The sequence below is a fragment of the Cryptomeria japonica genome, chromosome 10 (genome assembly GCF_030272615.1).
Source record: "Cryptomeria japonica chromosome 10, Sugi_1.0, whole genome shotgun sequence".
Lineage (NCBI taxonomy): Eukaryota > Viridiplantae > Streptophyta > Pinopsida > Cupressales > Cupressaceae > Cryptomeria > Cryptomeria japonica.
Genome location: NC_081414.1, coordinates 252,169,488 through 252,241,576, shown reverse-complemented (window position 1 = coordinate 252,241,576; position 72,089 = coordinate 252,169,488). Strand labels below are relative to the sequence as shown.

The window sequence follows — 72,089 nt, the reverse complement described above, 5'->3', positions numbered from 1 at the left end:
TTTATAATAGCCTCGATTTAGAAAACAAAGCATAGATAATATTCCATTTAGATGACACGTGTATTCTTCAATATGGTTAGTTATAAGAACTTGTGATTTCCTACTCTTAGTTGATACTTGTTAATTGTTTTTTATTTGGTTAAACAAAACTAATTCAGATATCAATGAAGTAAGTAGGTTTATGATGAATGATTTCTTCTTGTCTTATTTTTAGAAACTTTGATTACTTTCATATGAACTCAAGTTCGTATTTGAAAAGTATTTTCTTGTTCATTTGTCATGACTCATAATCTAATGGATTTGAATTGACCTGAAATTATTTTTTTTATACTTGCGTAGATCCAAACACCTTAAAGCAAGTGGGGATTAAAGAAAAAAACCCAATTGTAATGGATGCAAAATATACACAGAACAATATAAATCGCCTTTATCCCTTCATCCATTATGCCTAGCAAATATGCATACAAATTTAAAGAAGGCATAGACAATATAATCGAACTATTGACATTAATTAGATATTGTAGATTAAATGAATTTGTGTAATTGGCATTTAAAAACCTCAGAGAAAATAAAAGAAATAGAAACTGTCAAAGGATATATGTCATCTCTGGAAATATTGCAGAATATGCAACAAACAAAAATGTTGAGATGATAACAGGTATGCCTTTCGAGCATTGAGCGACTCAGATTTAATCTAAACAAAAATTTGCAGAGGATCAATCGCCACATACAATATCAAGCAAGCATGATTGTAGTAATAATAATCTCAGAACAGCTCAAACGAAGATAAAACAAATTTACCATCCGTAAAATTTTTAAATGAGTATGCTGAACTCAATTGGATCTATTTGCGGTGACATGAAGACATTCACAACAGAACCTCCTCAACAACGTGTGTTTTTTCTGGATGTAGCTAATTTTAATATAAAATATTATTATGTATAGTTTCTAAAATCTGCAAAACATAATAGATTTTTGCGAAATTTTCAGTAATTAAATCTTTATGATCTGTTTTAAAATCATAAAAAATCAGACAAAAAAACATCGTATTTTGTAGATTTGAAAGTTTTTTTTACAGTACCATTTTGTATGAAGATTAAGACCAACTTTTCAAACCGCCCATGTAGACCGCTGAGTTGGCAACCCAAAATCAAAAGTTGATAAGCCACCGATGATTTTTGCGAGGTCAACGCTGAGTTGTCGTCCAAGTGGTCAAAAAAATGCCACTTCAGAGCGTCGACCGGAGCAGGCCCACCCCTTAAATATGCCACACTTTCCATTTGCATCGAACAGGTTGGTCACGTGGCGATCACTCACTTGCACACCTTACCAACCATCTACTCCACCCAATTCTCTCATTGCCACATTCAAATTCCAACTGCACTCGCATTAACTATGTGTCACCTCACCTTCACTATCTCTGCTTGGTCGCATTTTTCAAAGTGTTTGGCCTTTATTACGCCCGACCCCTCATACATTGTCTCGAAGCCCGTTCATTTCCTTCCCGCTCAAGCTTTGTTGGTGGTTTCATCTGCTGCCACAACCCGCTCACCATGGAACACCTTCAACCCAGAATTGCACCAGAACATGCACACCCAAAACCAGGTAACGCCTTAGTGCATACCCTATTTCGTAGGATTTTGTCTTCTTTTTATCAGATTTTTTGGGGTTATGTTTCCGTGTTCGGCTCCATTTTTTGTTGTGTTACTCCCTCGCCACCTCCATTTCACAGGTATAGAGCTGAATGTTGAGGATGACGGGGATCTACTTGTAGATGTTGAATTGACTCATTTCCCCTTCGACCCTGGTGAGGAATTTTCCTCACTAAGGCTCACGAATTTGCAATGTTTTGTATTGTTTTCTTTCGACATTTGTCCTCTTACTTGATCGTTTAAAAAATTGTTTTAATTGTTTGGCATTCTTCAGAAATTTTTTGTTTCTAAATGTTTGGCATTCTTCTAGAAATTTTTATGGTTGTTTTTTGTGTTTTTTAAACACAACATTCTGTGTTCATAAACACAAAAACATAGAAAAGGGAATCGTACTCCTTTGTTCTAGCATTGTTGTAATTCTAATGGTGTCATCTGAGTAAAATTTTGGCTCATTTTGTGGAACAATGAATATATTGGGAGTTTTGGCATCGATTTGCAGCATCATTGTGGTATAAAGGTTTAATGGTTTTGAATTTCACCGTTAATGTTTCAGGGTTTAATTTCACCATTAATGTTTCAAGGGTTCAAGGGTTTCAATTCTTTTGGTTCACTATTAATGTATAATGGGTTTGTGGGTTTAAATGTTCATTTCATTTATGGATTCATTGGATTTAGGCTATTAATTTCACATTTACTGTCAAAGGGGGTATCAATTTGAAAGGTTCACTGTTAATGTATAATGGGTTTCTGGGATTAAATGTTCATTTCATTTATGGATTTTGCTTCCGGATTTAGGGTTTCAATTTCACATTTACTGACAAAGGGGGTTTCAATTTGAATGGTTCACTATTAATGTATAATTGGTTTGTGGGTTTAAATGTTCATTGCTTTTACGGATTCACTAGAATTATAGGGTTTCAATTTCACATTTACTGTCAAAAGGGTTTGAGGGATTTTTAGTGTTTCATTGTTAATGTAAAAGGTTTCACATTTTTATTTTTATTGTAAATTGGGTTTGTGGGTTTCAATGTTGGCTTTAAAATTCACTTTTAAATCTTCCATTTTCGAAGGGGTTAATTCCATGCTCCATTGTGTTCCTTATCTGAGGATTTAAATCAATGTGACCACTTTGAATCAGCTCCTTCGATTTCAATTTCAATGTTGAATTGTTAATGTATAGGGTTCACATTTTCACTTTTATTGTCCAATGTGTTTGATGGTTTCCAACTTGACTTGATTATTGGATCCACTTCATTCATTATAGGATTCGCCTCATTCATTATGGGATTCACTTCATTGTTTTAGGGTTCACTATTAAAGTAATTCAGATTGCACATGTGTATTGTGTTCATTCTCATACGGTTTACATCTTCACTTTTCTAAAAAGAATATTGTCGCAGCCTATAAATCAATGTATCAATGTTGGCTTTCAAATTCACTTTTAAATCTTCCATTTTCGAAGGGGTTAATTCTATGCTCCATTTTGTTCCTTGTCTAAGGATTTAAAGCAATGTGACCACTTTGAATCAGCTCCTTCGGTTTCAATTTCAATGTTGAACTGTTAATGTATAGGGTTCTCATTTTCACTTTTATTGTCCAATGTGTTTGATGGTTTCCAACTTGACTTGATTATTGGATTCACTTCATTCATTATCAAATTCACTTCATTGTTTTAGGGTTCACTGTTAAAGTATTCTGCAATCTGTTCATTCTCATGCAGTTTACATCTTCACTTTTCTAAAAAGAATATTGTTGCATGGTATAAATCAATAAGTCATTGTGTTTGTTGTCCAAGGGTTTAAATCAATGTGAACACTTTTACATACTCATTAGGTTTCAATTACAATTCTTCACTATTAATGTATATACGGCTTCAACTTTTCACTTTTAATTTACAATGTGTTTTACGGGTTTCAAACTTGACTTGATTTTGGGGTTCACTTCATTTAGGGTTGCAATTTCACTTTTATTTTTAAAGGGTTTAGGGCTTACAGTTCATTGTTAAAGTAATTTGCATAGCACTTCTGCGTTGTGTTCATTGTCTAAGGGTTTACATTCTAATTTGTTGCAATCACTTTACATGTATCATACTTTTACAAATGCTTGCCAAATTTTATTTATAGTTGTGAAGTTCATTGAATACATTATGTATGTCCATGTACGCAATTAATTATTAGGAATCCTTGAACCCTTAAACATTAACAGTGAAATTGAATCCCTTAAACATGTGTCAGTATAAGTCAAGTATCTACCTCTGAGTGTGTACATGTACACGCATATATGTACGTACATGTAAATGCTTATATGTATGTACATGTATATGCATATATGTATGTACTTGTACATGCAAATATGTACGTGCATGGATGTGCATTCACATATATAAATCCAAGACAACTACATATGTGCATGGATGTGCATGAACATATGTAAATATGTGCATACACATATTTATTTGGATGTGCATGCACATATGTACATGTGTATGTAAATGTTTTCAGAGGTGACTAGGGGAGAGGATCCAGGACGTGCACACCCTAACTTTGGGGGTCCACGTGGCACACAAAGTAGACCTAGAGACCAACTTTTCAACCCGCCCACGTAGACTATTGAGTTGGCTACCCCAATTCAAAACCATTTGACAATAAAACTGAAAATGTGAACCCTTTTACATTAACCACTCGTGCATATTGTAGACACCCAAAATTGTCATGTCTAATTAAATAAATATTTTATTTATTTAATTATCTAAGCCTAATTCTTCTATTAATTAAATAATTTTTTATTTATTTAATTAATTCATTTATCCTCTTCTAGCCTTATTTCTCATTTAAATAAATACATTTATTTATTTAAATTATCCCTTTCCTATATTAAATAAATATTTTATTTATTTAATTGCCCTACTTCTTCTATTAATTAAATAAATCTTTATTTATTTAATTAATTCATTAACCTTTTCTACGCATGACACATGTCATTCATCTCTTATTTCCTACACTACCTACCTCTTTCATTATTTTGGTATTTCTTATACCTACCCTCTAATCCTAGCCGACCTCTCTTTTTACACCTCTCAATCTTAACCCTCCATTTTCTATTGTGTCTTCTATTTAAGGAGATGCTTTCTTCATTACCAAACCCTAATGACTAATTTTGGAGGACTTAGCTACATTACAATTCTACTTGCAACCACATTCCGTTCTTTATTGAGCTCTTGTGCACATAAAAATCTGAGAGCAAGCATATCAAACAAGATCAATGGAGATAGGAAGAATGGAGATCAAAACCCTAGTGGACATGTGATGGTATAATCTTTGTGATTTTTGAGTTATATTTGCATTGTCTTAGGTTATCTTCATATGTTATGGTGGATCTTTGTTCATTGTTAGGCTAGGGTTTGGTGGTTGAATCCATTTTAGTCTTTCAATATTGTTGTTTATTGCTATCCATTTTCACCATATACATTTTGGCACGCCCGGTGGGACTCTTGTCCCTTTGCATTTAACATTTTTGTTGCAGATTTTGCATTTTTGAAGTTGCAGATCGGACGATTTCGACGACATTTTAGGTTTTTTCCGCGTCTGCGAGTGTTCGGATCGCGTTTTTGTATTTCAGAGGCGTCTGTGATATCTTTTATCGCGTCTGTGTTTCTGTCATTTTCTATTTTTGCAGGTTTCCGAAAGTCGCGTCTGTGATCCCGAATCGCGTCTGTGATCCCGAATCGCGTCTGTGAACCATCTGATCGCGTCTGCAGAATAAAAAGGCGTCTGTGTTCTGAAATCACGTCTGCGAATCACAGAACCGCGTCTGTGTCGGACAGACGCGTCTGTGTCTGGTATAACAGCGTCTGTGCATTCTGTTTTGCAAAATTTTTTTCAAGTTTTTCGATTCGGCTTTTCGGATTTTGTACTTAGGGTTTCAGATCTGGTTTATTTTTGGCTAACCTTTGCAGATCTAGCTAACCTGGTTTGTGCAGCTTGCTTTGGAGGCAAATACGTTTTTGTTGAAGGCCCCTTTTCACAAAGTCTTTTTTGGGTTTTCTAAAATTTACCTAACTTGTGTGCTTGCAGGAAGGGGTTATCATTTGAAACAACCCAAACTACTAACAATTTTGTTGCAGGGCCTTAGCTAGGGTTTTGTAATTTTATTTGTGTGCCTTGTCTTCATAGCTTAGCAAACACTTCAATTGGTGCACTAAAATTGAACCATTGTCTTTTGTGTCTTGAGCAATAGGCTCTTTTTGTTTATTCTTTAGAGGGCCTGTCTTCCCGTGTGGTCATTAGGACTACTAGTGAGAAGAGAACGACCCAAGTGGTAGCAAAAGAAAAGCCATCTTCTTCCAAGCCACTATAATCAAATGTATTCATGGTGAAAACTATGAATAACGTGTGCTGATTAGTTCATACCGACACTATGTCTCCCCATAAACCCGTTTGATCAAATTTATTTGATCATTTGTAGGGCGTAACCCCTACCGGCTGGGAGCCTTCTGTATTTACAGAGCTGAAAGTGCCGCATGTATGGCCACACGAGCGGATGCCCTTACTAGTACCTCATTGTTTTAGATGCCCAAATCCTTCTAGTTGTTGAGGCAGGAGGTCGGACCTCTGGTAGCGGCCCACACACATACGGTTCTTAGTAGAGATACAAAGTTCGCCATGGGGAGTTTTCATGGGGACTGATGCTTGGCTGACCCGAGAAGTGAGTGCCGAGGGTGGAGCCAGTGAGGTCAAGCATCTAAGTATCCGCTCTGAATAGCGTAGCCTCGGGGGTAAAACCCCATGTGGGATCAACAATTATTGTCCTGGCCAGCCATAAGAATTGCGCTTGACTTATGATAAACATTCAAACAATCAAGACAAAACAGCAAAACATTGTGTCTTTTGTGTCTTCAAGTGTATGCAAAAACTTTTTACATCAAACAACACACTTTTTGGAGTCTAAACAGTCTGCAAACATTGGGTCATCAACACTGTGTCCTCTTGTCACGAAAAACAGTCGAAAAATCAGATTTGGTCACAGCAAAACAAATTCACAGATAGGAAAGATTGCACTAAGGTTACAGAAACGCGTCTGTGTCTGTTAAAACCGCGTCTGTGTCTGATAAACGCGTCTGTGAAGTACAGAATAGCGTCTGTGTTTTTACCAGCATCTGTGTCGAACAGAGACACGTCTGTGTCTGGAAATCGCGTCTGTGAAGTATACAGGCGCGTCTGTGTCCACAATTGCAAAAACTGTTACAGTCTTAGCAAACATCAACAGGAAATCTCAGAATCACGTTTGTGTCAAACAGAATAGCGTCTGTGTCTTAAAACCGCGTCTGTGAAGTATACAGAGGCGTCTGTGTCAGGATTTGAAAAAAGTTTAACAGTCAAGCAAACAAAGAAATCAGTTTCGGCACACTTGAGCTTCCTAGGTTATCTCTTCAGGTTTCATCTAGTATTCAGCCTGTTCTAAGGTCTTACACAGTCCATCATTGCTTCATACCTCATTTTACATTCATACTTGTCTAAACTTGAGTCAAAAGGTCACTTGCTTGTCCTCACTATACTTTGTCAACACACTACATACTACAACACTTTGCTAAGTGGTCCCTCATCAAGGTTTCTTACCTTTGGGTCTCATTTGGTCTTACTTAGAGTCAAGGTCAGCTTACCTCATCAAGAGAAACTATCCTCTCTTTGGAAGTCACACCTACTCTACAACATACATACTTGGTCTTACACTTTGGACATTGCAAGTAAACTTCAGATTCATTTACACTCCATACAACTCTTGGTCTTACATACTCTTGTCATTTTCGTCTAAGTCTCTCACATATTGGTCTAACACCTAGTTCATGGTTGAAACCCGTCTTCAAAAATCTAGGAGAAAAGCTAAAGAAGCTCAAGGGCCCGTAAACATGAGTTCTTATGAGTATGACAATGAGGTCTTCTACAATCCTGAGCACACTACATTACCAGACATGAATGTTTATAGACACAATCCAAATATGGAAAGCGCAAATGCTATACACAACGCTACACACAATGATAATGTGGACAATTCTTCAATACTATCAGCAGACATACAAGAATCTATAATGGATCCTCAATTCAATAGATTGGTTGAAGAGATAATGAGGAGAGATCGTCAATACTTTCTAAACATGATGGCACAAAGTGGAGCTAAGATACCACATGATTTTGACTTATCTCAACTTATGGAAAGTAGACCTTCACAACAAACTCAACCAAATAGTGGAGGACCCAATAATATGATGCCGGAGTCACCATCAGTTTTGCTTCAGAAACCAGCAATCCCACATACACAAGCTCAAATGCACGATACTTACACTCAAAGACCATCATGGAGGCCTTATGTTCAAACACATACTCAAGATATGGGTCAACCAAGACAAATGGATACTCAAGGACTTCCTCAAAATTTTGACACAAGAAGACCTCATGCCAAAATTGGGGGCAACACAATGGAAAATGAAAGGCCCATTGAATATGGTTTATATACACAAAACAGATATGGGGTCCCTCAACAAGAAATTATGCCAAGTGCTCCATACATGTCGCAGCAATATCGACCTCCATATGGACATGTCTACGATCAGTATCATCCATACATGCAACAAGCTCCTCCTCAAATGGGTGTTTCAAACATGGGATATGCTACAAGAAATCCATCTCCTCCCAAAAATAATTTGGAGCAACAAATTAGAGATCTACAAAAGAAAGTGGAAGACATGGGCACATCAAAACCCACATATACTATGAGAGATATATGCCCTTATCCCTTTGATAAGAGCATTCCAATGCCTCCGTTTCCTCCGCACTTTGCAACACCGAAATTTGACAAATATAGAGGGAGAGGAGACCCCAAGGCACACATAAGACAATTCTTCACAGCTTGCATTGAGGTAGCAGCAGAAGAAACATACTTAATGAGGTTGTTCCCACAGAGCTTAGGAGATCAAGCGATGGAATGGTTTTCTCAATTACCTCCTGGTATTAAGTCATGGGGTGACTTAGCAGAGGCATTCATTCAACATTTCTCTTACAACATTGAAACAGATGTCTCAGTTACTACCTTGTGCAATACGAAACAAAAAGAAGGAGAATCTTTTGCGTCATTTTTACAAAGATGGAGAAACTTAGCTAGCAGATGCTCTTGTGAAATCCCGCAAAAACAAATGGTGGAAATGTTCACACAAAATGTTAACAAGGCTATTGGTTATGATCTCAGAAAAGCTTGTTTGTCTACATTTAAGGATGTCATTGAAAAGGGCCTAGCAACAGAAAAGGTCTTGATTGAACAAGGAGTTATCAAACTATTCAAAGAAAACAAAGAGGACTTTAAGGGAAAGGACAAACCAAAGTTTTGGAACAAGAACAAGAACACCGTTAATGATGGTGTTGTTGATGCCAACACAGTGAGACCAAAGTTCATCTTTTCTGGATCAAATTCTACCAACAATCAAGTGAACAATCAAACAGCTGCTAAACCACGAAGGAAGTACACTCCATTGGGAGAACCACTTGAATCAGTATTCAAAAAGCTTGTAGCAAACAAAGTGATCACGGTCCCAGATTTTCCTCCATATGAACCAAAGGTAAAACCGAATTGGTGGAATGATGATGAATATTGTGAATTTCATAAAAGCAAGGGTCACAAGACAAGTAATTGCCATCGATTGAAAAACATTGTACAAGATCTCATTGACAGAGGAGATATTGAGATTGAGGGACATTCATCTAACCAAGAGCATGAGGTGTTTAAGGAACCATTCCCAAAACATGACAAGGGAAAAGGCAAAGTCACAGATGATCAAACCAATTACACCAGAACATCTTACAATTATGATTCCACTATTAATCACATCTCAATGGACAATCATATTTCTACCATTACTATCAAAAATAAAAATCCTGAGAATCCTCCTCAGCGACCTAAAATTGTCCTAAAAGGTGTGGGATCTTCATCCGAAGCTACCTCTGAATGTCATGTTACAACCCGTCGAGGTAAGATCACATTGCCAGGAACCTCTTCTAAGAATACCAATCTTCCGTCAACTAAGCCTGAGTACGATCTTGTAGAGCAATTAGGGAAAACACCCGCACTCATCTCTATTCTTGAGCTCTTACGTATATCTCCTGCACATAAAGCTGTCCTTGACAAAACCTTGAGAGATACTGCTGTCCCTACGGATCTAAACGTGGATCAGTTTCAAGCCATGGTGGGATACCTATCCGTTCCACACTCCCTCACATTCACAGAAGCCGATGACGCCTCCATAAGTCAGCCTCACAATGCACCTCTACATATTGAAGCCTTCATACATAAACACCGAATAAAACGAGTCCTGATAGATGGAGGAGCAGGTCTTAATATTTGTACATTGAGCACCATCAGACAATTGGGATATTCTGACAAAGCTGTGAATGCTACAAACCAAATCACTATTAAGGCTTATGATGATGAAGAGCGTTCGTCCAAGGGCACAGTCATCTTACCACTAAGAATAGGGCCAGTCACAAAGGACGTGATTTGTCAAGTCCTGGATCTAGACCTCACGTATAACATATTGCTAGGACGTCCATGGATTCATGAAATGAGAGCGGTCCCATCAACATACCATCAGTGCATAAAATTTCCTCATAATGGAGTCGAGGTAACGGTCAATGGTGATCCAAATCCATTCATATATTGCAATAACTTGAGATCACATACTGAGATTATCATTCCCAGCAATCGTGAGGCTACTCCTTCTTCAGCATATATTGATCCTGAGTCATTAAAGCCCTCGACATCCAAACAAGGTGAACTTAGAGCCAAGTTTCAAGACAAAGGCATGGGAGAATACACTCTGAATCAAACCATGTTCTTACGACAAGTCATGAACTCCCCCAAGGAATATGGGAGACCACATCCTAATAAGCAAATCTCCATCATGCTCCTCAAATGGGATCCTACCGTCTTTCAAAAATGGGGCGAACTAGAGGAAGAAAGTTTATATAAAATGCTATATAAGGACGCTGAAGATGATACACATGATCAAATTATAATACCCTGTGAAAACTATGGTAAAGGTTTCAAAATTCTGCAGAGATTCGGGTATGATGGAAAAAGTCCTCTCGGACTACGCAAAGAAGGTGTCATGGAGCCTCTACAACCTGAGCTAACTACAAGAAGGGAATGCTCTAAGGGGCTTGGTTTTCTAAATCCCAAGATTCAACACAAGAGAACAAAACAGATATGGCGAGTCAAAGTGGCTGAAGTTCAACAAGAGGATAATTATTCCACAGACTCCAATGAGTGGGAATGGGGTTCAGACAAATCCTCCAGCGATTATGAACTTAATGAGACATTTAGAGAGCCAGATGAACCTACAGAGGAGGAGGAGTTTTACAAGAAATTCAGAGTTGGTCAAGAACCGACCCATAAGGATCCCGCACAAGCTTCGTTTCAGGGCCCTAGGTCAGGATCACATAGGATGAGGACACCTGTCCCTAAGGGTGCTACTAGTGATGATAATTTGGACTCACTCACGATCGAAACTGATGAGGAGAGTGCCATTGACGACCTCGATGACTACCTTGACATACCTGAATATAACCACATCTTCACTATTAGCCTTGCGGACTCTAAAAACACTAAAGACCTTCCCCTCGTTCACCCCCAACTCATTGACTGGGATCAGGATGGACCACCACAGATTGATACATTTCAAAATGACGAAGCTATTGTTGATTATCTTGGCATTCGCGATGATCTTCCTCTTGGAGACCATAAAGCAGGATACGCCATAGAGCTAAATAACATGGCATACTTTGGTGAGGGTGTCGGGCCTTCTAGTCGCAAAAATGTGAAAATAAAGACAAAACAAGGGTCTTATGGCGAAAACCACACTGTGGCGCTCTCTGACTCTAAAAAAGTAAAAAGAAAGGACGTATCTGAAGGTGAAAACCTCTCTGAGGCGCCCGAAGATGGAAGGCTTGACATTCTCCCAGCATCATACGAGGAAAAATCATCCATGTTGGTAGAGGAGACTATAAAGACAAACATTGGTACAGCAGAGGTTCCACACAACATATTTTTAGCTCAATCATTGACAGAGGCCGAGAGAGCAAAATTCATAAGCTTCTTTAAGGAACGACAAGTCAACTTCGCATGGTCTTATGCTGATATGCCTGGACTAGACCCCGACTTAGTAATGCATCATTTAACAGTCAAACCGGGGGCAAAACCAGTAAAACAGAAATTGAGAAAAATGCATCCACAGGTGGCATTGCTAGTCAAGGCAGAGCTGGAGATATTACTAGATGTCGGATTCATACGCCCAATTGATTATCCTGAATGGATTTCCAACTTAGTACCTGTTAGCAAACCAGATCGCAGCATCCAAATATGTACAGACTTCAGGGATATCAACAAGGCTTGCCCGAAGGACGATTTCCCATTACCAAACATTGATTTAATTGTTGATCTCACAGCAGGCCATGAGATGTTATCTTTAATGGACGGATTCTTTGGATATAATCAGATCAGGATTGCACCTGAAGATCAACATAAAACATCATTCACTTGTCCATGGGGAACCTTCTGCTGGAATGTCATGCCCTTTGGGCTGAAAAATGCAGGTGCCACGTATCAACGAGCCATGACTACTATCTTCCATGATCTCATGCATGTAAAGGTGGAAGATTATGTCGACGACCTTTTGGTTAAATCAATAGACAGAAATACACACTTGGACATACTTTCAGTTGCTTTTGATAGGCTGGAAAAATACAAGGTAAGATTAAACCCAAAGAAATGTGTCTTTGGAGTAACCTCCGGGAAGCTCCTAGGATTCATTGTGTCTAAAAGAGGAATAGAAGCGGATCCAGCAAAAGTCAAGGCTATCTTGGACATGCCGCCACCCAAGAATATCAGTCAACTTCGGTCTTTACAAGGGAGACTCCAGTCCATACGAAGATTCATAGCACAACTTGCAGATAAGTGTAATCCTTTCCAGCACCTGCTACACAAAAACATTAAGTTCAAATGGGACGAGAACTGTCAACAGGCTTTTCAGGCACTTAAAGACTATCTTTTGAACCCGCCAGTTTTGATGCCACCAATTCCGAATCAACCATTGCTACTTTACATATCAGCTACTCCAACAGCACTGGGGGCACTACTAGCACAGCAAATACCTGACGGCAAGGAAAAAGCAGTCTACTATATCAGTCGCACATTGGTGGGATATGAGCTGAACTACACACCAATTGAGCGTGCATGTCTCGCTGTGGTCTTCGCTTCACAAAAATTATGACATTATATGCTTACTCACAAAACCAAGTTGATTGCCAGAATTGATCCACTAAAATATCTACTCAACAAAGCTACACTTACTGGGCGACTGGCCAAGTGGGTAATGATTTTGAGTGAATTCGACATTGAATACGTGGACAGAAAAGCCATAAAAGGACAAGCCATTGCAGATCAACTGGCAGATGCTCCCATGATAGATGATGTTCCTCTACAGTCAGAATTTCCAGATGAGTCCATTCTAACAATATCACCTGCAAAGCCATGGCAACTATACTTTGATGGCTCATACACACAGCACGGGGCAGGAGCAGGTATACTCTTTATAACTCCCCAAGGCGATTCTATACCAAAGTCATACCGCTTATCATTTCCTTGCACCAACAATATAGCGGAATACGAGGCATTAACAACTGGGTTAAGAATTGCAGTTCAGTGGAAGATCCAGGAACTTCGTGTTTTTGGCGATTCTCAACTTGTCATCCGTCAAGCAACTGATGATTATCAAACAAAAGATAAAAAGCTAATGCCTTACAAACAACTGGTAGATGATCTGAAACAACACTTTGCGAAGATAGAGTTTGAGCAGATACCAAGAGAACAGAATCGCGCTGCTGATGCCATGGCTACAATTGCTTCACTCATTGACCTACCGCAAAATGAGACCTGTTATGAGTTCCTGGTTGACAACCTGCTGATTCCGTCATATGAGATCACTCTCACGGAAATGATATGTGTTGTTGGTCCTGAATCCCAGTTATATGGTTCCATATTCACATACCTTCGCGACAACATCTTACCTCCCGATTTATCGAACAACCAACGCCGCACTTTCATCCGCCAATCCTCCCGATACGTTATCCTAGCTGATATCCTATACCGGCGAGGTCTAGATGGCACCCTCCTTAGATGTTTAGAGAGTGACGAAGCTCAGATTGCGTTACGAGAAGTGCACGAAGGGATATGTGGTCCGCATACTAGTGGTCCTACCTTGGCCAAGAAACTCATTAGGACTGGATACTACTGGCCTACTATGGAAAAAGATGCATATCAGTTTGTCAAGAAGTGTAAGCAGTGTCAAATTCATGGAGACCTCATACACGCACCAGCACAAGAACTACAGCCACTTGCATCTCCTTGGCCCTTTTGTCAGTGGGGACTCGATCTCATAGGCAAGATTCACCCTCCTTCTTCCAACGGACATAAATTCATTATCACAGCCACAGAGTATTTCACAAAGTGGATTGAAGCCGTGCCTCTCACGCAAGTTACTGGGAAACAAATCGCTACTTTCATCCTGAACTACATCATTTGCCGATACGGGATTCCTACTTCCATTATCACTGACAACGGGCGTCCTTTCAAGAACCAGGATGTTCGTGAACTCTGTGAGCGATTCCATATCTCTCATCGTTTCTCCACACCATATTACCCCCAAGGTAATGGCCAAGCTGAGGCGTCTAACAAAACAATTCTCAAAATACTTAAAAAGACAGTCGACGACGCTGGCCGTAACTGGCATGTCCAACTCAATCCCGCACTTTGGGCCTATCGTACCAGTGTTCGCACACCTACAGGAGCTACACCTTACTCACTTGTCTACGGTGCTGAAGCCATCTTGCCTATTGAGGTCGAGTTACCTTCTTTACGGGTCTCCTTGAGAAACATAATCAACGATGAAGACTACAGGGTCTCTCGCCTACAAGAACTAGAACTGCTGGAGGAACGACGACACACTGCTTTTAATCATCTCAAGGCTTACCAACAACGAATGAGTCGCAGTTACAATCACAAGGTCAAGCCTCGCACATTTGAGGTAGGTGACTTAGTCCTCAGAGAGAACCCCAAGAATCAGCAAGATAGAGAAAAGAAGGGCAAATTTGAACCCAACTGGCTTGGTCCTTACATCATCACAACAGTATATGGATCTGGGGCATATCAGCTCTCTACTACAGAAGGTGAATCCTTGGAGGATCCTATCAACAGCATGCACCTTCGCAGGTTCTACACATAAGCTCTTTTTGAGTATCCTAATGCAAAAACACAAAAAAAATCAAAAAAATTCAAAAATACAAAAAAAAAATTATAAAACAAAAAAATTGTTACTTGGTGAAAACCTGGCAAACAGGCGCCTTGTGACAACAAAAAAATTGCAAAATCCAAAAAAGTAAAGAGAAATAATTTCGTCCAACGGTGAAAACCACTTCGGTGGTGCCCTGGGCAAGTACCATGGTGAAAACTGGGTCACCAGCGCCATGCGTAGGGACTTTGCTCCTCCCTCCTTCAGGATTCCCTTTCATTCTTTCACTTCGCACACACTCACGACCAATTCACTCACAATAAACTTACCCATTCCCATCATGGCTTGTTATTGATCTACCCAAGATTGGTTAGCCATTCATAATAAACCCTCCCTTTTCACTCTCTTTCCATCCATAATAAATCAGATCCTATCTGTGACTACGGCCAATTCCTACGTCTAGTAATGGGTGTAGAACTGAGAACATCACATGTTTCGAGGAGTACAGTTTCTTTCAGCTCTCTTCAGTCTATCCGCGCACAATTCGCAATAAAGCAACATTTTGCATCGCAGATCCGCAATAAAGTTCCATCTTCTCCACAATAAGGTATCAGTTTCATGGATTCAGTCAGTTTCCAAGGAGACACAGCAGCAACAATGGGCTTCAACAAAATCAAATCTTTCAACAGACTCAGACAACATATGGTTCAGTGCTATCTATCCTTTTTGTGAAAGTGAACATTGTGACCACAATCAAAATTTGACTTAAACAAGTGACAAGAGACACAAACTTGAGGACTACAGTGGATGTTGGTGTCGAGTCTTGGTTTTCTTTTGGTTTTATCTTTTTGGTGACATGTCTTTTAGCTTTTCCGGGATGTCTTTGACTAGAGATTCTATCTCCAGGATGTCTTTGACTAGAAAGGCGAGGATGGGGTATCGTCACTTATTTGCATTTGTTGTCTGTGGATTGTCTTTTAGTAATGCTATGACTTGTCCAAGGATATGAGGACACTGTGAGTCTAGTGTGAACTGGGGCATTCCTTGTTTGTGACTGTCTTATCTCCATGCAAACAGGTACAATGACTTTCTGGGCCGAACATATGCCTCGATTGTCATAACCTATTCTGCCATAATAAAGCTCAATGATGATAACGCACAAGAAGCTCTTTCACGTTCATATCTTCTGTCTTCCATCCCCCTTTCTTGATTGACTTTCATTGTCCTTCTCGAGTCCGCGTAGCCCGCTATCACATGACTGAGTATAATGACACACCAAAAACATTTGCATTTCATATAGTTGCACCTGCATCACCACATATAAGCATTTCATACATATAGATATTATAATTGCATCACATCCTGCATACAACACATGTTAGCACATCTCACATTTTCATTATGTAAATAATCATTTGCATTATCATATTCATTTGCATCACATACATTTTTATTTGCATCAGGCATCACATATACAACATAAAAGAACAAAAATATATGGCATTGCATCATATAAGCATCCATATCATAAAACATGCATCACATAAGAACATCTCATCACATAAGGTACACATGCATATAGCTGCCGCAAAAGATGAATCATCTCATATATATAATCAATCAAATGTGTCATAATACAATGATGTCAAAAGAATCATATGGCTACAAAAGAATCACCCGCAGGTGTCTACAATACAACAATGATACATCTACTGATACAATGGGAGCCCACTATAGCTAGGAGGAACTCCCTCCCTCGGAGCCGCCGCGCCTCGACGGAGTCTGAGCTATAGATGGACCCGCCCCAGGATCCCCCTGTCCCTCTGGTGGTGGTGGAGGCCCCATAACCCCACCGCTGGATGCCTGTCTCCTGCGGCTCCCTCCCGTAGCCGTCGCTGTGCACGACGACCTCTGGAAGCTCCTAGCCCGCTGCTCTGCTGGCACGGCTGCATAATATAGATCCCTCCAGTAGGCGATCTCCTCTCCCGCTCGCAAAACATATGCGTAGCCTACCCCTGCATCCTCTGCTGCCCGCCTACCTGCCCTCAGAGCTGTCTCGGCCTCGGTATATCTCTGGATGGCCTGATCCCTCTCCCGCTCTGTATCTCGGACCCTGATCCTGAGGTGGTTCCTCTCTCGAACCAAATCCTCAATCTCATCTGCCTGGCCCTGGCAGATCTCCCGCAGCCTAAGCACCTCATCCTCCTCGGAGTCTCCACTCTCCGTCCCTGCCTGTGGCTCCTCCTCTACAGGTGCCTGTCCCTGTGCCTCTGCCTGCACCTGTCCCTGTGCCTGTATAGGTACCTGTGGCTGTACCTGTCTCTGTCCCTCTGGCTGCACCTGTCTCTGTCCCTCTCTGGGACCCTATGCTGCTGGCACCTGTAGGGGCAGTCCACCCCGTCCTCTCACCACTGGAGCTGCTCTCTCCCTCCCTCCCTCCCTCCGAGGTGCTACCCGTCTCTCTCCCACCACTCCCCTCCACCTCCGCCGGCCCCTACCTGCATCCCCTCCTCCATCATCATCATCTCCTCCACCCTCTCCATCCACTGGCTCTGCCGGATCTGTCAACCTCGGAAATGGATGCTCTGCCCAGTATGCAGAGTACTCTGCGTCCATCCCTGCATCATCTACCTCTGGCCACATGTCCCATGGCATTGGCATCATCTCCGCTAGCTGCATCACTGCCTGATCATATGATAGCAGTGGGCCAAACTGCACCTGATCTCTGACTGTACGGGCATACATGCCCGAGCCTCGCGGCATCCTCTGAATCCTGCCATACTGCCTGCATACCCTGTCCACCAGCTGTCTCTCTAATATATAGGGCATCCGCCCAATCAGGTACCTGCTCCGGAAGGTGTAGGGCAGCTCCAGTGCATCGTCCCCCCACTCCTCGCACCCCAGGTACGGCCTCCAGATCACCATGTCAATATCGTCAATGACTCTCCTCCAGTGCTCCAATCTCCCAATCCGAGGCTGGGATGTAATCATCGCATATAGGTGCACAAAACTCTGTCCCTGTCCTCTGCCTCTGAAATGAATAGGCCGTGTGATGGGAAGGTGCTCATAGGCCCACACCTGCAAGAGAGTCACACCGCAGCCCAAACCCACTGATCCATGGTATACAAACTGATGCAGCTCATAGTACAAATGTGCTAGGACACATGGCCCCCATGCATACCTAGTATGCTCTGCCATCAGCGTCTCCAAGGCCCCTCCCCAGCCCACTGCCAATCCTCGTGTGGCCCTGTCTGGACACAAGTATCCACTGATAACTCCCCCAACAACTGCCGGCAATGCCAATCCTGTGGCAGTCATGGTGTCCCAGGCTACATGGCCTGCTCGCATCTCCAACTCAGGATCCTGAAAGACCCGTCTCAAGGCCTCCCTGTCACCGTCACGGTCGTAGGGGATCAACTCTCCATCAATGGGAACATGTAATATCCTGTATACATCCTCCAGTGTCACTGTCATCTCACCCATCGGCAGGTGAAACGTGCATGTCTCTGAGTGCCATCTCTTGGCCAACGCAGTCAGCAACCCCATGTTTGCCCGAAACTCGGGCACATAGAGCATATATGTGAGACCCATCTCCTCAATGGAAATCATGTCCTGGATCGACAACTCTGGTCGCAGTCTCTGTGTCGACGGGAATCTCTCCCGTGACTCCAACATCGGCAAATACTCCTGCAGTCAAGCAAATCAATCTTGTCAGTTATCGTGGCATTCACTGTTTATCACAAAATGCTACTTGCTACCTAAATGCATATGGCTATCTACCCTAGTGACACTCACTGTTCATCACAAAGTGTTGCTATTTATCCTAGTAGTGCTCACTGTTCATCACAAAGTACTACGTGTGTGACATTCCCTGTTCATCACAAAGTGTCACTCACATTCGCACTCCCTGTTCATCACAAAGTGCTGCATATCCTGGTGCTCCCTGTTCATCACAAAGTGCCTTGATTTATCCTAATCTTCCTAGAGGACCTGCTTGAGTGTATCCTCTCAGCAGCTTATCCAATCGACAGCGTATGTTCATCACAGAACTGCCGATTTGACCTAAAGGACTAAAACCATGCATTTAAACACACAAACGCACTTTTTCAACACACACGCGCTTTTAACTCATAAACGCGCTTATAGACTGCATAAACGCGCCTCTGCAACACAGACGCGCTTTCTAAACACAAACGTGCCTATGCCAGACACAAACGCGACCGAGGAACACAGACGTCCCTGCATGACATAAACGCTATTCCAAAGCACAGACGCTACTACATTTCACAAACGCGTCCGCATTCAACACAAACGCGGTTCCAGGCACAGACGCGCCTGGACCCGACACAGACGCGCCTGTTGGACACAGACGCGCCTGGCGCTGACACAGACGCAGTTGCGCGTTTTTGCACTTTTAAACTATCCTATTCCTAGCGCATTTATTGCTCCTAAAACATGCATTTATGACAAAACTCGAAATGCGTGAAAGTACGAGGAGGTTTTCGGGTACTTACCGGCTCTCCTGCATCGGCTGGTCGCTGGAATCGGCAGACACGGTCGAATCTATGAACGAATGCCATCGCTGCTGACTGCTGCTGCTCTTTTCTCGCTCTGCACTGTGATCTTCTAAGGGTGTGGATGACAATGAGGATGTCTTTTGCCCGTGGTCTATCTTATAGCCTACCCTAGCCCTCGCCCTCATTTCCCGAGTCAGTCTTCCTCATCCCGTGACTTTGTCACTTTATCCAATCAGTCCATTCTATCCCATCTTTCTTATCGAGAGATTGTCTGCAATCTTTCCAGACTTTTTCATCCAATCTCTCGAGGGGGCATATCATTCCCATCCTGGGGCAACTCTGTATCAGTTCATCTTATCTTCTTTGAAACAACGCGACAAGCCGCATTGTCTCAAAGAGGGGCAAAATGTAGACACCCAAAATTGTCATGTCTAATTAAATAAATATTTTATTTATTTAATTATCTAAGCCTAATTCTTCTATTAATTAAATATTTTTTTATTTATTTAATTAATTCATTTATCCTCTTCTAGCCTTATTTCTCATTTAAATAAATACATTTATTTATTTAAATTATCCCTTTCCTATATTAAATAAATATTTTATTTATTTAATTGCCCTACTTCTTCTATTAATTAAATAAATCTTTATTTATTTAATTAATTCATTAACCTTTTCTACGCATGACACATGTCATTCATCTCTTATTTCCTACACTACCTACCTCTTTCATTATTTTGGTATTTCTTATACCTACCCTCTAATCCTAGCCGACCTCTCTTTTTACACCTCTCAATCTTAACCCTCCATTTTCTATTGTGTCTTCTATTTAAGGAGATGCTTTCTTCATTACCAAACCCTAATGACTAATTTTGGAGGACTTAGCTACATTACAATTCTACTTGCAACCACATTCCATTCTTTATTGAGCTCTTGTGCACATAAAAATCTGAGAGCAAGCATATCAAACAAGATCAATGGAGATAGGAAGAATGGAGATCAAAACCCTAGTGGACATGTGATGGTATAATCTTTGTGATTTTTGAGTTATATTTGCATTGTCTTAGGTTATCTTCATATGTTATGGTGGATCTTTGTTCATTGTTAGGCTAAGGTTTGGTGGTTGAATCCATTTTAGTCTTTCAATATTGTTGTTTATTGCTATCCATTTTCACCATATACATTTTTTTCAACCCGCCCACGTAGACTATTGAGTTGGCTACCCCAATTCAAAACCATTTGACAATAAAACTGAAAATGTGAACCCTTTTACATTAACCACTCGTGCATATAAATTAGGATGCCACAATATGTATGTAGATGTATATACATATGTGTATGTACATGTATATGCATAAACACATGTACATGTATATGCATATATGTATATACATGTGTGTATGTACATATTTGTGGTCCATATTGTTCAGAAGGGCAGAACTAGCAGTAATCAAAACACATGTATAAGTAGCATAGCCGAACTTGAAAGGTCCACAAACTAGTTTTTTAGAGGACTCTTCATGTGAACCCTTTTACAGTTAACCATTAGTGCATATAAATCAGGATGCCACAATATGCATATATGTTTGTACATGCATATGCATAAACGTATGTACATGTGTATGCATATATGTATGTACATGTATATGCATATATGTATATACATGTGTGTATGTACATATTTGTGGTCCATATTGTTTAGGAGGGCAAAACTAGCAGTAATCAAAACACATGTATAAGTAGCACAACCAAACTTGAAAGGTCCACAAACTAGTTTTTTAGAGGACTCTTCATGTGAACCCTTTTACATTAAAACCACTAGCCCATATAAATTAGGATGCCACAATATGCATATATGTTTGTACATGTATATGCATATATGTATGTACATGCATATGCATAAACGTATGTACATGTGCATGCATATATGTATGTACATGTATATGCATATATGTATATACATGTGTGTATGTACATAATTGTGGTTTATATTGTTTAGGAGGGCAGAACTAGCAGTAATCAAAACACATGTATAAGTAGCACAGCCAAACTTGAAAGGTACACAAACTAGTTTTTTAGAGGACTCTTCATGTGAACCCTTTTACATTAACCACTAGTGCATATAAATCAGGATGCCACAATATGCATATATGTTTGTACATGTATATGCATATATGTATGCACATGTATATGCATAAACGTATGTACATGTATATGCATATATGTATATACATGTGTGTATGTACATATTTGTTGTCCATATTGTTCAAGAGGGCAGAATTAGCAGTAATCAAAACACATGTATAAGTAGCACAATCGAACTTGAAAGGTCCACAAACTAGTTTTTTAGAGGACTCTTCTATTAGATTCAATCCAATTCACATGTAATGTGATGATTGGGCCAAGGTCTCAACAGTTGGAACAACTACAGTAAGTCACTGGATGAGGACATGCCATCCTCATAATTCTAAACAACGAGGACATGTTGTCATTTGAAATCTTTGTACTCGTGATTTATGTTGCACTTTCACATTCATATTGAATGGTCTGTGCAACACAATTCCCAAGTACAAAGGTATTCAAATGGTTGTGGGTCCTCATTGTAGTTGACTATGGAGGTACAAGTAAGGAGAGGTGATGCGTAGTTAATGCCTCTACAGTTGGAATTTGAATGTGGAGGCAGGAGTATTGGGTAGAGTAGATGGTCGGTAAGGTGTGCAAGTGATTGATCGCCACAAGACTAGCTTGTTCTATGCAGATGGAAAGTGTGGCAGGTTTCGGGGGTGGGCCCGCTCTCGTTCCGATCAAGATATATATACACATTTTTAAAAAATAAAAAAATAAAAAAAGAAGTGTTTTTTTTTCGTCTCGCGATTTTCTTGTTACACGGCATTGTGGGCCGCGACCCACAGGGGCGGCCTCGGTCGCCACTGTGGGATGCGACCCACAACGACAGCTTCGGCTGCCACTATGGGCCATAACCCATAGGAGTAGCCTTGGTCGTACTGTGGATCGAGACCCACAGTCTCTCCCCCCTCCGCCAAACTCAAACCGCTGCCACTACCATTCCCAAACCGCCATGGGGTCTTCAACCTACAATAAAAATTTAACACGACATTCAAAATAAAATAAAAAATATACATTAACCCTAAGTTCGGTTAGGGGTTAATGAAAGCAAGGAAATATGTATCCCAAATAAAGAAAAAACCCTAACCCGACTTAGGGTTAGGGCTAGCAAAAAAAAAAGAGGAATAAAATAATAATAGAGGGGTTCGTTTTAAATTTTATAAAGTGAATGGGATTTTAAACATGGTTAAATTTATAATGTAAAAAGGGGTTATTATTTAATTTAAAGGTTAGTTGTGGTTATAAAGAATATTGGGGTTTAATATAATTGTTTAATAATTAAATTTATTAAACGGGTATTGCTAAGAATAATGAATATTTTAATCCAAATGGGTAATTTATTATGAATATTAAATATTTGAGGAGGATTTATTTCAACAATAATGGAGGGTTACTTGTTAGGAAATATTATTATTGATTTAGTTCATTTTAAAAGACGAATTTGAAAACATTATTCGTATTGGCTCAATTAATTATTATTAATACAATGGAATTGTATTAATATTAATTTTATAAATATTGGAAGTATTTAATACTATTAGGGATTATTATTATATCTTATTTAAAAATTGAAGATTTATTTGGGCAAATTAATTATAATTAATTAATAAAGTTGTGACGACTTCTTAGGGTTAAATAATCCTGTTTTAGAAAGGCAATCTTTGTAAATGTTAAGCTAAACAAATTATCGTTCTCTCTAGGAATCCATTCTTTTTAACGCATGAGTTAACCTTCAGTGTAAACAAAATTAAGTTATCTCATCATTTGAACTTAGAACATCAAGTAATTTAGTGATTGTTTAAAAAAAAATTGTTGTTGCTTTTTTGCCCAAAAGTTTGGGCATGACATTTTGGTATCAGAGCCAGGTTTCTAACACTAGGAACATTCCTCCATTACGTTTCGCTTTAATTATTATTTTCTTTTTAAAATTATTTATTTATCTTATTTTATTTGCTCATGAAGGATGCCTTCGACTACGCGAGAAGCTCGTAGGTGCAATAGGGGTCCTAGACGTGCTCGCATGGCACATGAAGATGTTGTGTGGGAGGAGTCAGTTTCGGAAGGGAATTGGGAAGCTCCTCCCAAACAACCAATAGACCCTAACCAAGACATTTTAGTTTCACTTCAAAACCTGATAGGAATAGTTCAGAATAGGCTTCCAACATTAGATCATCAAGTAGAACACCAGATTTCTGAGAGTCATAGATCAACAGCTAGGGAGCGGAGCAGGAGTTCACCTCCTAACCATATAGAGGGTTGGGTTGAGCATGAGTTTGAGTCAGTCCATCAACCTGAACCACCTCCAGTTGTGGCACCGGTAATTATAGAGAGAGCACCCCATGATCCTGAGGATCAGATCAGAGAACTTTTACGTCTTCAGCCACTATCATTTGCAGGATCTACCGATGGGGTAGAGGCTGAGTCTTGGCTATTGAGTCTAGAAAGGTGCTTCGGATTGCGTCCCTATGAGAGAAATTTGAAGGCACGATTTTCTATTCACCTTTTGAGAGGGTCAACTTCCACATGGTGGAGGTAGGAGGAGTATAAGAATGACATAGTTGTAGACACTGTCACTTGGGACACCTTTATGGAGAGATTTAGGGACAGATACCAATCAGAGCACTTTAGACAACACATAATTGATGAGTTTCATGACCTTCAGTAGAAGGGGCTTTCAGTATCACAGTATGTGAGTAATTTCTTTGAGCTCCTACCCTATGCCGACTACATGAAAGATGAGAAGCTACTCGTCAACCGGTTTATTAGAGGATTGAATGTCAGTATAGCAGGACCAGTTAGGATGTCAGCTCCAGGAAGCCTTTGGGTTTTCAGGGAGAAGGCCTTGTTATGAGAAGAGATTCAGGGTAGACTTCAGGACACACGGGATCGGTGTCAGAACCGAAACCCTATACCTCAGTCTTTGGGGTTTCAGAAACCCCACTGGAACGGTAATCACATACATTCATCGGGGTCCTTCAAACCCCCTCCTCCACAGCAGCCAGAATAGAATCAGAGTCAAAGGCTAAGACAACAGGGATTTAAGCCCAAGCAATGGTAGACACAGGGTCCTAGGCATGATCAATGACCACAGGTTCCATGCACACCTCTGGCTCAGACTCAGCAGTCCTCTAGGGGTGGTTACAGTGGATCAAGGAGGACAGAATGACATACATACTCTAGGCCACAAGGTGTTCAGTTTCAGACATGTGGTGCTTGTTTCACTTGTGGGGTCATGGGACACATGGCGAGAGAGTTCGCACAGGATCAGATGGCAGGTAGTTAGCAAATGGCAGGTTCAAACCTACAGTTGGGGACATGGGTAAGTCCCACAGAGTCTTCGCAGCGGTTGACAACCGCCAAGCTGAGTATCAGACCACAGTCATAGAGGCCACATGTATGATTAGAGGTAGTAGTATTACTATCTTATTTGATTCAGGAGTTACAAATTCTTTTATATTTCCATTGGTTGTGGAGCGTTGCGGGCTAGTGGCAACTAGGCAAGGTGCTAGTTGGGAAGTGGAGTTAGCTTCGAGGGCTAGAGTGTTTGTTGAATAAGAAGTTAGGGATTGTCAACTTCAGATTGGAAGTAAAACCACCATAGTTGACCTTTGAATCACACCACTAGGTTTTTATGGCATTGTTCTTGGCACGGATTGGTTATACGTCCACAGAGCCAAGATGGATTGTCGCCAAAAAAGATCAAGTGTGTGGATGATCATGGTACTTCCATAGTAATTTCAGGGATTCAGAGACCTGTATCACTTCGTATGATTTCTGCTTTGCAGCTTAAGAGAAGCATGTGAAAGGGGTGCTAGTTATTTGTCATCACCATTAGTGATAGAGAAGAAGAGGATGAGATGGAACCAACACTTGATGATCATCCTATCCTTAAGGGATTTGCAGACGTGTAAACTTCCAAGATACCCGGTATACCACCTCGTAGAGAGATTAATTTTCACATAGATCTTGTACCAGGAGCTGAGCCAGTTTCGAGAGCACCATATAGGATGACCACTATTGAGCTTAATGAGATCAAGATGCAGCTTAAGGAAATTTTAGAGAAAGGTCACATTCATCATAGCGTCTCCCCTTGGGGCGCACCAGTCATCTTCGTAAAAAAGAAGGACAGATCCCTTCGGTTATGTATGGATTACCAACAGTTGAAAAAAGTGACCATTAAGAACTGATACCCCTTGCCCAATATCGATGACCTATTTGATCAGCTTCAGGGTGCGAAAGTATTTTTTAAGATAGATCTTAAGTCAAGGTACCATCAGTTGAGGATAGTGGAAAGTGATATCCACAAGACCGCTTTCCGTACTAGGTATGGCCACTATGAGTTCACTGTGGTTCCATTTGGTCTTATGAATGCTCTAGCTATATTCATGAGTCTCATGAACAGGGTATTTTACACTTTCCTTGATCGATTTGTGATTGTGTTCCTTGACGATATATTGATATATTCTCAGAATGAGAAGGAGCACGAGGAGCATTTGAGACAGGTATTGTAGTGCTTGAGAGATAATCAGTTGTATGGTAGTTTGTCGAAGTGTGCATTCTTTAGATCAGAGGTCAAATATCTAGGACATGTCATATTTGGTGATGGGATCTTTGTTGACCCATCGAAGATCAGAGCTGTTATGGATTGGCCAGTGCCAACTAGTGTGATAGAAGTCAGGAGTTTCATGGGTCTAGCAGGTTATTACAGATGCTTCGTCGAGGGGTTCTCTAGGGTTGCACATCCTATTACATCTCTTCAGCAAAAGGGAAAGAAATTTGAGTGGACAAAAAAGTGTGAGAGGGCCTTTCAGGAACTCAAAAAGGCACTTACTACTACACCTATTCTTGTTGTGCCAGATCCCTCAGCCGATTTCATGGTATGTGTAGATGCTTCCTTGGATGGTTTAGGAGCAGTCCTTATGCAGGATGGTCGAGCTATAGTGTATGAGTCTAGGAAACTTAAGACTCACAAGCTTAACTACCCTACTCATGACCTTGAGCTTGTAGTAGTGGTGCACACACTTGTGAGGTGGAGACACTTTCTTTTGGGTCATCATTTTGAGCTTCATTCGGATCATCAGAGCTTGAAGTACATATTTACTCAGCCTAATCTTAATGCTCATCAAAGAAGATGGATGGATTTTTTATGTGAGTATGATTTTGATGTTCACTACATCAAGGGGAAAGAAAACGTAGTTGCAAACACCTTGAGTAGGAGACGTCGTGAGATATACTCCATGTCTATAGACACAAATTTGAGAGATCACATATTGCAGCAATTGCCTGATGATGAGTGGTATTTAGAGGTATGTTAGGTAGTGCGATCTTAAGAGACCCTAGAAGGGAAGTATGCAGACTATTAATTAGAGTCCGATGGACTACTACGCCATAGAGGGCGCATCTATGTACCTTCTTCCGAAAAGTTGCGTGATTTCATTGTGATGGAGGCTCATAGAGCTCCTTATGCAGCACATCCCAGAGTTAAGAAGATACATGCAAATTTGAGGCAACTGTATCATTGGCCAGGTATGCGGCAACTCATTGTTAAACTAGTAGATTGATGCCTTAAGTGCTAGAGAGTCAAGGCGGAGCACCACCATCCAAGTGGGTTACTCTAGTCTCATGCGATACCAGAGTGGAAGTGGGATACTATTTCGATGGATTTCGTCATTGGTCTTCCTATGTCATCGCGTCGTCATGATGCCATCATGGTGATAGTTGACAAGTTGACCAAAGTGGCCCACTTCTCACCAGTTCGGACTACTTTCACAACACCAGTAGTGGCACAGGTATTCTTATGGGATATTGTCAAACTTCATGGTGTTCCAAGTAAGATTATTTCAGACAGAGATTCCCTCTTTACTTCTTCCTTTTGGAAGACGTTACAGGCAGCAATGGGTACCAAACTTAACTTCAACACAACGTATCATCCAGAAATGGATGGACAGACAGAGAGGGTGAACCGGGTTTTGGAAGATATTCTTCGTATGTACGTCATGGATCATCAGACCAAATGGGAAGAGTACCTTCCTTTGGTAGAGTTTTCCTATAATAATGGGCATCACACTTCTTTAGGGATGCCACCTTATCAGGATTTGTACGACAGACCTTATAGGAACCTTTGAGTTGGGACCGCATTGAGGATAGAGTAGCTATTGGTCCTGAGATAGTTCGAGATATGGAGTAGCAGGTGGATTTGATTAGACAACACCTTAGAGAGGCATAGGATAGATAGAAGAAGTATGCAAATGCGAAGAGGATAGATCATAGCTTCACAGTTGGGGACAGAGTCTTCTTGAGAGTGCAACCGCATAAGAGTCCAATCCGTTATGGAAAGGGATCTAAGATCGCACCTCGCTTTGTTGGACCATTTGAGATCCTTGAGAGGATAAGACCAGTTGCATATCATCTAGCTTTGCCACCTGGCCTATCATGCATCCATGATGTGTTTCATGTGTCAGTATTGAGGAAGTATATTTATGATGAGTCTCATATTATAGATTGGGATGCCTTGAAGGTGGAGTTGGACAGGTAGTTGGCTTTGGAGCCCATTCGCATTTTGGCTTGCCGGATGCTGGCTCTTTGAGGCCGAGAATTGGACTAGGTTAGGGTCCAATGGGATTGTTATGACGAGGTTACAACATCATAGGAGGATGCAACACAGACGAGATCTCAGTACCCCCATCTTTTTTATGAACTCTAGGAGGAAGTTCATGCCTAGAGGGGGAGGGTGTGAGGTCCTACCCCGAGCCGTCATAGCATTGTAGTTATTTTTCATGTTGGACCTATTATTGATACTTTATTTTGATACATTATGGATATAGATTCTATATGATCCAGTGATTGGATAACATTGATATGATGTATGTCATTTATTTCTGATTTGTAGTACTTTATTTATGATGTTAGAAAACATGGATGCATGTCTTATGAGTGATTGAATTTCATGATGATTATGATGATTCCATTGAGTAAATTATTTCACGTGGATTTTATTGGATAATTGATAATTTGATTGTTATGATTTAAATTGTATGCAAGTGTCTAAATTGTATTATTATTATATATTAATAATGCATGTGATTATTTGGGATTGCTAATGTGCAAAGTGAGTTGTGTAGGAAAACTAACCCATGTGACCATGGAAACTATTCGAAGAATCAAGCTAAACCTATGTACGTTTGTGAAGCCAAGGGTTGTTTATTTGGAGAGAACACCTCATGTGTAATGTATTTTATTTGTAAATGTGAATGCTTGAATGTATGTTTAAATTGTATTTGTTAAATTTGTTAATTCCAAAAAGGGACATTGCCATGCGTATTAAAGTATTGTGTATTTTTATGGTGTCACTTGACACTTGTGTTGTGAAGTGAGTTGGCAATGACATGTCCCTTGGAGGGAATTTGTATAACCAATGCATTTTTTAAAATATCTTAGTGTGGTCTCAAAAGAGTCTTGGATAGAGAGTCATTTGAATGGTCAACTCAAGTTTGACCCATAGGTAAACTTTAGGTGAGTTTCTAGAGGTTTTAAACTAACTCCTAAGGTTAGGTTTAGGGCATTTTTGAAGGCCCATATGTTATACCTATGGGTAAAGGTCAATTTTAACCATGTGACTGTCAAGTCACCTTAAACGTTGAGTTTTCCAAGATGGATGAAATTCAACTTTTGAGGATTTATCCTTGGTTAGGCAACCTTCCATTTGAGTGATAGTTGCTCTTCCCCACTTTCTCTTACCTTTTTCAGTGGCCATTTTTAGAAAGCATGTAAGAGGTTGGGAAGACCAACCTATGAGATCTCACATCCTTTCCAAGAGGTTGGAAAGTGTGAGAAGAGTCTACTTAGGGAAGGGATTCAAACTTTGGATTTTGATCATCCACTCTCCAATCTTGGAGACTTGGAGTTATTGTGGAAAATTTGGTTTTAGAGGTGGTATTCCTAAGTTCTGGGAAGAAAAGACTAGTGGATTGGGCAGCTCTCCTTCAACCATTCCTAATACCATTTGCAGGATCAAGGTTGGTAGTGTTTCTTCCTTGCATATTGTATTCCATGGTTATTGTGAAGGAAAGATTGTTTGTGCATATTGCTTTGTTGTTTATGTGGTTTGTGAAGTTCAATGTTGGAATTCTTTCATTGTGTTTATTTTTATGTGTTGTATAGTTATATGCATTTTGGGTGTTTCAAGGCCATACTCACCCTTGGGAGGGTAGAGTAGCCTTGGGGTGAAGGGTTTCTTGATAACCTAAGAGTGTAGAGACTTTCTTCTTAGAAGAGAGAGATACACAAGGGTTATGGGACCCTTGCTGCATTATTTTTATGCTTATGCAAAGGGGGTCATAAGGGGAGATATGGGCTTGTATGCCATGGGGGACATAAGGGTGTTTTGGGTCAAGTATGTGACTTGTGATGGATATAATTTGGTAGCCTTGTAAAGGCATTGGTTTCTCCTTCATGCAGATCTTCTCTAGGTACTTGGTCCACCGTCACCCCACAAAATTAGTCACTCGGTGACATTGTAAATCCTTTGGTAGGGAGTTCTTGTGTTGCTGAGTTCTTCTTTCTTTCATGGTTAAGTTTGTTTGTAGCCCGTTTAGCCTTGGTTCTCCTGGCTCGAGGGTAGCTTCATGTAAGTCTAGGTTGGGAGGTAAGCCTCCATGGTCACAACCTATAAGTTTTATTTGCAAGTTTTTTCTTTGGGATAAAGGATGGAGAAAAGCCAAGTTCATGTGCAAGTCTCCTATTTGATTCATTGGGAATTAAAAAAAAATAATGTATTTTAACAAGCCCTCATTTTTGTAGAAATGAAGAGGCTTGAGATTGTACCTTTGTTATTATTGTGTAAAGGATTCAAAAAAGAAAAGAATGTATATTTACTTTGTTGTATATTCATTTCAAAGAAATCAAAGAAGCATTTGAGTATTATTCCTATATTGTTAATTATTACCTTGAAGTAGAGTAGGAAATGTAATCTTATTTTCTCCTTTAATGTCTATTGAAAAGAAATGCATGTAAAGATACAAAGGGTAGATAAACATTAAAATCAAATGCAACTTTATCTCTTATTTAGTTTTATGTGTAACTTGTTTAGTATAGAAATCCAGTATGCAATGTAGAGTAAAGCTACTTGTACTCCATTTATTTAATCTAATCATTTTCTGAAGTGTATTATATTAGTTGTATAACTGTTAATAGAAAAGAGATTTTATTTTAGAATATAGATTAAACAAAAAATATACTTCTTAAGTTTAGACTTAAATTTACTCATTATTTGCATCTAGTTATAATATTGGATAAATAAGAAAATAATATCATGCTAATTAGGACAAACAGATCTAGATATATGAATGTAAATTTTTGTTGAATAGATATACACTCATTCTTATTATACATCATTATATATATATACGATGCTCTACAAAAAGGATTAGAAAATTTGTTTGATGGCAACACACACAAGAGCACAAGAAACAAACATTAGTGTTAGCAACAAAAGATTATCCTAAACAGGCATATCAAGAGAGATATCAAGCATGAAATAGAAAGCATATAAACATGGAATAGATAAACTATACTCCTCCAAATGCTAATCAAGATGCTCATAGTTTCTCCTCCCTTGTTCCTCTCCTCTCCAAGTTCCACATGAGTGTAGCTCTCAGCTTTTAGCACTAGCCATGGATGCCATATGGAGATTCAAGATGGTTGAATATGATAAGCAAATGCTATGCAAGTGTAGATATTGATGCAGTGAAAAAACTCTATGCTAATACCAGTATAACAACAATACTCTAATGCTTCCTTCTTTGCTTGAGGAGAAGGGTTCTATTTATAGAAGAAATGGGGAAATGAAGGGTTAAGATTGAGCAATCTTAACAAGGGTTAGGATTGAAAGATATTCAATCCATGTAAGACTTTCAAACCAATCCCATGTTGACAAGTGTCACCATGAAGAGGCTTGAGAGGAGAGATAAGGAGCATTAAATGCTTGAGGGGACATGATAATTAGATATAAGAATAAAGGAGATCAGACAAGAAGAAGTGTTACATAGGTAAATGAGCAAACTAATTGTTGTTTTCTTTCACTTATAAAACCTAAATCATATGAATAAGATAAAAAATAATAAAGTTGGGTTAAAGCCATGGAAGAAGAATTGAATTAGATACATAAGAATTAGATTTGGGAACTGGTACCTACATTGGTGGACAAGAATGTTGTAGGAACAAAGTGGGTGTTTCAGAACAAAATGAATGAGCAAGGACAAGTCACAAGAAATAAGGCAAGATTGGTATGTAAAGGCTACTCTCAGATAGAAGGTGTTGATATGTGGCGACTGATCAGCAAAGTACTGTACACTCAGAAATTTTTTTTGCCATTTTTTTGTTGATGAAAACCGGCATTGTAATAAAACCCTAAAAAGGCTGACTTTGTTTGTTGCCCTAAAAATGCATGTTATAAGCGGCTGGAATGCTTAAGGCATTGTAAGGTTGATGTACTATTTTTGCTGGATAATAAGAAAGATTGGACGGCTGTGTATGGTGGACATAACCCATTCTGGGTGAGCCACGTTAAATCTCTGTGTTATCTGTGTCTTGTTTTATTTCTTTATCTTTTGTATTTAAATCTGCATATAATTGTTAGTTCATATTTGCTTCAGATCTGCTTGAAACCCTAACAGAAGGTATTGATTTTGAAGACACTTTTGCCCCTGTTGCTGGGATGGAAGCAATCAAAATGTTTCTTACATTTTCTGCCTACAATAACTTTAGAGTATATCAAATGAATGTTAAGTCAACATTTATTAATGGAGAGTTGGAAGGAGATGTGTACATTGAACAACCAGATGGATTTAGACTATCAAATAATCCATACATGGTTTGTAGATGAAGGCATTATATGGACTTAAACAAGCACCTGGAGCATGGTATGCAAGACTGGACAAATATTTGTTACAACAGAATTTCAGGAAAGGTACTGCTAACAACAATCTTTATTTTAAGGTTGAAGGAATTTTTATTTCTCAAGCTAAGTATGTTAAAGAGATGTTGAAGAATTTTGATATGGAGAATTGTAAACCTATTACTACCCCTTTAGTTGTTGGATGCAAGTTAGGTAAATATAAGACATCTTCAGATATTGATCAAAAGAAGTACAAATCTATGTTTTGAGGACTACTGTACCTTACTGCTTCTAGACCAGACATTATGCAGGTTGTATGTTTGGTTGCAAGATATCAAGATAGTCTGAAGCAAACTCATGATCAAGCAGTGAAAAGGATCTTCAAATACTTGAAAGGGACTTGGGAGTTTGGTCTATGGTACAAGAGATGGACATTTCATGTTGAAGGCATATACAAATGTTGATTGGATCAGAAGTATTGATGACAAGAAGAGTACAAGTGGTGGAGCATTCTTTTTGGGAGATAGATTGGTTTCATGGATGAGTAAGAAACAAGATTCTGTATCATTATCTATTATTGAAGTTGAATATATTGCCGCAACATCTTGTTGTACTCAATTTTTATGGATGAAGTAGAATCTTAAGGATATCAGAGTTATATATAACGAAGCTCTTCTTATTATGTGTGACAATACTAGTGCTATAAACATTTCAAAGAATCTAGCTATGCATTCGAGGACTAAATGCATTTCAATCCGTTATCATTTCTTGAGAGAGAAGGTTGCTGAAAAAGAAGTCAAACCGAAATACATTTCTACATTAGAGCAGATAGCAAATATGTTTACGAAGGCATTGACAAATGAAACTTTTGAGTATCTCAAACAGAAGTTAGGGGTTATTTCCCCTCCCTTCCAACTAGATGCAGTTTTGTTGGTGCATATTTCCAAGGGGAGACTTAGTGCTTATCTTTGTTCCTAGATTGATGTTGTTGCTACTCTTAGGGGGAGTAGTGGTGTGAGTAGTCAGTATGTTTCTATTTATCTTTATGCACCCTTTGTCGTTGTTGTTAAAGGGGGAGAGAGTTGTTGTGAGTTTATCATTTTTTTCATTGGTGTTGATGATTGTTGGTTTATTGGTGTTGCCACCAGTGACAAAGGGGGAGATTGTTAGAAGCATGATGTTGTATGGTTGTCATTGATGTCAAACCTAGTTTTCTAGATGGATATTGGTTTGGATATGATTTGTTAGACCTTTCTTATATGGATAGAGTTTGGTCTAGATACTCTTTTGGTGTTGGTTGCATCATCCTATATCTAGGGCAGTTCATAATGCTTTTGGTGCCCTTTGGATATGTTGTTAATTGCATTGCGGTTTAGTGGATCATGTTATTTTGATTCAGATATGTGTTGGAAGATGTGTTGAGATGATTATTTGGTTCTCACTTTGGTTTGTGGAGATCCGCATGGAGTATTTTTCATTGGAAGTGATTATATGGCCGACTAGTTGATTATATCTACATGTTTTCTTTTGTAACATCTTTTGGAATACGTGCTAGCATGTGCAGATTATCAGATTGTTCATGGGACGATGTATTATGATATTTTTTGGTTCCCTCTTTCTCCCGGAGTGGACCAATCTAAGTATTTTTGGTCTTGGTGGCTTATTTTTTGTAATATTGTTTTTTCTATTTTGGCTAACCCTTGATTAGGATTTCAATGTTGTATCTCATATATAAGATGTGCGGAAGGATGAATTGAGTATGGATAAGAAGTGAATTATGCGAGAATTATATGCGAATGATTTGAGTTTGTGGTGATGCGAAAGTCAGTTTAGGAAGAGCTTTGAAGCTGATATATTATGCTAGACATAGTGTTGTGACGGTAGAGATTATCAAAGTTGTTTGCCATGTTACTGGTCGCTTGATTATTTTTCAAGGATAATTTCATAATCATGAGAATCCTTCTCATTTTCTGTTTAGCTATTTCATTGATTTCTAATTGACAGTGAGTCCTTCGGTAATAATTTGTATCTTGTCCCAAAGAAGTGTTCTTCAACTACACAAGTCCTTTTGTAGCTTGCCCAAGGTAGTGCACCTTAGCTTTGCAAATCCTTTAGGTGTTGGTGCTCCTTAGCTACAAGCCTAAAATATTGTAAACATTGTTATTCATATTTTAAATTAGATTCTCACTGTAGTTTTTCTCTTTTTGGGTTTTCCATGTAAATCTTATGTTCATGTGTTTTTGTTTGATGCGTTGATGGTTAAAGTGTTGATATTGAATAATTGATTAATAGTTGTTTTTGAAGTTCCAGATTGATTAACCCCCCCTCTCAATCTTGTTGGGTGTTCGACATGGGCTCCACATGGTTGGGTGGTAGTGTTTACCATCCATTGAGGTTTTTGGAGTTCTTGTTCGTGAGTCGCTGCATGTTAGTAAGTGTTGCTTAGTAGTGACATTATGGAACCCTTAAAGGTTTGTTATGAGTTGTGATTAAGTCTTCCACTAGACATTGTTGTCATTCACCTATGTTATGTAAAAAATTTACTTAGTGTTGTAATGAGTTAAAAGATGGTTAACGTGTTATGATTCCTAATAAAAAAATATATTTGCTACGTGTTTTAGTTTATTAGTTGCTATTCCTCTGAGGTTCCCTGGCTGGGCATTACACTAGGCTTATAGAGGTCTCAAGTTCAAAGCTCCTTTTTTTGTTACATTATGACAAACAAGAATCCAAGATCATCTATTGCTTTGAGAAATAATGCATTTTTTTAATTGGTAATAATAGTGAATTTTATTAATATTGAAATATTGAGATTACAAAGTTTAAACCATCAACCAAAATTTATTGGTCATTAAATTCAAAAACCCAGTACACCCCCCCCCTCTGCAACCTGCAGCTACCATAAAACCCTTGACCACCTGTATAGTGCCATGCATAAAGCATTATAGACAATTAGCCACTACATAGTTCTGACCACCCATATAAACCCTAGTAACTACCCAACACCACCACCCTACCACCTCAGGGAACAAAAAAAATAAAACCCTCGTTACATTAGACTCAAAAATCCACCCATCAAGCCCCTGGTACACACATTGCAGTAGTGTCAACATTAAAAAAGAGTAGAAAACAAAAACAAAAAAGGCATTGAATTACTCCATGCCTACAACCACCACATAAGTGGTCCACCTCTTTGGCTTCACCATATTTCGACACTTCAGGCCCTGTTTCCCTTTACCTTTACCTATCTTGTCAAATACCACCAACACACCACCTGCCATGGCCTCTCTCTACTTGATGTCGGCCTTCAGTGACTCCCACCCAATGAGTGCCTCCACACATTGCTCATCCCTATTGCACTCATTAGGCCAACAAATAAAAGGGACCAATTCATACACCTCCACAATATTTGGGTCCTCAACTCCCTCACTCACATCAAACCCTACCCTTAGGACAACCCACTCCAGGACAGAGTCCAACCCAATCATCCATTCATCTTCCAAAATCTCTCTCATTACCCATTTGATGGTGTTTGTCCCCTCGCCTAGGTCCAACCCCCACGCAACAACCATAGTCACAATATCCATGTTTGATTTGTCACGATGCTTTGCCTAGAGAAAGATATCTCCCAACAACACCTCCATCACATGCATGAATTCATCATCCCCAAATTTGAAGAGTACGATAGTCCTCTCAAAACCCCTATCCCACCAAAAATCTTCCCCTGCCATCTCATTAATGCTTCATTCATTCGCCTGCGTGCCACCGATGTCAGTCATCCAAGGTGAGGGTACGATAGTCCTCAACTCCCATCTCCCCAACATCATTAAATTATATAACATCCACTACTTGATTTCCCATACGCTAAACATGACTAATTTGGTAACTTTGCAAAGTTGCCAATTCATTACAAATTGCAAGGATGTACTTTTGTAGGTGTCAAGCTTGCACTTCCCTTGAAATAATTGCATTGATGATGATTAACGAATCACCCTCCAAATGAATTTTTGACATTCTCAAATGTATGCCAAATTTAACCACCTAAAGGGATGCTATTGCCTCTGCCACATTATTTGTTCCTTCCTCTAATTTTTTTGCACTTACCTATCCAATCCCGTGCCACAAAACCAATACCGAAAGGACCAAGATTGCCCTTAGAGACACCATCAAAATTGATTTTACACCAACCTTCGCTTGGTTTTTTCCAAGTGGCCTCCAATGATCTATTAATATTTGGAATAACCCGGTCAAGCCCATTAACATGCCTTGAAAAAGAATGTGTTAAGTGAAGTAGTAAAATAGGATTTAAATGTACATTTACCTACATATACACCCTAAGATGAAAACCCAAAAAGATTTTTTTCATAGTGAGGTTTTTGAAATCATGGATTTAAGTTTAAAGTAAACAACTTGGGTATCTTTGGAGTGATAAACATCGTAATAGGATGCCTTTTGGTATTAGAGTTTAATAAGTTCAAAATAGAGTTTCGAGAACCCATCAAGAAGCTAGAGAATATTTGTCTTCTCCAACTAGTTATTTTCTCAGAGTTTAAGTGAATTCTTTAAATAGTTTTTTATAGGGGTAGATAGTTTTTACTTTGAAGGTTTAGTGACTTGGAGTTGCAATTTTGATGTGTTGTTGTAGTTGGTATATTTATTTAATTTTTAGTTTTATTTTTTATATTTGATGAGGAGTAGACTACATTGTTTGGATTTGCTTTTTATAGCAAAGGCTTCTTGCCTTCTCTTGATAAAGGGAGGAGAGCGTATTGACCATCAATTAATTATTTATGATTATACAAGTTGATGGAGCTTTCTAACACCAATGACATTGAGCAAAGTGAGGTCAATGTTGTTGTGAACTAAGGTAGATATGCCATACACACTAGTCATAGATGATTGTATTAGTTGATGGGGATTGTTGGAACTAATAATTTTGAGCAAAGTGAGGTCAATGGATATGAAAATAAATGTGCCATATATATTACCGAATAGTTATTGAGACATTAGTTTGATGCAGTTGAAAAAACCACGATTGTGTGTATACTATAATACAAGCATAAGATGGTACAAAAATGATTAATATGCCAACAATATGTTCATCATTCATGACGCAACTCATGGGGTAGTAGGATTCCATGTGAATGAAAATGAGATGATTAGTAATAGGATGTATAGTGTGCCAATTTGTGTGGTAGAGGCTATTAGGTGACTTCACAATCATAGGCTCTGGACTATCTTTTGGTCCCCTTAGGGTCAAGTGGATTTATTAGAACTTTTGAACTAAATAGGTATCATTTTTAGATAGTTTAAAATAAATAGTTTTGGACATATTATTGTTGATATCAAAGGTAAGAAGATTAATCATCACTAATGTCAAAGACATATGGACAATATTGTCATTGATGTCAAAGAGTAAGTCATGACAAAATTTATGGAGGTTAGCTTTTTTTAAGTTTATGGCACTACGATAAAGACATCATCATGCAATGAGAGGATAATTAAAATGCATATTTAGTTCAAATGTGTAAAATATTTATAAGAACAATTAGATGACCCCCTCGAGGTGTTGCCCCAATTCATGGAGATTTAAATATAAAAAAATGTTTGATTAAAGGGGTCAAACTCACTTATTTTGGCACCCTTCCTTATGGATTTCTTTAAGGAAAACAAATATTATTTTTTTAGAGTGATTTCCTTGGGGTGAGCACCCATCTTGGGCAAGAAGATTAAATAATAATAAAAAAAAATATTGTTTAGGCCGACCTAGTTGGAAAGTTGCATTTCTTGATTGAAGGGATATTTTGCAAGGTATAAAAAGAAGGTTTGAGGTTTATTTGTCAAACAACTAACAAATATCTTTCCTATTTATACAAGGCTTCAAGAGTAGATACAAAAGAGGTTTATGAGTAGATCTAAAGGGGGTTTATGAGTAGATCTAAAGGGGGTTTATGGCTTCAAGAGCAGATACAAAAGAGGTTTATGAGTAGATCTAAAGGGGGTTTATGAGTAGATCCTTGAAACATATTAGAGAAGATATTTGGAGAATATTATAACAAACCTTTAATCATATTGAAGTAGATCTTAAAGACAAAGCTATAGTAGGTTCTGAAAGTAATTGAAGGCAAGTTTTGTGAAGAGTTTAAGAGCATATTTACAAGAAAATTATGAGTAGATGCGAGGTAGATTTAAGACAGAATTATGAAGCATTTTTTAATAGACTTATCAACCATATTAGAGCAGATTTGAAGGAGACTTATGAGCATAAATTGTAGAAAATTTGTGAGCAAAATTTAAAGAGCAAGAAGAGTTTGTGAAGGCAAATCAAATGTACATCATAGCAACATTTTGAAGGTGGAACTTACACATTTGGAAGTTGGCGCTTTCCCAAAGAAGAGATTAGTGTTTCTTGCTAAGTTGGTGCTTAGTGATGGGGATTGATGTCTCAAGTGGGTTGGTTCCTATAAATAATATAAGAGGGGGTTGGTGTCTCCTGTAGGTTGGTGCTTATGAAGATTGTAAGAGAGATTTATATATAAGAATGATTTTGTCATATTTTTCCTTTGTAAGGGTTTCCACACAAATCATGTGTTCTCCTTGTGTTGCATAATTGCTAAATCTTGTGTGGTTGCTATTGATGTAGTTGTTTAAGTTTTGAAAATGTAAAATATTGTATTATATTGATTCGACCCCTCTCTTAGTATAATCATATGCTCTTCAAATAGTTGTATGTGACATGTATCCTCTTGTGAGACACCACATTTATCAATAAGTTAGATATAAACGTTAAAAAAATGTGATTAGGTATGTGGGTAGGTATTTGTAAATATGTTTGTTTGAGTAGCTACACACATGAATGATAAGAATAGAAAGATCATTTAAGAACTTCTACGTAATGTTCATACACTATCTAGTATAATATAATTTAAAAAGGAATTTGTTGGAAAGGGCTTGAAGAATTCATTATATTCACATGGGTTACTTGAAGGAAGTATTTACAAAAAAATATATTATATATATTTTTTGATGGAGGTCCAGATCTGCGAGCACGACAGCCCAGCAAGGGCATGAAGCCCACAAGCTGCCATCCCAACAAGGGCCTTCACAAAGTATTTTTTGCCACTCGATATGGGGGCACGAGCCAATAGGCTGAATCTCTTCGACTAAGAGCCAAGGACTGAGGGGTATCCATTCCGCTAAATTCGCCCCGGGCACGATCCCAACCTCATCCCTTATGATGTCGGAGCCTTGCACTCAACAAGACTTGATCCCTGGTGGGCTCATTTGGAGCCATTCAACTTCACTAGTAGACCAAGGGCCCATTGACAATATATTATATTTTTAGTGAATCAAAGGGGAATATTTTTTGATAGATGGCTATTCCCAAACATTATCCATTTAGATTAGATTCAAACTTGAAAGGCAATATCATATAATTATTACTTCTTCAAATGAAGCTTTTTTTCTTCATTGGTAGATTATATGTTCAATATTATATATTAGAATGCAAGCTTTTGGGATTACATCGTGTCTGTTTATATATATGTCACTTTTGTCCACTAGTTTACTATGGTATGAAACTTTGGTTATTCCAAAACCATGTTTAGAGAGGGAATATGGGATGGGGAGGTGCTTCCACATAGTTTGGGGTATTAATATGTGAATATACACACCACGTAATGAAGGGGAACTAAAATAAAACAAAAGGGAAATGCCTATGGAGGCCAAATCAAACAAGTGACCAACCATGCCTTACTGGATGAAATTGATTTCCCTTGGATAACTAAACTTTGTGGGACTCTTCATGCCCAAGCTATCCAAGGGCTGGGAGCTCATTGCTAAGGAAATGAAACCTAGGTGACACTCAAGGACTAAGTTCTCATTTTGAAAACATATTGATGATATTTATATATCATTAGTTGAGTTGGGTAAACATATCCAAGCTCTTGAAAGGGGATTGTAGATGCTTGAGCCATACTAGCCAATATAAGGAATGCTTGACTACTTATAAAAAGGGTCACAACCTTGAGTAGTTGCCTTTAATTATGGTCAATTCGTAGATGGCCTTAACCATTACAATGAGAAATAGATAAAGAAATATCCCAAGAAAGATACAAGAACGATAAAAAATAGGCAACTATGAAGTTTGATGTATAGAGATTCAAGGGGACCACTCTAATTTTGGTCAAAATGATAAAAAAGCTAATGTTACTCCCCAAATTAACAATGCCTAAACTTTCATGATTTTGTTTTGGATCATATGCATTCAATCTCATTTTTTAATCATTTATAAGATAATCCCTAATGAACCTCCCTCGACCAAATTTACTTTTTTTTCCTCCATCATCTCCATGTACCTATCAATTTGTTTAAATTAGATACCTATCACTTGTTCCTAAATCAATTTAAAAAAATCTAATATTTTATTTATTTATTTAAATTAATGAATGATTTTAAGATAGCCGTTGAGAACGATAACGGGCAAGAGAGCGGGAAAAAGCAATTCGGTTACAAACATTAAAAAACAATTCATTAGCCTTCTTTCTTTTCATTCTGGTCTGTCCTTCCTTTCTTTTCGTTCTGTTCTGTCCTTCCTTCCTTTCTATCCTGTTCTTTCTTTTTTTTCTCCTTACTCTTTTGTTCTTTCTTGTTTTTTCTTACTTCCTGTCTGCTCTTTCTTTCTTTTGTTTGGTTGTGTAGGTATAGCGTGCACGCTGGTTTTTTGTCCATCATATTTTGGTTCAATTTTTTTTAGCAAATTTTCTTTTGTTTTGGTCTTACGTTTTTGTGGCAGAGCAGAGGAAGAGGCCGAGCAACCCAGGGCAAATTCTTCTTTCAGGTATGTAGAACTTAATACCCACTTCCATCATCTTCTGTCATAAAATTTAATACCAAATACTGGAATGTCTATCTCAGACTCATATTTTTTGAACCAATCACTGGAATTTGTGATCACGAGCAGAGACGTGACGAGGAGGGCTTCAGTTCCCGAAACATTGAATCCGCCAAAAAGGGTGAAAGACAGGGAGGTTACATTGGAGAGAAAGGTACCTGCTCGTGCCTTTAAAATCCATTGTTTAGTGTTCATAAAATTTGTTTCAAATTTGTTTCCATTGGAGAAAAAGGTACCTGCTCGTGCCTTTAAAATCCATTGTTTAGTGTTCATAAAATTTGTATGGGGATGTCTAGTTTCAAAGCTTTTTCCAAATAAATTATGGAAATTATGCAGATTGTGTAGACGTGCAGTTTTTGTTAATGTAATCATCAGATTATAACTTGGTGGGACTTTTCATTCTAGATTCCCGTAGGTTCTTTCCTCGATGCCCTTTTAGAGGGCATATAAATTTTTTGCTTACTGTAATTTTCTTGTTATTGTAAATAGGGTGCAATTTTAAACATGATAGAATTCAATGTTTCTCATAATATATGTAGTTACTTTCTTTTATTAACTTCGTTATGTTGTTCATGAATGAGAATTAATCAGGTCTATTAAACCAATTTCAACTACATGTCGTGCATTCTTCCTCTTCCATCCCTCATGATGTAGGTTTTGAATAGTCTGTCGTGCAATTTTTCTGTTGAATTGAGCACTACTAAATAGGGCTACATGAAGTGTCACGCCTTTTGTAGGTACTAAGGGCTACCTTGAGAAAAAAAATTAGAGGACCTACATCAAAAAGCCAGAGGGTTTTTTGGTCCAGGAAAGGCTCCCATGCAATGACACATCAAGGCCAGTAACTTGCGCAATGAGAGCCAATCTTCCTTTCCTTCAATTGTGAAGCTGATTTTTAGAGGGGCTTCCATTTTCAGGTAGCACCCATTCTCTGTTTTTAGAGGAGGATCGGCTTAGACATGGTTCTCTACACGTAATATTTAACAAATCGTCCTCCCTTTGCATCTGTGACTAGAAGATAATTTCCTCAATGAAACTAAGAGTGAGTTGCAACCAATGGAGAGTGCCAAGGCCACGGCCTCCTCTGTTGGTTTATTCCTTGTTGCATTCAGTAACTGGTAGGAATTCTTAAATCAATTGAAGTTGGTAGGAGAGATTTTAATTTGGGAGAGCTGGTGAGCGAGGGTTTGCAGCAGGTGGGACTTTTGAGGGTTTGCAGAACCATAGTTTGTCTTGCAGTCGGATAGCCAGCTGGGTGAGTCATTGAGTAGATTGGAGTTGACGCCATTGTTTGTTGAAATTCTAAAGGTACATGGTTTAGGACAAGTGGGTTTTCCTTTAATGTCTTATTTAGTGCTACTAGTGGACACTCGTAGCTTAGTGTTAAATTAGCTGGTAGGTTTGTAGATGTTACAGTCATAGCTTCTTGTTTTCTTTCCTAAGAAAATTTCACCACTACTTGTTCTTCTTCTGCCTTGGTGGTAATGTATATGATGTTCTACACTGTGGACATTAATGTCTAGTTTAATTTTACCTTATCTAGAATGAAGACTGCTTAGAAGGATTTATTTCAAATATTTCTCTGACCTCGTCTGAATATTCAATAATATTCAAGCAACTAGCATTGGTAGAAATATCAAATTTTTGTGGAAGCACAAGTTGAAAACAATTCCAAGAGATGTCTAGGGAAAATTTTGTGACTTCTTTTGGCTCTTGCGAGAATTCAAAGTCTTTCTAGTTAAATGTTTAATTAATGGATGAATTCATCTTGCCAGACTTGAAGAATTGACGTTTAATCTATTGATTAATTTTAGCTTTTTCTTTATATCAGATGATTGCAAGTTCTCTTATTCACTACGGCTGTTGGAACTGACCCTAAAACAGATGGAAGCATATTTGATATTCATAACAACTTTATGGAGTTGCTTGTACTATACACTTATTGAGCTTTTATATGTTGCGCTGGAGAATAATGGAGAATTTAGAGATGAATTACACCTTTTTTGAATTTCAAAGTTATTTCTAGTCATAGCAAGTTCTCTTATTCAACATTATTGTATGAACCAACATTAATGGCATCTTCCAAGCACATTGTTATACTTAATTTAAGATGTTTACTATGGGCTTATTAGTTTTTGCATGGTGCATTGCAATAGGTGGAGAGAGCTCGCAGATGAATGGATGAAAAGTGATGGAAAAGTTGGTGTAGCTACCATAGCAGGTGTGCTCTCGTGTTGAATCAAACTAATAATTTTGCCCTTTGTTTTCTCATTCCATTCTTTTCATAGGTCTTTGAAAGCGCAACTTATATAATATACACAAGTTTTCCTGTTTTCAGCAGTGCAAGAAGTCCATAAAATAGAGCAGTCAGAACATAAATGTTATTTGAAGCTGGATGACAGTCATTGTAGCAAACAAGAAACCACAACAGAAAAAGCAAATAGTGGGGTATTAGGAAGGGATGCTCAAAATTAGTCGGATGGAGAGCTTCAAGACTATCCGATGATAAGTACAAATCCAATGGTCTTCATTGCTGGTCCTAGGAGATGGTGAGTTGTAAGTCAGCAATAGTATAGACTTTACAATTGAAATTTGATGCAGATGTTTTTTATTACATTTATTTAGTATTTTAAGTACAAATGATGTACCTAGTACCTGATTCCAAATTTGTAGGATGTCAAGATTTTTATGTGTTTTTTTTTCGGATATCTCACAAATTATGCTTATTTGGAGCCAGATTTATGAAAATGTATAAAATTAAGACATTCAGGAACTTCCAACCGACAATTCTGTTTCATATGGTTACAGACGTTCTTTCTTTTTGTGATTGTCCTTTTCTATCAAATGTTTGGTTCTTTCTCTCTGTTTAGTATTTTTACAAGTGTTTATTTAGTTTTGCTTGTGTACAGCGTGCATGCTGGTGTTTCTTTCTATCTTATTTGTTCAAATTTTTTTGTTTTGGTGTGTTACATTTTTCTGGTAGAGTAAGGAAGAGACAGATTAGAGGAAGAGGCAGAGCAACCAAGGTCAAAATCTTTTTCCAGTTAATTCTTCATAACATGAAAGAGCTAATCATTGCTTATAAAGAAGTTTCATTTTAGATTGAAATTATTTAGTCTCAGTAGTTTTCATCCTCTTAATATCAACTTCCTGATCTTGTTCTTCCTCACCTTTCTCACCGCTCATATCATTTTCATCCATAATTTCATTATAACTCGAATAATATGCACTAATAACCACTTCCATCATCTTATGTCATAAACTTTAAACCAAATACTGCAATATCTCAGACTCACTCCTTAACATGGCAATTGGAGGCATCCACCAATTCAGTGTATTTGTTTACATATTTTCAGCAAGCTTTCCCCACTTTGGTTGGATGCAGTCACAAGTTGTCCTTCTAGGTAGTTACATGTGCGAAATAAATCCATCTTGTAGTATTTTTCCTCAATATCTATCTCAGACAAGTTTTCTCCAAGGTTTTTGAAGAGGTCAAAGTTGTGAATACAATTGGGAGGAAAAGATTTTTCAAAGTTGTGAATTTAGGTTTGTTGGATGGATGATAAGCGATGCTATCAAATAGTTTTGTCATACTCTTAGTATTATTGCCCTTGAAGCTTTTGTTGTTGCTTGCATTACAGTGACAGTGGTGCGTATGACATGTTTGATCTTGGACATAATGTAATGTTTTAATGTGATCAATACATTTCCAACTTAACATCCATTAGCTGTTTTTGCCCCTTTGGAATATAGTGAGTGAGATTCCAATGCAGGACCTGGTGAGAGCTTCATATATTTGGTGCAGAGAAGAAGAGATGGAAAATTCCTTATGATCACTATTAGATGGAAAGTGGCAATTTGAATCATTATTAGATGATATTTTAAACCTTTTAGCTCGCCCTTTAAGACAGGTGGTTATGGCACAATGGAGCTACTGTAGATGATTACATGGTCACAACTTGGAATTCAAGATAAGCCAGTATTTTATTTAATACAACTATAAGATCATCTTTGTAGATCACATGAAATTTATGGTACAATTGACATTTTGTTTATCAGTTAAGTACAAATCCCATGGTCTTCAATGCTGGTCCTAGGAGATGGCGAGTTGTGTAAGCCAGCAATAGTTGACTTTAAAATTGAAATTTGAATTAGATGTTTTTTATTACATTTATTTAGTATTTTTAAGCACAAATGATGTACCTAGGACCTGATTCCAAATTTGTAGGATGCCAATTTGTGTTTTTTGTTTTGATATCTCACAAATTATGCTTATTTGGAGCCAGGTTTATGAAAGCATTTCAAATTAAGACATTCAGGATCCGCCAACCGACAATTCAGTTTCATTTTGTTGCAGACATTCCTTTTTGTGATTGTCCCTTTCTCCAAATGTTTGGTTCTTTCTCTCTGTCTGTTTAGTTTTTTTTCAATTATTTGTTTTGTTTTGGTTGTGTACAATGTGCATGCTGGTGTTTCTTCCATCTGGTTTGTTCAATTTTTTTTTTTTCATTTTTTTAGTTTTGGTGTCACATTTTTGTCGTAGACTAGAGGAAGAGATACAACAAAGGAAGAGGCAGAGCAACCAAGGGCAAAATCTTCTTCTAGGTAATTCTTTATAACAAGAGAGCTAAGCAATGCTAATCATTGCTCTTATAAGGAAGTTTCATTTTAGGTTGAAATTATTTAGTCTCAGTAGTTTTCATCCTCTTAATGTCAAATTCTTTTTCCTCACCTTTCTCACCACTCATACCATTATCATCATTAATTTCATTATATGCCGAACTCGAATAATATGCACTTAATATCCACTTCCATCATCTTCCGTCATAAATATCAACTAATTGAGCTTTGTTGGTTCTGGAAAATTTGGTTCAGGGTTTTAAAACTTTTTTGGATTCCTTGTTTTGGGAGCTCTGGTAGGTTTGTTGCATTTATTCATTTTTTTAATATTTCAAATGTGATGCAAGGATATGGTTTTCCTTGGTTTCTTTAATACCTATGTAACCGGGGTACACGTCCCCGATCTAAAATCCCTCGTCCCCGTGCCAGGAACGTTTTGGGGACTTGGAGACGGCTAGGGGATGTCCCCTTGCCATCCCCAAAATTGCAAAATTTGGGGGAAACGTCCTGGAAACTTGGGGACGGCAGTGATTCTCAAAGGGGATGTCCCCCCGTCCCCTAGACGATTTGGGATGCCTCTGATGTCCCCTAGCTGTCCCAGGGACAGTCAACCGTCCCCCTTATCCCAACACATTTAAAAATAAGAAAAGGCTAAAATGCTTTAAAAAAACATTTTTTTATTTCTTTTTGTGGTCCCCACACCTCAACAATAGTACATTTTTGGGATGGGGTATTAACTGTATTTTGAGAGTGAAATATTGATGGTTGCTATTTTTGTTCAGTTTTTTTCAATAAATAAGCTATTACATATTCAAATGTATTGGTTGCCCACATTTTGGAAGGCATGTTGCATTATATTTACAGATTAGACATATAATAAATTTTTGGGAGGTAATTTTCACTGATATGAAAGGTAAACAGGTCTGAATCATAGCCAAAAGCACTCAGAAATATAAATAACAGCTTGGTAATGAGTTTCACAAACACCCAAAACGTGGTAGTGCATAAAGAAGCAGTTGTAGGTCATAATACTAATGGAATACTATCAAAATATCTTCCAACCAGACTGCCATATTGACAATGAATTCTGGATTATAAATGCATATTGAGTATTGACAATGAATTTTGAACATAGATGTGGTATGTTGAGGTTCTATAATGTACATATACATGCTTTATCCATGTTATATACGAATATAATGTACATATTTTATCCATGTTTTATACGAATATAATGTATATATACATGTTTTATCTATTTTTTATATGAACATTTAAAATTTCCCTATATATTTAAAATTTTCCCTATATTTTATATAGCTGTCCCCTTTGCCGTCCCTATACCAGAAACTTGGGGTAACATAGTTTAATACAGAATTGTTTACATTGACATTTTCTACAATGAACCAAGAGAAGATCTCCCACAATTAGAGAAGAAAAACAAATGTGCTATTTCAGCTTTGCTTCTCCAATGCCATCAATTGCAGTAGTTTAGTAGATAAGTACATAAAGACAGGACATCAATGAAACCCAATGCTGAAAATCTTGTCATGCCTTTCTTGTCACCAAAACTAAAGGATCTTGAAGCAATGCCATTATAACCAGCTGTCATTAGTCTTTCTGACATTCTTCTTTGATGTAAATCAAATAACAAACTGGTTTGATGTAAATCACATAACAAACTGGCAACTAAATGTTGTTTTCTAAGGTTTCAGGGAAAGCAGACAAGTAAAAAAACAACTCATTAGGCATAGATCAAGACGTGGAAGTGGCAGATTTTCAGTGGAAACTTATTGCATTAATTTTGGTACCAAAGGCAAAGAGAATAGTTTGTAAGGCATACTGGAATAGCTTGCACCTTGCAGTAAAATCTTTGGAACGTAGGGAAACATGTTTGATTTATCAAGCTGTGAATGTTGTCTTGTCACATACAAATTCAGATTCTAATTAGTTGTTTTTCCATTGAGACGACTTCATTATATTTAGGATAACTCTTTGAATTGGTGAACTGGGTTTTAATTCTATTGAATTGATGTATTGCATGGGTGCAGGTAGAAAGAAAGCGGGACATGGTGTATGGTGGAAGAAGTGTTGGAGTAATTGGAGTAATGGGCTTGATTTCTCACGTTGTTCATGATGGTGGCTGCCATGTTCTTAGGTATAATAAAGTTGTTTCCTTAAATTTGCATATTTGTGCTTTGAAGTCTAGACTGCAAGGGGCCTTAAGTTTTTTGGCTACTCATTCATTTTTAAAGGTACTCATATTTTCTGTTCTTTTTTTTGTTGCTGGTGTATTGGAAGTATTATTCCATTGGCTCCACTGCCTCACAAGATACCATTACTTCTACTCTGCAATGCAGAGTAATGACTGTTCTTGTGCTTTGGGTCTCATTTTGTTGCCATCTGTATAGAAAGTTGCTGTCTGATATTTGGTAGTTTGAAGTTAGTCATATTTGTAAGGTGAAATGATTTTGGGTATTTATATTTACTGTTTTTTTTTCATTAGCAAACTTTAAATGGTGTAAATTTGTTGCAGATATTTGTAGATGCAGTTGCATCCATGCATGAAAGGAAGGCTGAAATGGCTCGTCAAACAGATCTCTTCATTGCCCTACCTGGTATTTGTTGGTAATTTAATCATTCAATGGATGCACTTGAATTAAGATTTCTCCTTATTTTGGGAAAAATCATAGAAATGTCCAGTAGCTAACTTCAGAAAGTTGCAATTTGCATAATTATTAGATGATATTTTAAACGTTTTAGCTCGCCCTTTAAGACAGGCGGTTATGGCACAATGGAGGAGCTACTGGAGATGATGACATGGTCACAACTTGGAATTCAAGATAAGCCGGTATTTTATTTAACATAACTACAAGACCATCTTTGTAGATCACAAGAAATTTATGGTACAATTGAATTTTTGTTTATCAGTTAAGTACAAATCCCATGGTCTTTAATGCTGGTCCTAGGAGATGGCAAGTTGTGTAAGCCAGCAATAGTTGATTTTAAAATTGAAATTTGATTTAGATGTTTCTTATTTCATTTATTAGTATTTTTAATCACAAATGATGTACCTAGGACCTGATTCCAAATGTGTTTTTTTTGGATATCTCACAAATTGTGCTTATTTGGAGCCAGGTTTATGAAAGCATTTCAAATTAAGACATTCTGGACCCGCCAACCGACAATTCAGTTTCATTTGGTTACAGACATTCTTTTTTGTGATTGTCGCTTTCTGTCAAATGTTTGGTTCTTTCTCTCTGTCCAGTTTTGTTTTCGTTTGGTTACATTCTTTTTTGTGATCGTCCCTTTCTGTCAAATGTTTGGTTCTTTCTGTCTGTCTGTTTAGTTTCTTTTCAGGTGTTTGTTTTGTTTTGGTTATGTACAGCGTGCATGCTGATATTTCTTTACATCTTATTTGTTCAATATTTTTTTTCTTTTTTTTTCTTTTGGTGTTACATTTTTGTGGTAGAGGAAGAAACAGAGCAGAGGAAGAGGCAGAGCAACCAAGGGCAAAATCTTCTTACAGGTAATTCTTCATAACAAGAAAGAGCTAAGAAATGCTAATCATTGCTCTTATAAAGAAGTTTTATTCTAGATTGAAATTATTTAGTCTCAGACTCTCAGTAGTTTTCATCATCTTAATGGCAGCTTCTTGATCCCGTTCTTCCTCCCCTTTCTCACCACTCATACCATGTTCATCTTTAATTTCATTATATGTCGAACTTGAATAAAATGCACTTAATATCCACTTCCATCATCTTCTGTCATAAACTAGAAAGTAAATACTGCAATATCTTAGACTCACTCCTTAACATGACAATTGAAGGCAACCACCCATTCAGTGTATTTGTTTACATATTTTCTGCAATCTTTCCCCACTTTGGTTGGATGCAGTCACGAGTTGTCCTTCTAGGTAATTACATGTGTGATATAAATCCATCTGGTAGTTATTTTTTGCAATATTTATTTCAGACTCACAAGTTTTCTCCAAGCTTTTTGAAGAGGTCAAAGTTGTGAATATCTGTCATGAACAGCTATGGTAATGATGTTTTTATTCTGTCTGTAAGCTGACTTAATGCTTATTGGGGGTTTGCTGGACTTCTACTACTTTGCAGGTGTGGTCTAACAGTTCACTGATCTCATAGGGCATTGCATACAGCTGCAATCCTATTGGGCTTCTAGTATTGTACGTATGCCCTGCTGTGTACTTTTTTGGTGTAGCATTGTATTGTTTATTGGCTTTCAAATATTTTATAGAACCTGCAAATCATCTACAATAGTAAGTAAAGTATCAACCAATTGCGTGTTGGTTCTGGAATATAGTATTTTTAGTTCAGGGTTTTAAAACTTTTTGTGGATTCCTTGTTTTGGGAGCTCTTGTAGGTTTGCTGTATTTATTCAATTTCTTTATTATTTGAAATGTGATGCAGGGATATGGTTTTCCTTGGTTTCTTTAATAGAGAATCGCTTACATTGACATTTTGTTTTAAGACAAAATTGATTTTCTACAATAAACCAAGAGAAGATCTCCAACAATTAGAGAACAAAAACAAATGTGCTATTTCAGCTTCGCTTCTCCAATGCCATCAATTGTAGTAGTTTAGAAGATAAGTACATAAAGACAGGACATCAATGAAAACCAATGCTGAAAATCCTATCATGCCTTTCTTGTCACCAAAACTAAAGGATCTTGAAGCAATTCCATTATAACCAGCTGTCATTAGTCCAGTCCTTCTGACATTCTGCTTTTGATGCAAATCACATAACAAACTGGTAATTGAATGTTGTTTTCTTAGGTTTCAGGGAAAGTAGACAAGTCAAAAAATAGCTCTTTAGGGCCTTCAACTAGGTATGCATAGATCAAGATGTGGAAGTGACAGATTTTCAGTGGTGATAAATGGAGGGTAATATTAGCAACTTAATCAAGGAGTATTCAAGGAAACCTATAATTTGAGCATTTCCAACGCAACATAGTAATATTCAAGGAAACTTATTGCATTAATTTTGGTACCAAAGGCAAATAGAATAGCTTGTGAGGCACACTGGAATAGCTTGCACCTTGCAGTAAAATTTTGGGAACGTAGGGAAACATGTTTGATTTATCAAGCTGTGAATGTTGTCTTGTCATATATAGGAATTCAGATTCTAATTAGGTGTTTTTCCATTGAGATGACTTCATTATAATTAGGATAACTTGTTGAATTGGTGAACTGGGTTTTAGTTTTATTGAATTGATGTATCATGGGTACAGGTTGAGAGAAAACTTGACCTGGTGTATGGTGGAGGAAGTGTTTTAGTAATGGGCTTGATTTCTTAGGTTGTTCATGATGGTGGCTGCCATGTTCTTAGGTATAAAGTTGTTTTCTTAAATTTTCATATTTGTGCTTTTGAAGTCTAGACTGCAAGGGGCCTTAAGTTTTTTGGCTAATCATTCAGTTTTTAAGGTACTCATATTTTCTGTTCTTCTTACTTTGTTGCTGATGTATTGGAAGTATTATTCCATTGGCCCCACTGCCTCACAAGATACCATTACTTCTACTCTGCAATGCAAAGTAATGACTGTTCTTGTGCTTTGGGTCTCATTCTGTTGCCATCTGTATAGAAAGTTGCTGTCAGATATTTGGTAGCTTAAAGTTAGTCAGATTTGTAAGATAAAATGAGTTTGGGTGTTTTTATTTACTGTGTTTTTTTTCATTAGCAAACCTTAAATGGTGTAAATTTGCTGTCAGATATTTGGTAGCTTAAAGTTAGTCAGATTTGTAAGATAAAATGAGTTTGGGTGTTTTTATTTACTGTGTTTTTTTTCATTAGCAAACCTTAAATGGTGTAAATTTGCTGCAGAAATATGTAGGTGCAGTTGGTGAAGTAATGGCAGTTGCATCCATCCATGCATGAAAGGAAGGCTTAAATGGTTTGTCAAACAGATGCCTTAATTGCCCTACCTGGTATTTGTTAGTAATTTAAACATTCAACGGATGCACTTGAATTAAAATAGCTCCTTATCTTTGGAAAAAACATAGAAAGGTCCAGTAGCTTACTTCAGAAAGTTGCAATATCCATCATTATTAGATGATATTTTAAACGTTTTAACTCACCCTTTAAGATAGGCAGTTATGGCACAATGGAGGAGCTGTAGAACGCAGAAGTACTACTGTAGTACAAAATAAAACTTAATACTTCTTAACTCCTTTAAGATTTTACCAAACTTTATTCTGAAAATGAAAGATTTGAAAGATGCAACATCAGAAACTAAAAAGATGCAACATCAAGAGCACAACACACTAGATTTTACGTGGAAACCCAATGGTCGAAAACCACGGTGAGAAATGCCGCTAGGATCTACTGTCCTAATCTGGCCTCACAATCTTTACTCCAATTACAATGCTTTAAGGGCACTAACCTTAAGGAGTTTTCAAACCCCTTTCAAAAGTGCACCAACTCTTCCAATCCCAACCCTTTGAGCACCAACTCAAGGTTTTACAAAATCTGTATTAGACGAACTGAGGTCCAACTCAGCATTCTTAAATATCAGATATAAATTTTAAAACAAATATTAGGTTTTCTGATCTGAACCATTTACATCCCAAGTATGAACAGTCAAGGATATCACATACTGATTATAAACTATTCAAGTATGCAAAATAAGATACTTATAACTTGTAATTCTGAAAACCTCTGTCAAAATCAATCAATACCAATGTCACTGTTTATATATACACTTCACAGCCTGTTTCTGTAACCAAGAATAATTCAGAACAATACCAAATGTTTCTTACAAGTTTTTGTTAAAGAAAACAATTTCACAAAACAAATATGACAGTACAATGATCAAACGACCCAATGTGATGTTATTACCCTTGTTCTAAATGGTGCCATCTGAAAAATATCTTCTGTCTTCTTAAATCGAACTTCTGCTTACAGGCATCTGAAAAATATCTTCTTGCTTTCAAACTCGACCGTGTCTCTTCTTAATCCTTACAGCATTTGTATATTACAAAATTACACACCAGCATTCAGCAAATCTTCTGAACATTTGCAATTCTCAATGATATAACATTAGTTCAGAAATATTTTTTAATCATTGAAGATGTCTCTTCTTTTCACACCCTTTTTCAAAATGTAACCTGCTCTCTTTTATCTGCTTGCATAGATATTTTCTTTTCTCAGCAACAAAAAGAGAAGTTTTCTAACCGACAAAGAAGGTAGAATCAGTTTGGAAATTCAAACTGATTTTTACAACTATCAATAACTATAATAGTTATTTGTAACCAAAATCTTATGTGTCCAACGAATAGAGAGACTATAATATATGAGTTTGCTAATATCAACACAATAGCCATAAAAACAACTTGGTTCATTATCCGCCACTTTAAACAAATTCGTTGAGTCTATATGTAATATTATCGTATTCTTTTCACTGTCTTTTATTCACGATATATATAACTATGAGATTTTGCCAAGATCAAGGGCACAATGAAAAGCATTAAAAAAGAGACAATAGAATGACAAGAACAAATTGTATTCTCATCAATAAGCAAATGATCAACTGGATTAACCAATACAATGAATATAGGCCTGCTTATATAGGCAAGGCCATATGGATGTACGAGCACACAATCATGACATGTGGCTCAATGAGAAACAAGGGTAGGTAAGAAATACTAGGGGTAGGTAGGAGAAATAATATAATATTCCACAAGAGGTGGATGACCCACCGAATGTGGAGTGTAACAACAAAACAAGACCACAAAAGGTGGAAGTTCTCCTACAAGCTCTATCCCTATGTGCACACTTCCCTAAGTGTCTCAAATCCAAACTACGAAGAGATGCATTATCCTAAGTTAACTTAAGTAAAGTGTAATAATATCCATAATGAATATCTATTTACACCAACAATAACATATGACTGTGACCAAATATATCCCTGTCGATATTTTCTCAAACGAAATTTTCGCCTTGTATTTGACATGTGGCCAAAATCTTCATAGTGTCAAATGATTAAAAACTTGTCGCTATCCAACGCATAAGACTTGTCTCTATCTGCTATATAGAATAATTACAATACCATCAACCATAATGTTTGATGCAAGCGAAACATACTAAAAAGAATGAAGAAAAAGAATCGGACCAAAATTACACATCCCACACCCCCAAGAGAGCTCGCAACTGCTAGAACTTACTCTTAGTGAAAGATTTGGTGAATATGTCAGCAACCTGCTCTGCTATAGGACAATACTGCAAATCAATGACCTGCTCTTGAATCAGCTCTCAAATATAGTGCATATGAATCTCGATGTGTTTGGTCTGCTAGTGCTGAACTGGGTTCTTCAAGATTGCAATAGCACTCCGATTGTCGCAATGTAGAACTGTCGGCCGTGGAGTGGTGAACCCAAACTCTGTGAGAATCTGCTGAAGCCAAATGGTCTCAGTCGCTGCGTTAACAACACCTCGATACTCAGCCTCAGTCGAAGAGAGAGCAATAGCATGTTGCTTCTTGCTTTGCCAACAAATGGGGCCTGAACCAAGGTGAAAACTGTAACCTGAAGTAGACTTACGATCATCAAGATTGCTAGCCCAATCGGAGTCTATGTAACCAACCAAGCGAAGTCCTGTGCCTGCTGCATAGTGAATCCCATAGTGATGTGTACCCTGGATGTAATGAAGGATGCGTTTGGCGGCTTTCGGGCTCATGTGGTTCCTGCATGAAGCGAGAAACCATGCCAACTGCAAATGAAATATCAGGGCGCGTATGAATCAAGTAGATGAGACTACCCACAAGTTGACTCATCAAGATCACCATGAAGAAAAGCACTCTTCACATCCATCTGATGTACAACCCAACCATGAGTTGCAGCAATAGCAAGTGTCAAGCGAATGGAGTTCATCTTGGCTACGGGCACAAAGGTCTCAGTATAGTCAACACCTGCAACCTGAGAGAAACCTTTCGCAACAAGCCGAGTCTTGTACTTATCCACACTACCATCCGCTGCAAACTTGGTCTGACAGATCCACTTACATCAAACCATCTTTCTCCCCTTAGGGAGATGGACTAAATCCCATGTTTTGTTCCTCATCAAGGAGCTATACTCTTCCTCCATAGTGTGGTCCCACTCAGGAACCCCTGATGCTTCCCGAAATGTCTGTGGATCGGAAGCGGTAGCAATGAATGCATGTGAAATATCCTGATGTTGTGATCGAGTTCTCCGTGTATCTGAAGGATCCCCAACAAGAGAACCCACGAACTCAAGTGTCTGTCGAGCCCAACGAGGTCTAGGTGGAGGTGGAGATCGAGGCTCCTCAACTACAAGTGGACCTTGCGGAGGGGTAACCGTGCAAGGAGACTCATCATCGGAATCACTAGCATCACTATCCACAATGGAGGAAGGTGGAGGAGGTAGAGAGGCTAAGCTAGGAGAGCTTTCCTCAAAGTGAACACTCCTCTCAATGGACATCTCATGTGTCTTAGGATCCATCAATCTATATGCCTTAACACCTTCAGGATATCCAACAAATATGCAAGGCCGACTCTGAGGTTCCAATGCCTTGTGTTTCTGCAGAGGTATGCGAGCCCATGCTGGACACCCAAAGACTCTGAAATGTCTCACAATTGGTTTCCTACCAGCCCAAGCCTCAAAAGGAGTAATACCTTGTAAAGCTTTGTGAGGAACCCGATTCTGGATGTGTGTGGCACAACTGATAGCCTCTGCCCAAAAGGCAGGATCAAGAGATCGTGCATGAATCATATAGCTAGCCATTTCTTTGAGAGTTCTATTCTTGCGTTCTGCAACTCTGTTCTGCTGTGGAGTGTATGCAACAGAATGCTGGAGATCAATCCCCTCAAATGTACAAAAATCCTCAAGTCTCTTGTTCACATATTCCCTTCCATTATCTGTGCGAAGAATCTTGACCACTTTCTTGGATTGCTTCTCCACACGAGTCTTGAAGTCCTGAAACTTGTCAAATACTTCACTCTAAAATGTCTCACAATTGGTTTCCTACCAGCCCAAGCCTCAAAAGGAGTAATACCTTGTAAAGCTTTGTGAGGAACCCGATTCTGGATGTGTGTGGCACAACTGATAGCCTCTGCCCAAAAGGCAGGATCAAGAGATCGTGCATGAATCATATAGCTAGCCATTTCTTTGAGAGTTCTATTCTTGCGTTCTGCAACTCCGTTCTGCTGTGGAGTGTATGCAACAGATTGCTGAAGATCAATCCCCTCAAATGTACAAAAATCCTCAAGTCTCTTGTTCACATATTCCCTTCCATTATCTGTGCGAAGAATCTTGACCACTTTCCTGGATTGCTTCTCCACACGAGTCTTGAAGTCCTGAAACTTGTCAAATACTTCACTCTTATGAATGAGAAAGTAGACCCAAGTGAAGCAGGAGTAGTCATCAATGAAGGTGAGGACATAGCGGGCCTTGCTAAATGAAGGTGCTGGAAATGGACCTGCTACATCGCTGTGAACAAGTTGAAGAACTTCCAAAGCTCTCCAAGATTTCCCCTTATCAAACTTCTCCTCGAGATACTTGCCCATGGAACAACTTGAACATACACCCTTTGAAAACTGATTCGAGGTAGACTTGTGACCATGTCTTTATTGCTGAGCTGCTGAAGATAGCAGTAGTTGAGGTGACTAGACCGCCCATGCCATAGCTACTTTTGGAATTTGAATGAGTAAGCAAGGCCCTAGAAGGAGAACTTGGCACAAAGTGGGAGAATGAATAAAGCCTTGAGTTGTCATTGACTTGTCCCACTGCTACCAAGGCATCATCATCAAGTTCCTTTACCACAACTAAATCTGGTGTAAACTCAACCTTTTCCCATTCCCATAGTGAGTGATTTGGTAGATAGAGAGAAGGTTGGTAGACAAGTTAGGAACATAGAGAACATTCTCAAATGTTCCATCATCCATGTCAACTGAACCTTTCCCTTCAACCTCTACTTGTGTATCATCACCTATGTAAATGTGAGGTACCTTAGATGGCTCCAATGAAGAAAACTGCGCCTTTGTAGAATTGTTGTGACGTATTCACACATCGCCCCATCGAAAATGGGGACCCCTACTTTTTGCTTTCTAGGGTTTGTTTTTTCTAGGTCTTTTAGGGTTTTGTCTTTTAGCCTTTGCATTTTGAGTGTCGCTGGGGGGATCACTAGGATGGCAGGCTCTGCTTGAGCCAGGGTGAGTCCATGAGGCCCCAGAATTAGGGTTTCTTTGAGAGTCTTCCTTAGGGCCTGGTTTTGCTCTTGTTGCTATTTGTGTCTTGCTTGGTGAGTGAGTATCATCCTTGAAGGTTTGAGCTAGGTCAAGTTGGTGAGTGATGAAGTCTGGAATGTCATCCTGATCTTCAAATGTCTTGAAATTTGGCTGTCTGGAAAACTGAAGAATCCTTCGAAAACTAGATTTTGCATCGTAAATCCTGGAGGTCCGAAACCACTCTCAAACATCTTGACAGTATATATGGAATATAACTTAAAGTATTTCTTCTTTCTTATACTTAAATGTTATATTCCATACATGAATCTTGACGGAGAGAATAAAATGTAGAATTTCGCTCCTGACCCTTCCAAAGGGTCCAGAGCGAAAATTCACCAAGGACTCAGGATCTCGCCTAAGTCAAAGAGTGGTCGAGCAAATTTGCAAGGATATGGAAGGAAATGGATCTAGGATCAAGTCTAAGACAAAGTCAAGTTAGTTTGAAGGTGAATTAAGCCCAAAATGAGGATTTCGCTCCTGACCCTTCCAAAGGTTCCAGAGCGAATTTCTCCACAAGACTCCACCTCTACCCGAGCTCTGAGCTAACCCTTTCCTAGGTTTGAATGAAGGAAAAAGCACTTGTTTGAATAAAGAAATGTGAAAATAGAGTCAGGATTTGAGCCCAAACATGATTTTCGCTCCTGACCCTTCCAAAGGGTCCAGAGCGAAATTCATATAAAACCTTATTTTCTTCACAAGGTCTCCAAATGGATGCCAAGGTGAGCTTGATAGAGATCAAAGGAGGCCTAACAAGTTATGTCCAAGCCAAGGAAAGGAGAAAGGAATCAAGAAATGAGCCCAAAATGAGGATTTCGCTCCTGACCCTTCCAAAGGGTCCAGGGCGAATTTCTCCACAAGACACTCCACCTCTACCAGGGCTCTGAGCTAACCCTTTCCTAGGTTTGAATGAAGGAAAAAGCACTTGTTTGAATGACGAAATGTGAAAATGGAGTCAGGATTTGAGCCCAAACATGATTTTCGCTCCTAACCCTTCCAAAGGGTCCAGAGCGAAATTCATATAAAACCTTATTTTCTTCACAAGGTCTCCAAATGGATGCCAAGGTGAGCTTGATAGAGATCAAAGGAGGCCTAACAAGTTATGTAAAGCCAAGGAAAGGAGAAAGGAATCAGGAAATGAGCCTAAAATGAGAATTTCACTCCTGACCCTTCCAAAGGGTCCAGAGCGAAATTCATATTTCCTCTATTTTGCTCTTTAGCATGACCAAATTTGCAACTTCTAAGACATGGTTTGGGGGCCTTGGACACATGTTTGCCTTGAAGAAGAGTTTTTAGACCTTGGGATGATGAAAGCTAGCCTGGAAAGAGAATTTCGCTCGTGACCCTTCCAAAGGGTCCAGAGCGAAATCCTCCATTTAGCCTTCTCTTGGCCCTAAAAACCTAGTTTGACCTTGCCTAGACCCAGTTGGATGATGGATTGTCTAGATTGCGATTGAAGGAAGTTGAATTTGATAAAGTTTGGAGGAGAATGAGATGAAAGGAACTTGCCTAAAAGGTGGATTTCGCTCCTGACCCTTCCAAAGGGTCCAGAGTGAAATCCTTGAAGACCTCAATTTCTTCCTTATCAAGGCCAAATTCCTAGTTTCTAAGGCATGTTATGAGGTGTTTTTTGAATGTTCTAGCCTTAGGGAGTGAGTAAAGGTGAAAAGATGAAGGATTCTAGCCTAGAAAATGAATTTCGCTCCTTCTAGCCTTAGGGAGTGAGTAAAGGTGAAAAGATGAAGGATTCTAGCCTAGAAAATGAATTTCGCTCCTAACCCTTCCAAAGGGTCCAGAGCGAAATTCTTGAAAACACTCATTTTCCACTTTGCCAAAGTCAGGACCAAGATGGAGATGCAAGGAGAGTGGTCTATGTTTGCTCCCAAAACAAGATTGAAGTTTGAAAAATGAACAATCTAGCCCAAATCATGATTTTCGCTCCTAACCCTTCCAAAGGGTCCAGAGTCAAAATCCTTCTAGACCTCATTCCCTTCCTTGTTTGACCAAATTTTAATATCCAAGGCATGATGAGAGGAAGAATGGACATGTTTTTTGCCTTTGAAAATGTTTGAAGCATTGTAGAGTGAGGATTGTAGCCTAGAGGGTGAAGTTCGCTCTTGACCCTTCCAAAGGGTCCAGAGTGAAATTCCTTACAAACCTATTTTTTTAACCTTGCTTGGGCTTAAAACCTTGTTCCTTGGGTGAAGAGGGATGAAATTTTACCTTGCAATGAAGATTGGGATTGAAATGATGAAGAATCAAGTCTAGAAAGGGAAATTCGCTCCTGACCCTTCCAAAGGGTCTAGGGTGAAATTTCACAAAACCACCTTTTTTCCCAATTTTATGCTAAGTCAGATGTGGGCTAGAGTATTGTCAAGTTGGGAGATGTTTTGAGGCATGACTTTGACTTATTGGTGATCATCAAGCTTGAAGGAATTGAGCCAAATCAAGAATTTCGCTCGACCCTTCCAAAGGGTCCAGAGCGAAATTCCTATAATCACCTATTTTCCCTTCAAAATAAGTTAAATCCTTGGCTTTCATGGCATACATTGAAGGGAGGTGGCTTGACCTTGCCTTTGAAGGAGAATTAAAGTTGAAAAGATGGAGGAATAAGCTCAAATCATGAATTTCGCTCCTGACCCTTCCAAAGGGTCCAGAGTGAAATTCTTCAAAGCACCTATTTTCTCCTTGGATGAGGTCAAGACTTTGATACCTATGGCAAGTTTGAGGGTTGAGTGAGGTATTCTTTGCCCTGCAAGATGAATTGAAGTGAAGGAAATGAAGAATTGAGACCTAAAACTTGAATTTCGCTCCTGACCCTTCCAAAGGGTTCCAGGGCGAAATTCACAAAATGTCCTTTTTTCCTTCAAGTTTGAGCTAAGCCAGGATAGTGGTCAAGGAGGATTGGACTTGGAGATTGCCACAATCATGCGTTTGAGTAGGTTTTGAGTCCAAGAGGTAAGGATTTTGAGCTAAAGATTGAATTTCTCTCCTGACCCTTCCAAAGGGTCCAAAGTGAAATTCTTATAGGGCCTGTCCCTGGGGAGAATCTTGAGCAAGCTTCATTCTAATATCTTCTTGTTGATGATTTAAGGTGAAAATGCTATGTTGAAATGAATTTGTTGTGTCCTTAATCATCTTTTGGTCTGTTTTGCAGATGAAAGAAGACCAGGCCAGGGCAAGGACGACCTCCTCTAGTCCAACATCATCAAGGACGACCTCTTCTAGTCCAACATCATCAAGGACAACCAATTCGCTAGCTACCTCTAGAACCTTCACTTCACCACACTAAGGAACCACAAGATGACAAAGAAAGGTGATGCCAACATTTCAAGGAAAGGTACACCACCCATCCAACAAATCAGAGATAAAGGAGGTCAAAGCAAAGGTCTGTTGAAGAAGTAGATAGTTTCAGAAGAGTTAATTAAAGTTAGCTTCTCAGCATCATCAAATTGACATCAACCAAGTTACAAGTGTCAGACAAGGTGGCATCCCAGTCATCACTCCTCCAGTCAGATTGGTCCACCTCAGCATGACCAGATTCAATGTACCTAATTTACTGGAGGCGACACAAACTTCGATGTACCTACCCCTGCTTCCTATTGGTCCTCACTCACCCTTGGAATGTAATTTTCTAATTGGCTAAGGAAGTTTGTTGTAACAAACCCTAATTAGGGTTTCTATCTTGTAATGCTAGCCATTGATTCTAAATCAATCAAAGTCGTCTATTTGTAAAGGGTTTCTATATATAAGCCCTGGCTCCTCATTTGTAAAGGTTAATAGTTAGTTCATAGAGGTTAGAATAGCTAATGATTAATAGCAGTTAGAGTAGAATAGAAAGAGAAGGCAAAGATTGTTGCCAAGATATTGTTGCAAAACACTTGTAAACTTCATTGAAGAAATGGTGAATTCTATGGGTCGATTCAACAATTTGCATGGTCTCTATACTTCTCAAATTTGATTTCATGTTAACAGATGAGTGGAAGAAATGTGTATGATCGATGGTGAAATTCGTATATCCATACTACTAGCAGTTTGTTGATTGTAGACTTGCCTTGTGTAGTCAACTGGAATCATTCAGCTTAAGCTTAACTTCAATTGTCGCTTCTTCATTGATATGCATCAGCCTGATGGTGTCCATGCTTGTAGCGATGATCTGAACATCATAAAGCTTTCCTCAGAAGATCGCACTAATCTTGTGGAGATAGTCCTGGGATGTCAAAGCAAGACTTAGTTAGAATTTCATCAAAGGTCATTCATTGCTCTTACATTCTTAGTATTAGAAATAGATCCCGTTTCAACCCTTCTCCTTTTTCCTTTTTTTTAAAATCTAGGCTAGTGAAATCTTGCGTTCCAGTAATATTCAAAGCAAATCAGACATTTAGGTCATTAAATGTAAGTCCCCTTGTGATTCCAGCAAAATCATATCGTACCGCAAAGAGCTTATCCACGAGTAGAGATCATACATAACAGAACCTTGAAGCCTCTCCAATTGATCCTTATGCGATATCTTCAGCACTCGGGAGTTTTATTCAAGAGAGGATAAGGTACCTTTAGGTATTTTATTCTGTGTTCGCATGTGTACAAAAAACACATCAACAAGAACCCATGTGATATGAGGCACCCGAGTCAAGTATCCATTGCTATGTGTATGTGGGAAAAATGGATTAATAAAACTAAATATGTGAAAATATTACGATAAATATCAATCCACACACACACACAGGACTTCTTGATGCAAGCTATGGAGTAACATGATGTTACTCAGCTTCCCAAGGAGGGTCCCATGGTTCTCTATCTCACAATGTCCCTCAAACCAATGTTTTGCTCTCAGATTACTGAGCAAAATGGTTTAGGGATGGCAAATATGAGAACGAGAGAGATTTTAACTGATCTTAGTATGAGATGTGTTATAAGCTAGATGAGATGCTTGAAATGCAATAAACTAAATGATAAGATGACAGGATTAGTATGAATACTATCCTAGCATACTATATTTAATCTATGATTGAGCTAAAATGATAAATAAACTACTTTAGCATGCATGTTCCTGATTAATTCTGATCTAAAAGAGGCTAAATGATGAGCATAAGATGATATGAAAGCTTGAAACAATTTGAGCATAAGTGTGATGCTTCAAATTTGAAAGATGATTGTTTAGAATGGAGGAATGAGAGCTCTATTTATAGCACAAACAGGGCAATGGATGGTCAGGATTGAAAGGTTTAATCAAGGGCCAGGTTTGAAAGTTGGGGATCCATGTGCACAATTGGCACCAATGAAATGATGACAAATGTCCACACCAGATTGGGTTGAAAGAAGAGGTTGGAGGCATTAAAGGCCTGAGGAGACCTCACGGTTATCTAAAGGCTAAGGGTCAAGTCTAAGTTAGGTTTACCCACTGATTTAGAAGTTAATCCAAGGATAAACCTTTGTGCAAATGATTAAGAGATAATCATGGTCAAAGCATTAATGACCTGATGAGACCCTTGGGTTGGATAGAGGTTGAGTCAAAACAAATGTTTTAACCATGTGGGAGGGTTTGAAATAACCATTAATGGTTATTGGAGACTTTGTGGATTAAGTGGTTGAAGGTTGGAAGCCTTCAATGGTTTTCAAAGACTTTAGGGTTTTAGTGGTTGAAGGTTGAAAACCTTCAATGGTTATCCAAGACTTTGGGCCATTTGAGAAGTGACCTCCCTTTGCTTAGGGATGTGACAAAGTTTAGAGGAGGGTTAGGTTAATTAGAATCGTTTAGAAGATTCTAGAAGGGATTAGGAAGGGGTTTGGGATTTTGCAAGTGGATGGGGGGATAATAGGATTTAATTGAATTATTTGATTTTCATTCAATTTGGTTGCAATTAAATAAATTTGATTTATTCAATTTAGGATAACTATTTAATTAAATTTGAATTTAATTAAAAGTGGATAGGGGGGATTTAATTGAATAAAATGATTTATTCATTAAATGGGTATAGTGAATTTAATTAAGTGATTTACTTAATTAAATAGAAGAATGTGAATAATTTAATTAAATTGGATTTAATTAAATAAGGAAATGAACATAAAATATTCATTTTAGGAATATGGTCATTTTTATACGTCTACATTTTGCCCCTCTTTGAAGTGACGTGTGTGCACATGTTATTTCAAAGAAAAATGATGTGTTTTTGTGATTTTATGATCAAATGCAGTTTTTGTTGTGTCGCTCTTTTATTTGCAAGTCATGCCCCAGATTTGATTTGATGTGTGATACCAGATTTGATTTGATGTGTGATACCAAATTTGATTTGATGTGTGATGCCCCAGATTCGATATTTTGATGGTGATGCCCCAGATTTGATTTGATGTGTGATGCCCCAGATTCGATATTGTGTCGTGTTGTCATGATTTTATGTAGTTGTCCAATATGAGTGTCGGTATAACTTGTTTTGATGTGAGATATTTCAAGTTATGTATAGATTATCAAGCTGTTGTTTTGATCAGAATATGATGTATTTGCGTGTTCTATTTCAAGTTCGATGTGGGAAAGCCTGAGTTGTTTTACAAGCCGATATGGGTTGGAAACTTGAGTTGTTTTACAAGTTTTGATATGGGTGGGAAACTTGAGTTGTTTTACAAGTTTATGTGATTTTGGTACTTGAGTTGTTTTACAAGTTTTGATATGGTTTTTGGAGAACTTGAGTTGTGTTACAAGTTGATATGAAATGATAGGTTTTTGAACTTGATGTAGATGAGCAAATTTGTTTCATGTTGTTGATGTAAGTTTGATTTTGATATCTTTGTTTTGATGTGGAAACTGATATTGGATTTGTTTTGAGATTTGATATGATAATGCCCCCTCGGGAGATCGTTCGTGCACACAAAGCATGAATGATCTCTCGAAAGAAGAAGAATGTTGTTTGAAAGATGGAAGAGTAGATAGTGATGGCATGCATGGGTTTGATAAGATTGATTAGATTGATGAGAGCAAGTCTTGTTTCAGGTATGACACCTCCTGTATAAGACATGGATGATCGATCATCTGGGTTTAGGAATGATATCGCCTGTATAAGACAGGGATGATTGAGCATCTGGTTTCAAGAATGATACTGCCTGTATAAGACATGATAGAAGATATTTTGGAAGAATGATAGAAGATAGGTTGGAAGAATGATAGAAGATAGTTTGGAAGAATGATAGAAGATAGTTTAGAAGAATGATAGAAGATATGAAAGTGAAGAAAGATTCTATGATGATGTGATAGATATGCATGCGAGGGATGCAATGATGAATGATGAATGATATTTTGAAAATGAGATGTATGATATGATATGCAACTAATTGTAAAATGATATGCAACTAATTGTAAAATGATATGTAGCTATGTGTAAAGTGATATGCAGCTATGTTTTTGGAGCATCTCTCGTTCTGTATTTGCCATCCGATAGAACCATTCATTTGCTTTCTTTGTAAATATCATCACTGAGCATTGATTTTTTTAGGATATGTTGAAAATTTATACAAGCATAATGGTATAATTGAACCATAATGACCTGAGAAAAATTTACATGATTTTTGATTTTGCAAGATAGCACAAGCATCAAGGTATAATTAAACCAGGACGACCTAAGTGCGTATTGCGTAAACATACAAGAGTTAACCTTTGTCCCATACAAATCCGAAATGTCCTTAGCGATATGCCACCGGATTTCTTCATAGGACAAATTTGCATGGTAAAAGGCTTCACTCACAGATAGAAGACAAATAAAACATCACATTCCTTCCTTGCTTCTCTAGTCGTAAGACATCCTGGAGGTGCTCAGGAGATATGATAAGAAAAAATTAACAACCATAAGTAATCATGCATGCTATTGGAAATGTATTCTTGTCAATTAAAACATCTTGCAAAATAGATCTTTGTTCAGTTGAAATCAGTTCAAGTTCGTGATGTTTAGCCTTCTTGCATTGTCGTTTGTCATTTGTTGGTTGTTTTGATCCTTGTTGTCTTGCTACGTTTTTGGTCTGATGTTGAAAATCTTGAAGGCGAGATGCCCCCAGCGAGGTCAGGATTTTGCCCCTTGTTGTTGATACTACTTTGATATGGATATGTATACTGATCACCAAGCCATGGTGGGATATTATTTGGATAATTGTTTCAGATAAACCAAGGACAGTGACTACACTAAGTATGTCCAAGATTGATAAGCATTTGTGAATTTCTGGTGATGTCTCAGATGGGTGGATATGATATGTACAATATGATTTGTGAAACATGTATTTCCATCAGTTGAGAAAGTTAAGGCTAACTATAATAAAATCCAGTAGTCATACTGATTGATGTCATTGTTATGATTTGGTTGATGATTGATGTATAAAAACTTATTTCTCTTGATGAATTTGGAAAAACTAAGTTGTTGTTTCTTCAACGTGATGTTACGATAGAGGTTCTTTCTTCTCAGAATAAGGGGATTAGTCATGCATGAGTGATCAATGGTTTCCTTTGATTGGTTTGGATTTAGTTGATTCCTGTTTGAGAAATTTCAAATCTTACTTTATTAGAGTGAAGGTTTTAGCTACCCCTTCACGATAAAGCGTGTCAAATGATATGGATAAAAGCTTCCCGATCTGGAAACTGGATTTGACAATTTGAAAATTTTAAACAAGTGTTTTTGAGATAAATATCCGTAAGATGGTAAAGGATTTGATTGATACTGATGATGAAAATTTTCCGGATTATGATGGGCGCCAGAAATGTATGTGGGAAAAATGGATTAATAAAACTAAATATGTGAAAATATTACGATAAATATCAATCCACACACACACACAGGACTTCTTGATGCAAGCTATGGAGTAACATGATGTTACTCAGCTTCCCAAGGAGGGTCCCATGGTTCTCTATCTCACAATGTCCCTCAAACCAATGTTTTGCTCTCAGATTACTGAGCAAAATGGTTTAGGGATGGCAAATATGAGAACGAGAGAGATTTTAACTGATCTTAGTATGAGATGTGTTATAAGCTAGATGAGATGCTTGAAATGCAATAAACTAAATGATAAGATGACAGGATTAGTATGAATACTATCCTAGCATACTATATTTAATCTATGATTGAGCTAAAATGATAAATAAACTACTTTAGCATGCATGTTCCTGATTAATTCTGATCTAAAAGAGGCTAAATGATGAGCATAAGATGATATGAAAGCTTGAAACAATTTGAGCATAAGTGTGATGCTTCAAATTTGAAAGATGATTGTTTAGAATGGAGGAATGAGAGCTCTATTTATAGCACAAACAGGGCAATGGATGGTCAGGATTGAAAGGTTTAATCAAGGGCCAGGTTTGAAAGTTGGGGATCCATGTGCACAATTGGCACCAATGAAATGATGACAAATGTCCACACCAGATTGGGTTGAAAGAAGAGGTTGGAGGCATTAAAGGCCTGAGGAGACCTCACGGTTATCTAAAGGCTAAGGGTCAAGTCTAAGTTAGGTTTACCCACTGATTTAGAAGTTAATCCAAGGATAAACCTTTGTGCAAATGATTAAGAGATAATCATGGTCAAAGCATTAATGACCTGATGAGACCCTTGGGTTGGATAGAGGTTGAGTCAAAACAAATGTTTTAACCATGTGGGAGGGTTTGAAATAACCATTAATGGTTATTGGAGACTTTGTGGATTAAGTGGTTGAAGGTTGGAAGCCTTCAATGGTTTTCAAAGACTTTAGGGTTTTAGTGGTTGAAGGTTGAAAACCTTCAATGGTTATCCAAGACTTTGGGCCATTTGAGAAGTGACCTCCCTTTGCTTAGGGATGTGACAAAGTTTAGAGGAGGGTTAGGTTAATTAGAATCGTTTAGAAGATTCTAGAAGGGATTAGGAAGGGGTTTGGGATTTTGCAAGTGGATGGGGGGATAATAGGATTTAATTGAATTATTTGATTTTCATTCAATTTGGTTGCAATTAAATAAATTTGATTTATTCAATTTAGGATAACTATTTAATTAAATTTGAATTTAATTAAAAGTGGATAGGGGGGATTTAATTGAATAAAATGATTTATTCATTAAATGGGTATAGTGAATTTAATTAAGTGATTTACTTAATTAAATAGAAGAATGTGAATAATTTAATTAAATTGGATTTAATTAAATAAGGAAATGAACATAAAATATTCATTTTAGGAATATGGTCATTTTTATACGTCTACACTATGAAGAACTTGTTGCCATAAATGCTTGCCCTTTTCCCTTAGACTGTGAGGAAGAGGAAGGAGATGAATCCTTCTTTGTGTAGGTCGATGGCAAGTTGATGTTGTTTTTCTTGAGAAGATTTGTCAACTCATCAACTTGCTTGGTGTGGCATCGATGCTCATCATGACCATACTTCTTGCAATATGTACAAGTTGGTTTATCCTTCTTAGGTGGTGTCCTCTTCTTGGAAGATTGGCCAATGGCCCCAATGCGTAAGCAGGGGATAAAGCAAGAAAGTTAGAAAAGGGGAGAGGGTTATAACCCTGGAGATAGAGTCATCGTACTGCAAGGACAACTGGTCTCAAGGGTGGGAACACTATTGGTTATCGAAAGAAAGGAAGTTCGTTAGACCCTCTCCGGTTTGCAGTCATTTGCCTAGGGCCGACCCCACTCAAAGGTGGAGCATTGAAAGCTTGAAATCAAGAAGCAGCTCGTGAAAAATTGCCTTGTGATGGAGAGGATGATTGTCCTTTTTCCTGCTGTGGCTGTGACTTAGATTGCTTCTTCTTCTTGTTGGAATCTTTGCCTTGACTTCCTTGATTCCCTTGATTAGCCACCAAAGCCTGGGACTTTGAAGACTTGAGAAGCCCCATGTTCAACAACTTAGATTGTTCCAATATCGACATTTCTGTGAAAGCATCAAATGAAGGCATAACATAGGAACTCCCCACTGTCAAACGATGAGTTTGGAAGCTAGACACAAATGCTGCATATTTTGTGCAAGCTTGTCCAACAAGTTGAATATCAACTGAGCATCCTTTTTGTCAATTCCACAATCCTTAAGCTTTGCTCTTAGCTCATTTGCTTTGGTGACATAATCTTGGATTGTATCAAAACTCTTGGGATCCAAGTTGGTGAGCTCATTGTCAATCTTGTAACCTCTGATTTCATCAACTTGACCATACAATTTTTGAAACATATCCCAAGCATCTTTGATTGTAGTACACTTCTCAATATGAAAGATGAGGTCATCTGATACATACTTGCGCAAAGTTCCAAGAGCCATGCAATTCTTAGTGAGCCATTCTAACTGAGCATTAGGATCAACCTTAGGATCAGGTGGTGCTGCTATTGTTCCATCTATGTAATGCGTGAGACCTTTTTCCATTAATTTGCTCCATATTTTAATTTTCCATGATGCATAATTATGTGGAGTTAAAGGTGGAAATTTATGAGGACTCATTGCAACAAAAATGAAAGAGCACAAGGAAAGAGAGGCACAATCACACAAGACACCCCCCAAATCCACTCAATCAAAGAACCCCCCCAAAAGTGTGATTTGGCACTTTATACTTAGTGCATGTACAATGGGCCACTTGCAAAAAATGACAAAGTGGACTTCTGATTTCAATTTTACAATTGCCTCAATAAGGCCAAAAGAGATTCAAACTAGTGCAAGAGATCTAAACTAAGCTCCAAGCAATTTACAAGTACCAAATAGGCCAAATAAGACCAATATTTGAAAGTACAATTTCCACTTAAAATCTCTGAAATTTGATCATAGATTACGAAAGTAGATGAAAAAAAATTCACTTTCACAAAAAAGGGCACCTGATAAGGAGGTCATATGAGCTCAAACGAGGCCTTTGAAGTTGCAGAATTGAGGATTGGATAGGTACAGCTGAGAGAATCTGAAAATTCCGAAAAACCTGTGCACCAAAACCAGAAAATAACCACACCATTGCGAAGAGCATGAAAAATTAGCCCAAATAAAAAAAAATTGCACCCAAAAAGGAGCAAAATTGAGCAAGTTATGGGCCTCCAAAGTTGACCCAAAAATCCAAACTGCTCAACGGAGAGGGGTCTAAATATTTCCAAAGAAAATGTTGACTAGGTGCTGATTGGGCGCTGATTGTGCGCTACTGATTGGGCAGAAGGGTACGGATCCCAAAAACAATTTTCAATTTTTTTTATTTTTTATTTTTTTCAAAAAAAATCTTTTCAAACAGGAAAATAATTTTTTTTTGAAAAAAATCCAAAAATTCCGTACTGTACCGCCCGAATTGGGCAGAAAATTTCCTCCACACCCAAAAATCGATTTTCGCCAAAATAGGTTGAATTTATACTTGATTTTATGGAAACGGCCTCCCAGACGCAATGGTGAGGTCGAAAACGCTCCAAGATGCCTCCAAAAAGCGCAATTCCTCAGATCCGAAAATAGAAGCCTTCCACGATGTCTCCAAAAACCAATCAATGAAGCCCCAATGGCTTTGATACCATGTGAGATTTTGCCAAGATCAAGGGCACAATGAAAAGCATAAAAAAAGAGACAATAGAATGACAAGAACAAACTGTATTCTCATCAATAAGCAAATGATCAACTGGATTAACCAATACAATGAATATAGGCCTGCTTATATTGGCAAGGCCATATGGATGTACGAGCACACAATCATGACATGTGACTCAATGAGAAACAAGGGTAGGTATGAAATATTAGGGGTAGGTAGGAGAAATAATATAATATTCCATGAGAGGTGGATGACCCATTGAATGTGGAGTGTAACAACAAAACAAGACCACAAAAGGTGGAATTTCTCCTACAAGCTCTATCCCTATGTGCACACTTCCCTAAGTGTCTCAAATCCAAACTACGAAGAGATGCATTATCTTAAGTTAACTTAAGTAAAGTGTAATAATATCCATAATGAATATTTATTTACACCAACAATAACATATGACTGTGACCAAATATATCCCTGTTGATATTTTCTCAAACGAAATTTTCATCTTGTATCTGACGTGTGTCCAAAATCTTCATAGTGTCAAATGATTAAAAACTTGTCACTATCCAACGCATAAGACTTGTCTCTATCTGCTATATAGAATAATTACGATACCATCAACCATAATGTTTGATGCAAGCGAAACATACTAAAAAGAATGAAGAAAAAGAATCGGACCAAAATTACAAGTATTGTCTTTGTCGAACTTCCAGAACCAAACAACGAACATGCAAAACATAGAATCGTTGATACTTCAGATCATTACGATTGATTTCTGTAAGTAATACGATCACTTTGTGATCCAAAAAGCAGGGATTTATAGTATTTGGACATGATTAAAATCATTGTCTGACAAATTGAACATTTCTTGTATTTGCATAAGATTGCCAAAACAACTGAAACAGATATACGAAGTGTATGTTGGATCTCTGAATTTGACATCAATGACAAAACACCAAAATAGGCTAACAGGCTGACAGGAGCTACTGGAGATGATCTCATGGTCACAACTTGGAATTCAGGATAAGCCGGTATTTTATTTAAGGGAACTACAAGACATCGTTGTATCTCAAGAAATTTATGGTACAGTTGAATTTTTGTTTATCTGGTAAGTACAAATCCCATGGTCTTTAATGCAGATCTTAGGAGATGGCAAGTTCTGTAAGCCAGCAAAAGTTGATTTTAAAATTGAAATTTGATTTTCATGTGTTTTATTATATTTATTTGGTATTTTTAAGCACAAATGATGTACGTAGGATCTGATTCCAAATTTGTAGGATGCCAAGATATTTATGTGTTTTTTTTGGATATCTCACAAATTATGTTTATTTGGAGCTAGGTTTATGAAAACATTTCAAATTAAGACGTTCAGGATCCGCCAACAGACAATACAGTTTCATTTGTTCACAGACATTCTTTTTTGTAATTGTCCCTTTCTGTCAAATGCTTGGTTCTTTCTCTCTGTCTGTTCAGTTTTTTTTTCATTTGGTTACATTCTTTTTTGTGATTGTTCCTTTCTGTCAAATGTTTGGTTCTTTCTCTCTGTCTGTTTAGTTTTTTTTTCAAGTGTTTGTTTTGTTTTGTTTGTGTACAGCGTGCATGCTGATGTTTCTTTCCATCTTATTTCAATTTTTTTTTTGTTTTTTGTTTTGTTTTGGTGTTACATTTTTGTGGTAGAGGAAGAGACAGAGTAGAGGAAGAGGCAGAGCAACCAAGGGCAAAATCTTCTTCCAGGTAATTCTTCATAACAAGAAAGAGCTAAGAAATGCTAATCGTTGCTCTTATAAAGAAGCTTCATTTTAGATTGAATTTATTTTCATCCTCTTAATGGCAACTTCTTGATCCTGTTCTTTCTCAGCTTTCTCATCTTTCATACTATTTTCATCGTTAATTTCATCATATGTCAAAATAATATGCACTTACTATCCACTTCCATCATCTTCTGTCATAAACTTTAAACTAAATACTGCAATATCTGAGACTCGTTCCTTAACATGACAACTGAAGGCACCCACCAATTCAGTGTATTTGTTTAAATATTTTCTGCAATTTTTACCCACTTTGGTTGGATGCAGTCACGAGTTGTCCTTCTAGGTAGTTATTTTCTGCAATATCTATCTCAGACTCCTAAGTTTTCTCCAAGTTTTTTGAAGAGGTCAAAGTTGTGGATATCTGTCATGAACAGCTATGGTAATGATGTTTTTATTATGGCAGTTAGCTGACTTAAGGTTTATTGGGGGTTTGTTGCACTTCTACTTTGCAGATGTGGTCCAAAAGTTCACTGACCTCATAAGGCATACAGCTGCAATGCTCTATTGGGCTTCTGGTATGTACGTATGC

The 72,089-nt window shown here is 38.0% G+C and overlaps 2 long non-coding RNA genes across 2 annotated transcripts; both read left to right on the top strand.

Annotated features, from left to right (window-relative positions):
* Positions 1–41,087: 41,087 nt before the first annotated feature.
* On the top strand, positions 41,088–48,585 carry LOC131059845 (uncharacterized). Its single transcript, XR_009110252.2, has 6 exons — positions 41,088–41,356; positions 41,480–41,564; positions 43,567–43,631; positions 43,749–43,959; positions 48,082–48,188; positions 48,567–48,585. It is a non-coding gene; the product is annotated as an uncharacterized LOC131059845 (long non-coding RNA).
* A 626-nt stretch (positions 48,586–49,211) lies between these two features.
* On the top strand, positions 49,212–51,373 carry LOC131059846 (uncharacterized). The gene is made up of 3 exons (XR_009110253.2): positions 49,212–49,559; positions 50,149–50,219; positions 51,285–51,373. It is a non-coding gene; the product is annotated as an uncharacterized LOC131059846 (long non-coding RNA).
* The last annotated feature ends 20,716 nt before the right edge of the window (positions 51,374–72,089 follow it).